This window comes from Epinephelus lanceolatus, chromosome 19 (assembly GCF_041903045.1).
Source record: "Epinephelus lanceolatus isolate andai-2023 chromosome 19, ASM4190304v1, whole genome shotgun sequence".
Classification (NCBI taxonomy): domain Eukaryota; kingdom Metazoa; phylum Chordata; class Actinopteri; order Perciformes; family Serranidae; genus Epinephelus; species Epinephelus lanceolatus.
Window position 1 is genome coordinate 30,821,590 of NC_135752.1, and position 67,460 is coordinate 30,889,049.

Here is a 67,460-nt window from a genome sequence, read left to right on the forward strand (position 1 = left end):
CTGTGGTCTCTGTGCAGTCGTAGCTCCTCCACCTTCATACTTGTTGACATACTGTTCGGACCCCATCTATAATTCTCTCTCTGAATGAATAATATTAGTTGGATTTTACTCGCAAAGTCCAAAGTTGATTTATGGAAATTAAGCATGAGTTGTATCTGTCCTCTCATCTAACTCAGCAAGAAAGCAAAACATTTCCCAAAATTTCAATCTTTTTCTTAAGGATTTTGAATTATAATGTTTAGTCATACAAAGAGGCCAAATGAAGCTGGAACAATGTTTTGTTTTTTTAATAGAAACAGCTCCAGACAGGTTGAGCATCTTGTTATTGTCATTTGGATGTGGTCGCAGCTATGTGTAAAAAAATGGTGGTTTTCCGACAGGTCCAGCCACGGGGTCCAGCTTTCTCCTTAGTCACTAGTTCAAGGTCCACACAGTTAAATTTATGCAGCGTCATACTTGGGTTTGGCCATGTCAGAAGTTGATATAGTAATTTAAATTGGACAAAAATGAGAGCAGATAAATCTATGAATAATATGTCAGGGATGAGCGATGTCACTGTGAGCAGTTTTAATCTGCCGAGCAGTAACTGATCTGAAAGTGATCCCCTCCTGAGCCCTGCTTCCTCCTCAACAATGCCTCCTCCAGTCCTCCTCCGTCTTCCCTATATGGAACCTCAGCACACCTGTTCCCGGCCAATCCAGACACAGTGAGACGCGTAGCTCCTCCCACTGCAGCTGATGGCGTTACCATGGGTTACAGGGTGGTGGCCAGCTCCTGTCTCCATCCCTTTGGTGAGGAGACTTTCCCTCTTCAGCTCCTCAAGATTCAGCAGCACTACACTGCAGCAGCTTTCAGTGCCAGATAAAGACATGCTGTGTGATGGAGTGAGCCAGAGAATCAGAACCCTGACTGTCCGTCAATGATTAGCTATAAGTCAGAGTGCTCATGTGCCTGATTAGCTTCTTTAGATGCTGCGTGTGCAAATCAAAACAGCTGTCATGTGATGTAAATGTGGAACATCAGCTGTGTTCATGCTTTATTTATAGAGTCAGCTGATCAAACAGCAAAGTGCAGACACATGAAGCCATGAAATATAGAAAAGGCAGTTACTAGTAATTCCTGTTTATTTATAAAACAAGTCAGTGGCATACAGTGTGTGACAGAAATGTCTTTATCTGTTGGCAAGCTGTTTGTCCTGTTTGTTTTTCCTCACTCACTTCCACTTGTCTTCCACAAGAAAGAAATGTAGGTTGAAGTCTGAGTCAAATCACTTCTTTCACTTTTTGCAGTTAATGATCTGCGTCAAAGTGATTTCTTTAAATGTAATATATATTCTCCTGAGACCAAGCTTTTGTTTGGTATGCGTTTTAATTTAAGGATGTGACAAAAAACTAAGCAGTACCTTTGAACAGGAAGTAGTTTTTGGCAATAAAGATGTACTCATATGGGGACAATGGGTCCAAGTATGTAATCAATGATAAAAGTCTTAGCTAATAAGCTATGTATTAGTGGACTTTTCCCCTGATAGATGTAGGCTTTCAAATCTGAGGCTTTTTGTGGCTGCTGTCTGGCTGTCTGTCATTTTCAACTAATGACACAGTGGTGATGTTACTACTTCCCACAAAATCACTGGCTGTTTGCAAAGATGCTTTTTGTATCTGATATTTTGATGACTTTCAATCAGGCGTCCATGCTTATCATAGCACTGAAACGGCTCTCATTAAGGATTTAAATGACAAATGTCTTGACACTGATAAAGGCAACATCCTGAACACCAATGTGCTTGACCTGTGGTGTCCCTCAGGGGTCGATTTTTGGTCCTTTATTATTAAACCTTTTTTGGTTTGGTTTGATTGTTTGTTGGTTTGTTTTGTGCATTCGTCAGCATGATTGTGGAAAAGCTACTGGTCCAATTTCCATGAAACTTGTTGAAAAGGTGTAGCATGGGCCAACGAAGAACCCATGAGGGCAGATACACAAATTATGTTTCAGTCTCTTTAACATTGTGAGATAGAGCATTAGGCCTTGGCAGAAGTTGGCCTTCTATTTTTATAGTGGTTTTAAGTAGCTGCATTCAGGTAAGAAACTTTTTTTATAAGGGAGACCTGACCAATATAACACCAGGGGCCCACGACTTATTTTTGGCCTCATGGCACCCAGAGGGTTAATCCAGCTGTCTTCAGGGAGGACACGAAAGCAAAGTAAAGGAAGGGAGAAGACTGGTATGGATGGTGCTTCTATCCCCATCCCATCCCATCCCATCCTTTCTTTTCCTTTCCTTTCCTTTCCTTTCCTTTCTGATCCAATTATTTCCATCCCATCCCATCCCATCCCATCCCAATCCATCCTTTCCGAACCGATCTGATCCAATCCAATGCTTTCCTTTCCTTTCCATCACATTCCTATTCCTATTCCTATTCATATCCCATGTTGGTTTTAGCCTCTTTTGAAACATTACCACCGGCTTCATGATGCAGGCTGACAAATATCAATTTCTCATGTTTGGATTCGATTTGCTGCAAAATCCGCAAATATTAAACTGGCTTCACTCAGACTGACAAACTGCTGTGTAAACTGAGCTGAACAGAACCAATAATCTGATCTAATTAGCACAACCAATATGTTTCCACGAGGAGCGGCCCATTAGAAAGGCCACTCATGCTGCTGATCTCACTACATGTCCTACATCTGTTCCTGGATGCCAGAACCGTGCCCTTCCTGTCCGGAGACCAGACTCTCTCTCTCTCTGCCTCTTCCAACTGTTTATCGGGCACCCTGCCAACTTTCCCCTCTAATTATCTAACACTCCCCTCCGTCCCTGGCCTCAGCGGGGGACGCTTGTTTTGTTTTTGGGAACGATAGTGCCCTGTCTCAGCCTTTGGGTGTGGCTGCACCTTTAACATTTTCACTTTTCAGAATCCACCTGTGACATTCAGACATCAGACTGTGTCGGCCTCTCCTGCAGAGCTGACCACCCACACACACACACACACACACACACACACACACATACACACACACACTCAGCGGCCCTTGCAGCCCTCTGGGAGGGGAAATAGTAGCGGCAAAGCCATTTGCTGCCCACCACGTTGTTATGGAAACTGAGTAGACATGGACTCTGCTCAAATGTTTCCCATGGCCACTTGTGCAGTCGAGGTTTTGTCTGTTATTATGTGAGTCAGGAATTAACAATGTGTGTTAGAGTAAGCTGTTCCTGCCTCTTATTGATCACCATGCAGCACTGATTTATTTATACCTCACAGCCATATAGTCTCTGAGTGGCTCAACACAAAAATGGAATAATAGCAGTTACAAACCATAATTAATGCAGGTACATATTCTTCATATAACAATCTGTGAGCAACATTTTATGTTGATACAGGTCAATCTACATCTGTAGGATATTACTAGTTGTCATTAAATTGTGGCACAACTCATAATACATTAAATTCTTATATGATAATGTCATGTATAGATCCTGTTCGTGAAATGTAATATTTATATTAGATACATTATATGATACATTTACTCAAGTACTGTGCTTAAAGGAGGGGTGTGTAAGATTTAGGGGGATTTAGCGACATCTAGTGGTGAGGATCGCACATTATAACTGTCTAAAATCTCTCCTAGTTAGAATTCCTTCAGTGTTAATTGTTTGAGATTTTTTTACTGGGAGCTAAATTATCCACAGAGCTCTCCTCCTCTCCAAAATGAACGAACCCAGTGATTTAAACTGGTAAAAACACTGAAAAAAGCAGTTTCACGTAAAAAGAAATCAGTGTTCTTCCAACACTGCCTGTTGTGGAGGGGCTGTTAGCTACAGGAGCCGGTGTGAAAATGTAAAAGTGTGAATGGCCCTGTCTTGAGCCAGTGTTTAGTTTGTCTGTTCTGGGCTAGTGTAGAAACATAGAGATGCAACATGGCGGACTCTGTTAAAGAGGACCTCCTCCCTATATAGATATAAACAGCTCATTCCCAGGAAAACACAGTGTTCCTTATTTTCAGGTGATTATACACTAAAGAAAACATACTCACTGACACTGACAAGGAACATTTTACTGCTCAATGACTACTTTTACTTTAGGTATTTTCCTTAGAATACCTACATACAGGTTAAGTGAGGAATTTTACTTGTAGTGGAGTATTTTCACCGTGTTCTAGTATTTTTACTCGCGTAAAAGATATGAGTACTTCTACTGATGCAGGACCCAGTGGCTAAAACTACAAGATAATTTTTATAACCTCATAACACTTTATACTCCTGTGACCTCTGTATGATAATATCCATGGCCTATTTTAGTGGGGTTTTATCTATATGTCTGTCTGTCTGTCTATCTGTCTATCTGTCTGTCTTTGCATATTGAAACACTTGAGGTTATGTAATGTGTTGATGAAATATTTAAAAGTAAATCAATACAATGATATGACTCCAGTAAAGGTCACATGACTGAATAATAATGCTATGATGCATTGATAATGTGCTTACAATGCCTGATGACTTGAAGGGCGTTAAAAACAATGATTAAAGAAGCCTCACAGTGACAGTAAGAATAACAAGCCTTGAGAATGCTGTTAGGACTGATTTGTCATTGAAAACACAAAGTTGTGTGCAGAAATTTTACCCTGTGGCATTCTTTTAATACATGCTTTTGAGAAGAGAATTTGGACTCAAGACTAACACACTGTAACATGAAAGATTTCAACCAAAATGCCATAGTAAATGTTGGCATTGTTCGTTAACTGCAAACCATGATACATTTGTGCCTTATTATGTAGCAGATAAATTAAAACTTTATGATTCTTTATGGCTACACTATGGTTAAAGTGTTAGTGTTAGGTTTAGGCACAGATTCACTTGGTTGTGGTCAGGAAAACACCTGCCTTTGGTGGCACAGTCCTGTCTGGAAACAGAGCGATGTTGCTGTAAAACAACAACCACTTTTAGTGATATACCCCAGCTGGAAAGGAAGCAGTGTCTCTGGAAAAATGATTGCTTTACCTGGCACTATCCCCAGTGTAAGAAACAGCAATGGGTTGCTGAAAAATACCCAGTGGTCTGCAGCTTGGGAGACAACTTGCCAAGGTTACAGGCCATCTTTATTCCCTGCACCTCCTGATGACAAAGATACCTCATAGGCCATGGCATTTTGAAACTTAGACAGGATGCTATGAATAGTACAAATGTAAAGTATCTCTGGTTTGTAGAAATGTACAATGCCAGCCTATTCTTCAGGTGACTGGGCTGCTTTCATTTGTGTAACAATCAGGGTTGTGTGCAGTGAGCATGTTTCTCTTCATCAAGCCACATTTGTAAATCAGTGATCTTGTTTTTACCCTCGTGGATAGAGAGCAAGAGCTGATTGAAAAATTAATATATAATTACACTAGCCCCAAGTTCAATCAATGTTCAGTAACTTGCCAGTTACCGTGTGTTTTTTCCTCATTGTAGTGTGTCTGTGGAACCCACTGGTAAAAGAATGTACATATTAAATGCATTTAGCATTCTGGACACTGTACCTGCAGTGTGGTATACTGTGTGGTTGCAGATGTATATAGTCATGTAGCAGTACGACAGCAGAGAGTAAAATGCATCAAATAAATTGTTACTTAATGGAAGAAAAGAATCTGATGCTGAAAAAGTGCCAAGTTTGCAAAGTCTGAAAACACTAGCAGAAGCTTACAGTGCAGGATTTTGCAGGGTTAACAATCAATATGAGGCTGTAAATGAAAGCAATGAGGTTTACAGTTTTACTGGGTAGTGAAAGATTGCAGTCGTTTCCAGTGGTAAAACTCTGTCTTTGATGCAGGCCTTCAGTTTGTTTAATCCCCAAGCTCAACCATAGATAACCCTGATGATGTCATTGGGGTTTACAAACTTCACCTTGACAAGATGTTCATGTTGCATATCTCAGTTTAAAGGGGCAGTTCACCCTAAAATCAAAAATACATATTTTTCACTTACATGTAGTACAATTTAGATTGTTTTGGTGTGAGTTGCCAAGAGTCGGAGATATCTTTCATTGAAGTGTCTGTCTTCTCTCCAGTATAATGGAACTAGATGGCACTCGGCTTGTGGTGCTCAAAGTGCCAAAAAATAGAGATCCAGAAACAGTGCTGTTGTCAAATTGTCAAAATCTGGCGCTTGGGCAGTGGCTCGTGGTGTCAGACGCCGACGAAAAAAGCCATCCTTTAACACTGGCATGATACGCAGCCGGTCACCATTATAGATCAATGGCACTCAGCAGATTCAAGGGAAAACGCAGTGGGACAAGAACAAAAGTTAATGCGGCAAAAGTCCAAGTAGGGCAGGCGGGAGGGGCCGTGGACGGGTCCAGCAAACACCAACTTTTACCTGGGAGAGAGGTGTTCACAGCCCATAAGATTATAAAGCCTTTTTTCCTAAACCCAACCATGTGCTTTGTTGTTGGCAGGAAAAAAATCAATTTGCTGTGTTGTACTGATGTAGTGCATTTATTTTGAAAGAGACTGCATGTAAACATAAATTTCCTGTGAAAACAGAAGTGTACCTTGAAAGAAGACAATGCACATAACAGGCAGAACTTGACACAGCGTCCCAGAATGTCAACAACCAACACACTTAGGGTACCTTGCACGTCATATCTGGACATGGATAGTCCATGACCAAGTGTTGCTATGTGACGAGGTCGGAGTGAGAATGTGTTGATCACTCAAGATAATCCACAGACCTTGTTGGGTTTCACATAGGAACTATTTTCTTTCCACTGAACTACACCCATTAACCGTATCACCACGCAGAAGGAAGCGTGCATCTACTCATGGACAAAAGGCTCATGACAGCATGAGATCTAAACAATGATGGCGTCCCCCCCGGCTGGGCTGTAAAGTGAGCTAGCTCAGAGGTGCTAGGTGAGCTAGCAGAATATGCATGCTTCCTTTTGTGCTGTGAAAACCACACCCACCAAGTTCATCACTGCACAGAAGGAAGTGTGCATCTTCTGCAAGCTCATATCTCACACTGACACAAGCCTGTTGTCCATGAGTAGATGCACAATTCCTTCTGCGTGGTGATACAGTTAGCGGGTGTAATTCAGTAGAAAGAATGTAGTTCCTACATGAAACTGCTCACAACAAGTTCTGTGGATTATCTTGAGTAACCAGGTTATGATTTCTGTAAAGAGACATTGCTGTTGAGTTTTTTAAATGTATTTTTTTGGCACCTTGAGCACCACAAGCCGAGTGCCATCTAGTTCCATTATATTGGAGAGAGGACAGATACTTTGATGGCAGATATCTCCGACTCTCTGCAACTCACACCAAAACAATCTAGACTGATAAATAGCACTACAGGTAAGAGGAAAAATATGTGGTTTTGATTTTGGGGTCAATTGTCCCTTTAATGTCACTCCAAGCAACTGTACTTTTTGACGACTGGTCACTTGCCATGTTACTACCAGATATAATCTATGTATGACTCAGCATTTTCTCTACCTGTCCCATGTGTGCTACATGTAGAGACATCTGACCGTGGTGCTGAAGGGACAGCGCCCTTTCATGTTGGACTGGGTGTGACTTCAGGGAGCTCTCCATGGTGCTGATCTTGACCTCAAACTTTGAGAAACGCCCTTCTGAGACCCAACTGCATGACATGCTTCACTTATTACATTACACAGCTTTTAGCCGCACTGACATGCAGGTCACTGTACCCTGATGGATTAGACCTCTACACAACAAGTCTTTACTCCGGACCAGAAAGGACCGATCATTTCCGGACGATCAGATCTGATGCGCTCTCACACAGGCTACAGGTAATCCCTCATCGGGAAACATCCTCCTCCTATAAGGCTATTGGATCTTTATTTTGACATAGACTTGGAGGTCTCTCCCTCATATGGTGACTCGTGAAATCGCACAAGGATATTTGGCTGTAGGCGAGAAGCTCATTTAGACTCATGAGTAAGCAATTCAAAACTGTTTGCTGATCTGGAGGAGGATCATAGACCAGGAGAACAGCGTCAGATCTGCCTGTGTCTTTACCTAATATCTTATAATATCACGCATATTTATGGTGCACCTCTCTCTCTACAGTGGGAGTGTTTTCATGCAGCATTAGCCTCACAGATCTTTTGTCACAGTGCGACCACCTGCGCTTGGAAATCAAAGGCGGTGGCTGCCCGGCGTGCGGAGCTGAAAAAAAAAATCGGAGACTCTGAGCATCTGTGCAGCTACTCCCCTAGAAGCCTGCTGCAAGGCATGTCGACCGCCGGGGAAGTACCAGCCTTCTTCAAGAGCATGGGCTCTGACAGCCCCGCCAGGCCGAGGCAGAAATTCTGTGGCATGTTCTGCCCGGTTGAAGGCTCCTCGGACAACAAGACGCTCGACTTTGATGCGCTCTCGGCGTGCAGGGGCAAGAGTGACGGGCGAGTCATTGACCGGCAGACCGACATCTCCCAGCCGAGGAAGGTGGAGATAAGGGAGAGCACAGGGAAGGAGGCTCTACAGAACCTGGATGATAAGAGGGTAATTTTGCATGCTCATTGTGGATTGTTTGGACCATGTCTATCTTTCTGCCATGCATCATTCTGATCTTTTGCACGAACCTGCGCCATTTCCATCTAAAATTGCTCCAATTACAGCCCCTGTCACTCCTTTGAGTTTGCTTAAGCCTACCAGACAACTTGCCCTGACTACATTTCCCAGAAAGCAGTGTGATGTAACAGTGTGGATGGAGGGCCCTCCATGCAGAGCTGCCAGAGGGAGTGGCTCCTGTTAGTTGGAGCTTGCATTACTATTTTATCCCCTCTGCTGCACAGAACAGCTGATCCTACCCAGTGTCCTTGAGCAAAACCATCTGCCTACTCAGTGTTAACAGGTCTGCATGAAAATAAACAGCAGAGACGTGAACGTGTTCTGCACATATGATGTGATGCACGCCTGCTGCATTGTTGTGCTCCTGTGTTTGGGCTCTCGAACAGCAGAATTCAGGGTGTGGAGCTGATGGACGAGACATGGCAGCTCTGACTTGCATGACTTGCAGGAAAGTCTGACAACTTTTTCCCACCGCTGCTTCATCGTCCAGGTTTTATAGCTGGGTGGTAAACTGAGGAACTGACAGTCTCAGTGCTTCCTTTACTTAATATTTAAGCACTCAGGATGCTGTTAAAAGCTTTGTGCAGTGGTGGTACGCCTCATGTTACATATTGATCGGAAGCATTAGCCACACAGTCTGCTCTTTAGCTACTCTCCCTTATGTCTCTATTTAAGTCTTACATGTGCGGCAGCTTGCCCTACCCTTCTCTGATAAGATAATATACATTGGGCATGAATTGATTTGTTCTTGCATATTAATCATAGGAGAGAGCAAATTAAATGGGATGTTTGAAGGCTGGCCTTTATCTCAGGATCAAGCTTGATCATCATGTTTGCAGACTGCAGTGGTGGAAAGTAACTAAGCACATCTACTCAAGTACTGTACTTAATTGCAACTGTAATTTATCCGAGTACTTATCTACATTATACTTCTACTCCACTAAATTTCAGAGGGAAATAATGTACGTCTTACTCACGTTGGAAGTAGTGTATCGGTAATTATATTCCATGGTATAATACATTATTCTGAAAAAGACCACTCTGCATAATGAGCACCTTTTGGTACTTTAAGGATATCTTGATGCTCATACTTTAATATTTTTGCTTCAATAAAATATTAAATGCATGAATTGTACATTGTAGTATTTCAATTTTCACTCAAGTTAAAGATCTCCCACCACTGGCCGACTGCAAAGCTCTAAAGGTTGAACCTTGGTGCAAATGAAAAGTTGAATCCGTGAGAATACACTCAATGGTTTGGCAGTCAAAGCTTTTTTTCCTGGTGTGACCAAGTAATCAGGTCTAGTGGTTAGCAGGGGCGGAGTGGGAGGGTGGTGTCTGGGTGCTCCAGTCCCGACTGTTTTCTCTTAGGCCCTGAATCTATGCTATCCACTGAGGAAATCTAATATAACTGAGTAAATTTTCTTTTGTTGGCCTCATATTAAATTGAGAGTATTAAAGAGCACATTCATTTGGCATTGTTAGGGATCCTTGATGTGTCATTAGAGCAGCCTAGATTATTATGGTATAGATATGTTAGCTAAATGATCATTCTGTGGACTTTACTCTAGCATAGTTTAACAAAAAGAGGTTTCAAGTTTAGTAATGCTGTTTAGGCCGGACTCCTACCCTACCTATGTGATGTGACCAGCACTGTGGGGCCCTGTCCTGCAGCACAAAGCAGGTGATTTTTAACATCTTTCATACTGAGGTTTTATAATTTCAAACCCACCAGACCACTTAAGAGCAGTGGACACAGATTATTGGATTTAGTAACTGTTGGAGCTATTAATGTGACAAACTAATAAGTGCTGCAACTGCTGTCAAGTTGTCGGGAGTCGGGATCCTGGGCTTTCTCTCACCTGACGGTGGTCTCTTTCTCATCTGATGCTAACACCACTGCAGTGTCTGCCTCATCTGTAATGTATTGTTATGTTTCATCTTTGTTGACCTCACCGTTGCCTTTTAAATCCTAATGATCAGCTCTGACGTATATAACAAAAAACAAAAAAAACTTTGGACCAGCAAAGATTTTTGCCACATTTATTTTATTTTATGCCAACGTTGGCCCTGAATGTGCATCCTACGTGACTGTAGTTTTTAAAAATGATAAAACTTTTTTTCTTACAAAATTCTGATCATAGTCATTGTTGCCAGGCGGGAGCACGGCCCATTTGGGCTGCGAGGGCTCTGGGAGTACACTTTATGGGCCAGGATGTAACTGAAAATGGTAACAAAAGACAAGTTTTACCTCTTCCTGGGTGGAAGGAGTAAAAGATGGTTTAAGAATGATGAAGACAGCTGGAGAACAATTAGATACAAAATAGGATGCGAGCTCTACAAGATGTTTTCTTTCATTGGCAATACTGAAAGTTTGCAATGTCTGGTTCCGCCCTGGGGGTTAGCTAATATTAGCAAACTTTTGATGACTCTGTAACTAAGATCACTGATGCAGGATTTATACTTGCATCAGCTCTATGCAGAGCCTACACCGTAGCTTAGGCATGTGGCCTATGCTGTTGTGAGCGTTTATATTTGTGCGATGGTGTGTCTGTGTCACTCTGCAGTTACACCTCCAAAACACTAGTTGGTGGCGGGGTTTCTGTGAAGTGCTGTAAAGTTTAGTTGATTCAGAACACACATTAAACATGGCTTTATAGAGACAATTTCAAACACAAGTACACAAATCAGCTTCACTATAACTCGCAGCATTCACAGACAATGCATTTGTCTTTATCTATTATATTATCTATTTCCTCTTCTCATATGAAGCCAGGGACAACAGCAACATTTAACAAAGGTAACATTACAAAAGTCAGCTCCATTACAACTCACAAGGTTCACTGACAAAACAACTGTCTTATACTAAACACGTTTTCCAAGCAAATATAACATGCTAACATTATTAGCACAAGTCTATGGCATTTTACATTGTATAAATTAGCCTAACAACTAGCTGAGATTTCCTCTACTCATATGAAGCCAGGATAAATCACACACAAGACTTAAAATGCTATTTTTGTGGAGGCTTTATTGTCTTCACAATTTATTGTTTCTTATCTGTGAAATTAAAGTAAATAAAAGCTTTGTTTCCACTGAGGGAAATAGATATAGTGGCCTGCGTCGCCGCAACATGTAGTTACATTTCTGGAGAGGTGCATGTCAGGCTACAGCGTAGGGTACAGCGTCGATTCAACGCAGAAGTAAAAATCCTGCATGAGTCAGTTTGTTGCAATGATTCTTCCCTGCAAGTGTACTCTAAGTAAAACTACATATCCCAGCTTTAAAATAATTGCAGTTATCCCTAATTTGGAGCAGAGATTGAGCCATTTAAATTTTTCTCAGTCTGATTTTATTTTATCTCTTGTGATCAAAAATGAAGCATCCATCCTGATATTCAACGCGCACACAAAGTGTAGGCTTCTTCTCCTGCTCTGGCAGCGCATGAAAATAATTTTAAATCAGTGTAAGTCAGTTTAATTTGACATTATATTTGTTGTTTGTCTTCAAACAGTGGAAAATATAATCCCATGTCCTCTCTGATCCCAACAAGTGTCATTTCCTGGTTCTGGTCACACCTTGAAACTATCTTGGCACTCTTTAAATCACCATTAAAAAGTGATTCAAGAAAAGTGCTCATTGGAGCTGAGGGAAGGTGAAATGATCTCACTCTGTGCACTGACTGATATTTAATTTATTCTAATCAAAGGTTTAGAGACACAGCAGATGAAGTAGAGTTAAGATGGCTGCTGGGTGTTTCTTCATTTGTTCACTTGGTGCACTCTCTGCCTCCACTAATCCGAGGAGAGCAATTGATGGCATTAGTGGCTCTTTCCTGTCAATGGAGCAGGGCGAGGCTCTTGCGCATGCTCCGTGGGTTTCTTTTATGGGAAGACGCTCTCAGGCAGGCGGTCCCTCCCTCCTTCCCTCCCTCCTTTCCTCCCTCCCTCCCCTCTTGTCTGACTCCGTCTGGGAAGGAGAGGTTTGGTGCATCGGCGGAGACCGGGGAGGCTGCCAGGACGCGATCCGGAGTTGAGAGTTAGTTTGGTTGGGTACATTTGTGGCCTCCCAAGGATCAGCTGCGTGTTTCTTCATCTTCCTCATCATCCTCGTGTACCGGCGAGCAGCGGTAACCCGAACATCCCGTCGCATTGATTGCGGTCCACGGCGCAGCGCGAGACGAACCACCGGTGAAGATGTCTGGCTATCAGGGCAAGAAGAACATCCCCCGCATCACAGTGAGTGTTCGCGTGCTTAAAAGTTGATCTAGATGAGGTTAAATCCAGTTGAGTGTCCGGTGTCTGGTGGCGTGGGCCTGCGGGTGTGGGTGCAGGATGTCACCGGGGCGGCATGGTGCCTGCGCCGCTGCGCCCCTCCGACAAATGTGAGCTCGGAGCTGAAGCATAAAGCTGCTTCTTTAATGCACTTTGCACATGCATGCTGGTTTATTGTGCAATCCTCATGTGCACTGACCGCACATTAGGATCGATTAATCGATGTGGACACCGGTGGGTGTAAATGTGATTTTTTTTTTGTAGCATCTTTGCGACAAGTGCTCATCTACCTATAAAACCCAGCACTTAACCTGAGAGTGTGTATCTCAGCTGCAGACTCACACTCCAGGCTGCCATGCTTTGTGCACACTATGCATGACAGTGGAGATTTCACGCCGGTGGTCTTTGTTACACGGTGTGTCTGGTCGCCGGGTATCACCGCACACCAACTGCTGGGGCAAATGCCTCCCTGCATCCGCACAGCACCCGGCTCTTTTATCCAAGCTCTTCTTTCACTCTGCTAAAACCGGCTTTTCATTTATTTTTAGAGGCGCAGAAGCATTCAAGGGCACGTTAATGGTGTTACAGATTATTTCCCTGAATTCATAGCGGAGCTGCGGGGATGGTGGTGCTGGTGGTGGTGGTGGTTCAATGGAAAGTAGAGAATAGGGAGGGGAAGGGAGGGGAGCCAGGGGAAGGGAGGGGACGGTGGGTCCTATTTCCTTCCATGTTTCTCCCTCGGTTGTGTGATGAAGGGAAGATGCATATAGGCAGAACTGATCAGGAAGGAGGTCACTGTCTTTCCATGCTGATGTTAGTGCAGTGAGGTAATTGGGTTAAACAGTCAGAGATGGCTCAGAGCATGCAGAACAAGAGTCACACAGTATGGAGGGAGTGTGTGTGAGTGTTTTATTATGGGCTCCCAGTACAGATATGGGTCAGTGCTTTGTACAGATAGATATATGCATTACTAAATAAATTATTTGGCGTATACTCATTTATTGAACAGGCCTAACAGAGACAGGCCAAGGAGCCAAAGTGCTCAGGTGGCCCCTAAGCTTTCCAAATTTGGACCACGACAGAAAGCCAGGTGGTGTTGAACATTTTCTAACTCACAATAAAAATCAATTGACCCTTCCCTAAGGGCTACCCCTGGACACAGACTGGCCAATCATAACGTAGCAGACCAGGGTCTGACAACAACCCAGCTGTGCTCCATTGACTCTAATGCAGTCGTTTCAGATTTCCTTCATTTTCAGGCTGGTTTTGTGGATTTGGAGCTAAATGTTGTGCTATAGATATACGTTTCTTCCCTGTTCCAAAACCAAAATCAAACCCTGAAAAGTGTAGGGTTAGCTAGCTAGCTACTGAAGATATAGCATACTGAATGTATACACATGCTGCTTTTGCTTTTTAATGATTATAACAGTGAAACAAAGACTGACCCCGCTGTACAGGAACCAGTGAAGGGAAGCAGGGAAACTTTGCTGATATTCAACCAGCTCTGTGTCATCACAGTGTGCGCAGATGAACATTGTTTGTCTTTCCATGAGAGATCCCTGCACACACTGTGATGCCACACAGCTGGTTCAATATCAGCAAAGTTTCCCTTTATATTCATTGTCTTGTGTGGTGATCAGCAGTGATGTGGTGGTTCACTTTTACACTGTGATCTGTAGCCTATAGTTCGGCTTTAGCTTCTAACTATCTTTGTCTTTTTAACCTGTTGTTGCTGCTGAGTCAGTTTGACATCCTGGATATATCCTTCAAACACAGACTGTAGACCCCTCTGTCTGCTTCTCTCTGGAATCACTGGTTCTTTTTTCCAAAAATATGATCATATTTCTTCAGGGAGTGCAGTTAGTCACGGTGTGGGCTCCATGCTTACTGCGACAGCTTGTCGGACCATTTCTAAAGGGTGGGGGTTAGGAAGAGGTCAATTGATTTACCTTTAAAGTATTGGTAAGTAAGTTGCCAGAGTGCATTAAAAAGCACCAAAATAGAGCTTGCTTATCAATGGGAGGATCCCCCAACAGAGGTCCAAGCTAAGCACCAAATGTTCTCAGATCCTAGAAACGCCCCTGAGTACACCTGACCTGTGTGGGCTTGCAGCAGCTGACTCCATGAGGCTGCTGCCACTGGATTTCCTTCTTGGCAAAGATGAGTGAGGACAGCAAACACTGACAGTTTGAAAACTGGCAATTTATTTAGTATATATGCTGAAAATCTTATGAATGTTTGTTTATTGGCTGGCCCCATGGCCTTCTGTTATTTTGCCAAAGTGGCCTCTGGGTAATGCAAGTTGAACATTCATGCTATATGGCATCTGTATTAAGTAACTGATGTTAACACTTCAGTTTACTTACTGTAATAATCAGGACTATGACATGATGTGGGTGGGGTGGCAGCTGCTAGAAAGGACAAGGGGCCTTTTAGGCATCTGTGCCAAAGGGGGCCCAGCCTGCACATGGTGGACATCATAAAGAAAGTGCAGCTAAAGTGACCGATCAGACAGTACAGACTTTGGCACCAGTGTGTCCATGTTTGTGCAGACATCTGAAGTTGGAATCACAGTTCTGCAAAGATATATGTGAACATCTCTGTGCATCTACAGAGAGAAAGAGAAGAGGAGAGGCGTGTTGTGGGTACCTGTAGGCCATAAACACTCGCGGAGGAGCTTTTGTGCACACCTGCTGAGCCACAGCAATTTGTCTGAAAGCCTTGGACGTCAAAACAGCTATTTGGCGTGTCCAATTTTATGTCAGGAGGTGAAAGGTAAAATAAATTACACACTTAGGTTATATCCAAAGGTGTCTGAACAACACCTGTGCATGTTTGCTTATTTGTGGGTCCTGCAGAGACAAAGAATGGTCAAGCAAATAGTCCAAACATTTTTCAGTTTTCCACTTTTTAAATGTGAGGATTTGCTATTTTTCTCTGTTTTAAACCATTGTAAATTGAATTTCTTTGGGTTAGACATCACAAGCAATTTGAAGATGTCACCTTGGACTCTACTATGCATACTGACAGGAGAAGAGATGTTGAAACACAAACTGAGACAAAAAAAGTGGCATATTGCAAGTGGAGAAAACTGTTCAGAAGGCGAGAGTTTAATTTAACCTTAAATTCACTGCATATTGTAATTGTTACAGAGACAAAGGATGTTAAATCAAGTACTTTATGATGTCATGACTGCTGATAATTCAAAACATATTCTGGGCTGTGCTGATATCATGGCGTCCCGGGTGAAACCAGGCAACCCTCTCAGGTGAATCACTCCCCCTCAGCTCCCTGGAGAGTGCTCGAGGTGCAGCAGCCAGTTGGTGGAGAGAGATCAGAGGATTAGCAGGGGTTGTAGTCCAACAGTGATTAAGTCAGACCTAAATGGATCCACTGCCTATTCTTAAACAGAGCATGAAAGAAAAGAGGCTCAGGGACTGAATTTAAATGCTTTTTTCTGAAGGATGGGGTGCGATAAATGTGTCACATAAGACTGTCGCTGCTGAACAGGAGCAGGAGAGTCTCTTAGTGACTTTGTGGGTTTCATTTCTCCAGCTGGTCCTGGGTCAGACATACTTCTGTAACCACTGTGCTTCATCACTGAGCGCCAGTTTGAAGAGTGGATGAGCTTATTAAACCAAACAGAGGCTGGAGAGGAAATGAATGAGGTTAAATTGAATAAAACTAAACAGGAAAGGCTGCAGCAGTGACAAAGAACCTCTGTGTGTTCCGTGTCTTTCTGCATAAGCTAATTAAATTTAGAGTTTAGATCATACATAACGCCAAATCTGAATGTTACATCCATCCATCTCCAGGCCATTAGGGGTGGTGTCCGTGTAACAGAAGAGCTTACTGGATTGCCTTGGACAGATGGAGCCGGCCGGGTCAGCTGCACAGGCAGAGACATACTTAAGGCACGTCTCATCAAATATGAATGAACCACCACAAGTTCACCACCTGGTTTAGAGCTCCTGTGACTCATGCCTGTTCTCAAAATCTCAGATGCATAAACCAAAGCTGAGTTAAAAGGTACGTGATAGAAGTGGATATTGAGGCAACAAAATACCTTTTTTCAGCACTTAACTTTCTCTGTAATAACAAAAATGTAATATTTCAACTAGCTGCAGGGGTGATGTAGTAGACTAAATATTACTTTATTATTTCTGAAATATTATAGATAAGAAAATAGACCAGAAGCAAACTGGCACTGCAACGAAGCCTGCAGGGAAGCTAAGGGAGTGGCCGTGGAGCTTGATGGTAGGGCTCCCCTCTTTAGGGTGGGTCCGCCTCCTGTCTGACGTAGGATACTCGATATATATCTTGATATTTTTAAATCTCCCCAAAAGCACCCGAGACAAAATCGAACATTACAATATTTCTGACCAGATACCCTCTCTGATGGAAAAAAGTTGTATGGTTTGTTTTTTCAGAAAATATTAACACAGTTAACAACTAAGTGGGTTAAGGCAAGTGTTAAAACAAATAAAAATTCTACTAAGAACATAAAGTTACATCACTTTCCTGTAATGCAGCCTTTAAAACGAGGGAAAAAACGCTTTAAATGCCATATCACGACACAACCATATTCAAAATCTAAGACGATATATAGTCTTATATGTCGATAACGATATATTATCTTAATATTGCCCAGCCCGAGTCTGAAGTTGAACCCAGTTCGTGGCACTTTTGTCTCTTTTCTAAACTCTGCATTCTCACCCAGATGTACTCTCGGGTACTGAAATATGGAACAGATGGCTTTAATGTGAATCAGCACTCAGTAGTAATGATGTAATTCGGTCAGTACCCTTAAAAGTAATGAGTTCGGTAGCCAACCCTGTTCACGATATTATCCCGATAATCATGAAAACTCTTAATAAAAACACACTGCACACACACTAAGAGACAAACATTTCTATTGCATCACAGAGAAACAAACAATTTTAAAAAGCCAGGCTTTTCAACTTTTTGAAATGGCGTCATATCTTTCAATATGAACCATGCTCATGCTTGATTAAGATCTCTTTGTGTTCTGTTCTGTTTTTGCAGAGTCTCTTTTATTGTTTGTTACCCAGCTGTCTCTTTAGGTACTGCTGGACACAATATTCACAATTATGCCAATAATGAAAATCCACCACGTTCAACTTAAAGGGTAACTTCGGTATTTTTCAGCGTGGACCCTATTGTCCCATGTTTTAGTGTCTAAGTGAAATGGAGACAGCAATTTTGGAAACTGGCCCAGGATTGAGCAGGAGTGCTTCAGCTGGGAGCAGCTAAACAGGCTGCAGTGTAACCAATGGGGGCATTTGTGCACCGTCACTTTACGCCCACTGAAAGTGTTTGTTTTTGCCACTGACAGGCTCAGATTGTTATTATAAGTGTCTGACAAAATTATGGAGAGGATCCCAGGGTTTATTTTAACCAAACTAGAGTTGGGTCAAGATGGTTTTTGTTAGTTTTATTCTGTTTCTGTGTGTGTTTACGACAATAAAATTACTGCTCAAGGCAGCATCTTCAGATTACTTGTTTTGTCTGACACTTAGTTTATATATTCAGTTTACAGTTTTCAGTACAACTTTAATCACAGATGAGTTATTTAAGCCCATACAACATTCTCTGAGTTGCTGTTTCTTAGTTTTACATCACTGTAAATTAAATATATTTGAGTTTTGGACTGTTGGTTGGGCAAAGCGCTTGACTTAAAGATATCACATTTGACTTGGTAAAGTTGTGATGGTCATTTTCACAATTTGGCTGCATTTAATAGAATAAATAACTACCCAATTAATCAAACAAATAATCAACAGATAAGAAAGTAATGATTAGTTGCAGCCCTAAATGATATTAAACAGAGAAAAGCTGCAAATTTTCACTTTTGAGAAGCCGAGATCAGAGACTATCTGGTGTGTTTGCTTGATAAATAACCTAAATGGAGAGATTATTAAAACTGTTGGCAGATCATTTCAGCACTAGACTCCAGTTATTGTGTCCTGATTTGCTTTGCAGCACAGTGAAGGATATAAATACAGATGAAAGCAAAGTAAAAAACCAAGCTAATGTCTTAGTAAAGTAAATTCAGCTTTAATGTCCACGTTAAGAAAAGGTAAAAATAGACCAAGGCTATAATAAGACCATCCTGGATTAAAGTCTCTGTGACTACAATCCTCAGCGGATGAGAGATCATTAGGCAGTATGTTAGTGTACCTGTAGTACAGTAGTTGTCCCCAGTGGCAGCTCAGCGTGTGTGCAGTTTTGCTTCAGGTCTCCTCATTGTGTTCACGCTGTTATCTCACAGTGCACAGCAGCCAGGGGCACAGTCTGCTCACACATCGCACACAGCATGCTGCTCTCCAAATCACCCACCCACCGGCTCAGCCTCCTTTTCACGCTCAATATGATCCTGAATTCCCCCATTCATAAAGCCAGAAGTCAGAGAGAATGCGCAATGTGTGTGTTTGATTGTGAACAGAGAGTGAACTTTTTTTATTAATCAGAACCTGAACAAAAGAGATGACTGTTGAGTAAAATCTGTAACAGGACCATGGTGCCTCTGGGTGCACTATATCCTCAATGAACTGCAGAAGGAGGTCAATGAGTAAAGTTTTCATAGTGAAAAGGGAGGATTCAAGAGAAATCCTAAGTTAAAGAGTGTGTTTAAAGGTATAGTCCAACTCAAAATCAAAAGTCCATATTTCTCCTCTTACCTATAGTGCAATTTATTAGTCTAGATTGTTTTGATGTGCGTTGCAGAGTGTTGGAGATATCGGCCATAGAGATGTCTGCCTTCTCTCCAATATAATGGAAGTAGATGGCACTCGGTTTTTTGCTGCTCAAAGCACCTTAAAGTACATTTGTAAAACTCAACAGCAGTGTCTCTTTCCAGAAATCATAACCTGGTTACTCAAGATAATCCACAGACTTTCTTGTGAGTAGTTTCATGTAGGAACTATTTTCTTACCACCGAACTGCACCCACCAACTGTATCATTTCTCAGAAGGAAGCGTGCATCTACTCATGAATGAGAGGCTCCTGCTTGTGACAGCATAAGATGTAAACATTAATGGCGTCCTCCTCGGCTGAGCTGTGACGTTAGCTAGCTCAGTGGTGCCACGTGAGCTAGCAGCAGATGCACGCTTCCCTCTGTGCAGTGATTCGGTTGGTGGGTGTGGTTTTCACAGCACAAAAAAAAGGCATGCATATTCTGCTAGCTCACCTAGCACCACTGAGCTAGCCAACATTACAGCTCAGCCAGGATGGACGTCATCAATGTTTAGATCTCGCACTGACATGAGTAGATGCACACTTCCTTCTGTGCGGTGATGTGGTTAGTGGGTGTAGTTAAGTCGAAAGAAAATAGTTCCTACATGAAACTGCTCACAACAAGGTCTGTGGATTATCTTGAGTAACCAGGTCATGATTTCTGTAAAGAGACACTGCTGCTGAGTTTTTCAAATGTATTTTATTGGTGCTATGAGCACCACAAGCCGAGTGCCATCTAGTTCCCTTATATTCAAGAGACGACAGACATCTCTACGGCTGATATCTCCAACACTCTTTAGGTCACACCAAAACAAACTAGATTGATAAATAACACTACAGGTAAGAGGAAAAATGTCTGTTTTTGATTTCGAGGTGAACTGTCCCAAGGATAAAGAGAATCTTAAGTAAAATGTCATAGTTTAGAGAGAAATTAAGGGAACATTTTAATGTAAAAAAGAGATTTTAAGAGATTTTTTTTGTTGTTGTGACTAACAGCTCTATAAGCTCGTACTCAGTTGGTCCACAAAAATTTCCCCACCCTCCGACTGCCACAGTTTTTGCCCTAAGAGGCTAAAATCTGGTATGGAAATCACTGCTGTTGAAAATATGCACTTGTTTGTAGTCAAAGAGATTTAAGTGATTTTTTTCAGTAAAAAAAAAAAGAATATAAGTGAGCTTTTAATAGGCAAAGACAAAAGTTAAGTCAATATTTCAGAGGCAACAAAAAGTTAAGTTATATCCAGTCATGTCTCTGTCCTCTGAAGCCTCAATCGCTTTCTCTTATGATGTGAACCAAAACATAATGTTCATGCTGTATCTATCTAAATCCCCCAATATCTGTTTAATAAAAACACAAAAATTACTTTTTTAGATATATATTTTTCATGCACAGTTTGTGCTGTATTTTGCAAACTTAAGGTGTTCAGTTCCACATCTATCCCTCTGGGAATTAGTTTAATTCCTGTTTAGCTGGTTATTTTGAAAGAGCAAATGTTCTGTTTTAAATAAAAAAAAACAGTGAACACGTGTTTCGGTTGTCTGAACATGTACAGAGATTATTTTGTTGCAGGCTGGTTTTTGAATAATACAGGACACACACACACACACACACACACACACATAAATCACCGTGCTGAAAGTCTGACCTGGCAGCGTGCTCCACCTGACTTCACAAATGTTCCCAGGATATTTTCCATTTGGACAACAACACACAACGTTGCCGGGTTACGCCTGACACTGGCAGACGTTTTCACGGCGCCCAAATGGATTATGTCCTGATTTCATGAAACTTTTCCCCTCTGTCGTGCGTTTCAGTTTTCACCTGTGTGCTTTTTGTTTATACAAAACATGTATTAAATCATCAGAGTTCACAGGAGTCATATGATACAACAGATTGATCTGGCTGGCTGTGGAGAAACAATCAATATTCCAGAGTCTATCATCAGTAGTCTGTTTATTTTATACTCAGCTGCCTTTAGCATCAGAATTGCTTCCATAGATACGCTTATTTAAAGCTGCTGTCATCAGTATTTTTATATTAAGAACGGCCGACTATGTATAATGTTAAAGGGACCACTCTGAATGACGAGCCCATGCAAAATTATCACCTGAATCCTCAGCAACACTCAGTCCTATGGAGCATTTTAGCATCTTTGCTTTCATTGATTCTCACTGTGTCACCATCAGTGTTGTTTTTAGATGCAGCAGGCTGCTGTTTTCAGCGAGAGCTTTCATTAACCCACTGCAGGTGGCCTTCACAGCAGGAAATAGCAGACAGATGAAACTGGCTACCAGCTGGTGAAGAAAGCAGCTCAAGCAGGGGGACCATATTTCCAAACCTCCAACCTGGACCCTTAAGTGTATCACTTGCACATATGTATGTGTTTATACTCACTCCATTGGTGGTATCATGAAGATTGAGGACTTCTAAGCACTTACCTCACCTACCAAGCTACCTTTTAACACCATGGACAGCACTGCAGCCGGAAAAAAATGATGTTTTGCCTCCTGAAATCCACCAAAATATAGTTTATCTGAAATAATAATAACACTGTAACACACGAGCAGCTGTAAGAGTCCATGGATCAATAGCTCCTGTTGTGTTTCACCAGATGGTGGGCAAGGATCCCCTCCTGAGTCGCCTGTTTCAAATGGCCGTCACCTGCATTTGCCCCCCTGAAGTTGGTTGCAACAGCGCTACTTCCTGCTAGTAGCCACCACTTAAATCCCTGACGAAGACCTACAGTGGGCGAAATATGCTGGCTCTTTTAATGATTTAGCTACTAGAATATAGCCTTTTTAATATATCCGTCCTTGTTAGTATATTCTTGGAGTGCCTCGATTGCCTTCCTGTGCATCCTCTTCTTCCATGACATAAGGTTTTGATGTGCATTTGACTATACAGAGCAAACAGTTATCATTTTTGTAAGCCGCTGCTTATGTTTAGCCGTAGCATGACGGACACGTTATGTATTGGGTATGTTTTTATATTGGGCTGGGTAAAGATGAGTGAGACAGAACATGAGAAATGTCTATGTAAGTGCAGAAAACTAGTATAAAACTTAATGTTATTATTTTAATTGTGGTCAAATCTGAGACAATTTAGTAATGAATGTTGAAAACTGGAGCATTTTAGTGATTTAAAGATAGTTAGCGGGGCACCCAGCTTGATACCGGGACAGTCCCAGGCAATCCAAGATGTCTGGTCACCGTACGCTAAAAACAGAGCCAGAGAGAGTAAAACGGAGCTAAAACAAGAGTGAATATTTGACTTATAATCACCAGGTGTCCTGAAACACAACTCTAAGTGAAAGCTAATGTTGCTTTGTGTCTGCCAGATGTGTAAATAGGCAGCCATTTGCTTACCCGTTTGCCATATAAACTTTATAAGGTGATAATATGTCAGTATTTGTTTAGAGGTTGTTTTGCTGCCCCCAAGTGGCCAAAAAAAAAACTTTTGCCGCCACCCGTTCTTTAAACAAGCTATTTTTTTAAGCATTAAAGGGCCAGTGTGTAATATTTGGCATGGTTTATTGTCAATCTGAATCTGAATCTGAACATTCTACCCATTAATATGTTTATACAAGTGTATGATCGCTATAAAATAAAATTCGTTTGGTTTTCGTGGCCTTATAATTATGCTTTTATATATGTATATATATATGCAAGGGCCTTGCTTTTTGAGAGATCGCCATCTTGCGCCGCCATGTATGTAAGGCAGCCCGAGCGGACAATCCAGCCAGCCAGAGAACGCGTTTCACGTGTATAAATGAACCAACGAAGACAGCGGAAGGAAGGAAGGAAGAAGGAGGAGGAAACAGCAGAGAGTGTTAGTAGTTCGTTGATAGAGAGTAGTGAAAAGTTTTTTTTAGTTATAAAGTTTGCGAATGGACCACACTTACCACGCAACATGAGAGAATGAACCCGAACTGTCATCTGCGAGGAAAAGAAGATGCAACTTCACTCCTTATGATGCACTCTCTGCTGCGCTTTTCCTCCTGGTGATATATCTCCCCAACGATGGTAGCAGTAGCACCTAATCCCATTCTGTGCATTCAGCCTCTCTTCTCGCCCGCTCAGCATCAAACACATGGAGTTCCTCATCTGTGTGCTCCGGCTCAAACAGGTATGGCTCTGGGTCTGTGTCCGCTACAAGAAACTCTTCAAAATCGCGTTCAAAGTCGTCCATTGCAGCTACTATAGTCCGGAGATATTGCTAGGCTAAATAAACAGCTGAGCACTGTTTACCGGCTACGCTGTCAGTCAGTGTGCGGGCTGGAGATTGGCGGAGCAGAGAGGGGAGGGGGGTCCCCACTCAGTATGGTAAACAAGTATGTGTGTAAAGTTACGAAGTGTGTCTGTTACGCCAGAAGAGTCAGAGTTTGGGATGGAGTGGAGTGTTACCGGAGTTTCTGGAGTGCTCAAATAAACGGGCCTTTCTCCCGAACGCTCCTCTGGTCTTCTGCTCCTGAGGGATTCATTACAATATCGTAACATGGTTTAGATTTCTAAATAAACATTCACCTCGTGGCTAGATAGACCTACTCCTGAAAAACTTGTGCGCAAGGCTTTTTTGCCTTTTTTGACCACTGATGTCACTGTTTCCAACGGTTTTCAACCCATTTTACACACTGGCCCTTTAAAATAAGCAACGAAACAAGCTAGAGTTGATGCAGCGAAATATCTGTTTTGTACCTCACGTGTGGTTTTGCTTTCTAACATGCTAACTTGCTAGCATAAGAGCACACTTGTTATTGTTCCCACATAAAACAAAATTATCCAGCTCTACTTCCGCTCCTTATTTTTCTTCACAGTCATACAGGCCTGCCCCCCCAAAGCTTCTACGCCCCCCAAATGGGGTCCGCCCCTAGTTTTATTGGAGCCAGGAAATGTAGGCGAGTGAGGTCGACACTGGAGGCTTCAAAACAGCGTTTTTGCTCAATTGCTAACTGTCATTTTGTTTGTATGACATTTACATGAGCAGGGTTACGTATTGTGGTGTGGAATGAAAACACAGCAGTTCACTGACAGTGAGCCCATTGAGCTTTGTCCATATCCTGTTTGTGAGGCTGCGAGAGGTTCCCATGAAGGAAAGGTCACTGTCAAGTCTGGCTCGGAGCCAGTACAATCAGACACTCTCTCCAACCCCTGTGAGCTCCAAAACAATCGGAGGATTATACAGTCTGGATTCAGGGCAAGTAATTGTTCTGCTAATTTCCCGTCTTTTTAGCGCTCTGCAGCTGAAGCTAAAAACAAAAGAAAAAAAACACCTTTTAATTTCCAAACCATCTGCTTGTCTCACACTGAGAAACCCAAAACTAGCTCCTCTTTGTGGATCAAACATGATTAATTGTTTCTGAAAAGATAATTTTGCCTCTCAGTTCTGGCTCACGCAGCTTTGGGTCTGTGAGTGTCGACTCGAGAACCCGAGTCTCTTGGCGAACTCGACTGAGTAATGTGATAATGACAGTCATGATGAGGCGCATGATGTAACGGCATATTTCAAAGCAGTTGTCGGGATGAGAGCGGGCCAGCGTTGGGCTGGAGCGAGGCCAGCCGCTCCACCAGAGTGGGCTGCTCCGCATAGATCGAAGATTACCACATGATCTATTTGCATTAGTTCCATCAGCGCTGTCAGAGCGCCACACCTTTCAGATGACAACTGCAAAGCATTTTCCAGACCTGCTGCAGTCAGCTGAAATCCCTGAGTGTGTGTGTGTGTGTACTGCAAGTGTTTGTGTGTGTCTTCCTGCCCTCATTGTAGAGCTATGAGTGTGTCACTGGCGGCATAATGAGGTTAAAAAAATCTCTTTCCAAAAGCAGAGGATATGACTTACGTATGCCATCATCTGGTTACTGTACAGCTCCGAGAACAAAAGACATGACACTTTATTGTTGCCCTGTACTCAGATAGCGCTGCAACTATTCTTTATTCCCAAAGGAAGAACGATTTCTTTTCGAAAATAACCAGCAAAATGAACCTTACTTCATCTAACTCAGCCAATTTTGAACACAAACTGGCTCCTATAATATATTGAGTTATTTTTGTTTCAAAAACAGATACTGGGAGCTTCAGATGGAGATGACCTTTACATATCTGCAGTATTCCAATGACGAATGTTCAAGACTTCAAAGGATCAAACAGGAAGTGCTCCAATTTTACACATCAAAGACTGTTTATACGTCTTGGGGAGTACGACTGCATATGTGGAAAAAGTTGTTTGAAGCCTTTTGTGCACAAAGTCTGATAAATTACCTCGAGTGATGTCTCCTGACCGGCTGAACTGTTGGCAGCCAAGGTGCATAATGGGTAATATAGGCGCCAGGTTTTAAAAAGGAAGAAGAAAAGATGATATTTCTGACAGTGTCTGACAGTAGGTGCATTTACATGGACCCTAATATCAGAAACAGAAATACTAGATGCCACTTTATTGACTCAGAGTTGTACAGGGTGATGGCCACAGGCAGGAATGACTTCCTGTGGTGCTTTGTGGTGCATCTTGGGGTCATGAGTCTGTCACTGAATGTGCTCCTATGTCTCACCAGCACATGGTGGAGAGGGTGGGAGACATCGTCCAAGATGACATGTATCTTAGACAGCATCCTCGTCTCTGACACACTGTCCCACTAATAATCAGATTAATAGTGCAGTCAGAATAAAAATGCTCTATGTAACCACCTTAGTCGCAAGACGGGCCTGGTTGGAGAGAATTTTCAATCTGGATGAGAGGGTTGGGGGTCAACCTTTGATAATTTGTTCAGTAGGACAATATTGGTGCCTGATAACTGTGTAAATGTGATTGTTTGTCTCTGGTTGGAATAAATATTCTCTCTCCACATGTTTGCCCCACGGGGGGGGGGGGGGGGGGGGGGGGGGGGGGGGGGGGCTAACATCAGGTGATGTAGCTGGTGCGTGCACTGTACAGGACATGCCACAACAAGTGCTTCTACGTGCCCCCCATTTGAAACAGTGGCCTTATGTAACGTTGTTGCTACAGGCTGAACTGTGGAGTCACCGGACGTAACAATCGTCCATGGTAGTTTGCCATATAAACTTTATATGCTGATGATATGTCAATGTTGAGTTTAGAGCTTGTTTTGCTGCCCCCAAGTGGCCAAAAAAAGACCCCAATTAATATTCAGATTTTTCTGCCACCCTTCCTTTTAAACCAGCTATTTTTTCAAGCATTAAAATTAGCAACAAAACAAGCTGTAGTTGAAGTGAAATATCTGTTTTGTACGTCATGTGTCTAACGTGCTAACCTGGATCTCGCTCCAAGCATAATAGCACCTGAGCACACTTGTTTATTGTTCCCACATAAAACAAATTCATTACCAATAACCATGTCAATGCTCAATGTAATTGTTTCTCTCTGGTTGGAATAATTCTTTCTGCAGATGTTTGCCCCACGGGGTGGGGGGTGGGGGGTAACATCAGGTGATGTAGCTGGTGCGTGCACTGTACAGGACATGCCACAGCAGCTGTTTCTACGTGCCCCCCATTTGAAACAGTATCCTTATGTAACATTATTGCTACAGGCTGAACTGTGGAGTCACCGGACATAACAACTGTCCATAGTAGCAGCAGCCTGCATATGAGATGTTCAGGTAACATTGGTAATTTGTAGTCTTTACCGATGTGAGGTGAGGACATCTGTAATTTGTAGCTGCAGGAAATAACCTGGTTACACTTTTGTTACTTACTACAAAAATTGTATTCACAAAACCACTTCTTCTTCTTCTTCTTCTTCTTCTTCTTCTTCTTCTTCTTCTTCTTTTCTCAATAAGGTTTAAAAAGCTTTTTCTTCTTCTTCTGTTAAATTTCCAGCAGATTGGTTGCTTCACAGCAGGCAGAACCACTTTGCACAAGTCAGAAAAGTTTTATTCTGATGGAAATGCATATCCTATCAGGTCACTTCGTTTAACGTCCATGTACATAGTTTCGTGGGAATCTCTAATCAGAATAATTTCTGTCGGACTGAAGAAATATTGTCCATGTAACCGCAGCTAATGTTACAGGTGTGCAATGGTGAATCAGTGGAGTACTTTGCAACTCAGTTATTTTCTGTATTGATTAATCTGTCTGTTATTTTTCCGACTTAGCATCTGGTCTATTAAGGTCAGAAAATAGTGAAAAATTAAGTTAAGTGAAATTAAGTTTCCTAGAGCCCAAAGTGACATCTTCCAACTGCGTTTTTTGTCCAACCAATAGTGCAAAACTCAAAATATGACGTGCAGTAAATTGAACAGAGAAAAGCAGCAAACCCTCACATTTGAGAAACTTAAATCAGAGAATTTTTGCTTTATAAATCAATAATCAAACCACAAAGTGCATGTATATATGTTTGCCTGGGAGCTGTACAGCTTATACATTATACAGTTTGCATCATGTCCCAAAATATAAATTCCACCTGCTTCTGGTAGTGCATACAGAGCATATTACCAGGGGTCTTGAAAGGATTAAAAAAACATGTAATATCTGACAAAGTTGTGCAGTGCTCAGCTGTATATGTGCTGGTTCATTTGCAGGGCGGGGCTCGGACTGGGAGCCTTTGCAGAGCAGCAGCAGTTGTGTTTGGGGCCAGAGCTGCTGGCCGGGCTGCAGCGAGTGGCTCAAACAGAGCGGCCTTTGTTAGCCGGGGACGCCGGAGTCCTTGTGACCAGAGCTGCCACTCCCTTTTTGGACAGAGGACCCAAGCTAACAGGGTGGCTTGAGGGAGGGATGGGGTGGGGGTTAGTGAGGGGCACAGGGTGGGAGGCTGTTGAGGTGAAGACCCCCCCCTCCTTCTTTCCTGCACAGAGACAAGTGGCACAGCAGCAGGCATGGATGATTGATTACACAGCCTGTGCTCTGATTGGTTCTCTCGTGTCGGTTGCTGTGACAGCTCGACCACATGAGGAGGTTGGAGGGGTGTGTCTGGAGGCGGGCTCCTGTCTTCATTGTTGCGACAGTGAATACTTTACCCCTCATTTTGTTGTTCAAGTAGAGCTGGAATTAGCAAAGAGGAGCAGTGATGAATAGTTGCTGTTTGTGTTGCTGCTGTGAAACCTCTCTCAAGAACGCCTACGTGTTTTTTTTCCTTCTTTCTGATTAAGATATAAGTTTCATCTGTACACTGATTAGTTTCATGAAATATCCCGAGCAACCACGCATATTCACATTTCACAAAAGCTAACCTAACATGTTTAATATTCCCTGAGTTAATTTTAGAATTTCATTTCATTTAAAGGTTACAAATTTGAATAACTTTTCACAAAGCACTCAAAGATGCTGCTTACAAACTGCTTATATCAGAGGCAGCAATCATAAAAATACAAGTTTTATACAACACAAAGTTTTATCATAATTTCCTGGTTGCACAGAGAAAAGGGTCTGTTTATTTATTTCTTCCTTAAAGGAATACTTCATCGCCCAAATTTCCATTTACTTACCCCGTGTAAATTTGTGAAGAAATCTTTCTTTCTCAGGCTGCTTTCACACCTGCCCTGTTTAGTTTAGTTCAATCGAACTCAAGTTTGTTTGCCCCCTAAGTGCGGTTCATTTAGGCAGGTGTGAACACAGCAATCACACTCAGGTGTGCACCAAAACAACCAGACCGAGACCTTCTTGAAGAGGTGGTCTCGGTCCGGTTACAAACGAACCCTGGTGCTGTTCGTTTGTGGTGAGAACGTGTTCCGACCTGGATCTGAACCAACTGCAGTCACATGACACATTGTTTGGGTTAAACATGAGCATGTTACAGTCCTGGAGGATTATTAATGTGCACCTCCTCCTGTACTGCCTTAATATGCACATTCAGCACATCCAATGCATCAAAACATTGTTTTCTAGTTGGAGCCGCACCTCGTTTTCAAACTGTATGGTTTGACTAAAATGAACAATGACAGCAATATATAGTCCACGATGAGCAGCGCTAAAATCAACCTGCGTAGTTGTCCCTCCATTGTCACATTAGAAAGTGTCACATTTATCTTGCAAGTGTACTCTTCTTCAACGTTGTGTTTACTTCCTGGATTTTTCCCGCATGGAAATTCTGACCAGTCAAGAGCAGCTTTCTCACACAAGGCATTTGATCTGGTCCACTTGTAAATGCTGCTGTGAGAACATGAACCAACTCTAGGCAATTATACAACTTTGTAACAAAATTAGTCCCTGATTCGGACCAAAGCAAGACAACTCTAGGTCTGAAAGCACCCTTGCATGCCATGCTCTCTTCAAAGCCAGGCTCCATTGACAAAAACGGTAATTTTACCTCACTGAACACAGGAGCTGCTGGTCTACTGCTGCCTCGATCAGTCGTTTGTCTGTGTTATTGTGTGATTTCGGTCAGTCTGAACTAACACTTTAAAACACCAAAGTCACACAATAATTCAAACAAGCTGCTATTTGAGGCAGCAGTAGACCAGCAGCTCCTGTGTTCAGTGAGGTAAAATTACTGTTTTTGTCAGTGGAGTCTGGTATTGAAGAGAACGCAGATAAGGTTCACTTTCAATTCAGTTCCCTGTTGGAAAGGGCTGTCTGTTTTGCTGTTGTTTGTTGTTTGTTTGTTGTTGTTGCTTATTTGAATTCATTAAGAATTTTCTGAGATTTTCGATCCATCGTTCAGTTGCGGCCTGCAAGAAAAACATTTTCCTCACAAATTCAGTGTAACACAGGATGAGTAACTGATATGCATGTGGCCATTTGGAAGATAAAGTCTTCCTTTAACACAATAAAATGCTAAATTTAATAATGTCACTGAGTAAATAGCAAATAAATCAGATTGTTAGACTCCTCCTCAAATCCAGCCACAGGTTTTATTCAACATTTTTTCCTTCCTGTCCTTCTCTCCCTGCATCTTTTTCATTATAAATTATGTCATTATTAAAACATCCACACAGAAATCTGGTGCTGATCCAAAAATCACAGTGCTGTCTTCTCTGCGTCGTCGCCTGTTTCCCCCTCCATCCATGCATCAGATTATTATTAAGAGTGTGTACAGTGTGTTTATGGGTATCTCTGGGTGTGTGTGTGAAGATGAAGAAAGCCAGTATCAGTTGAAAGACATTGCACGGCCATGTGTTCCTTATCAGAATGCATCCTAAAAAGGCCAAGTGAAGGCTGCGGCAGGTTTGGCTTATTTATCTTGTGTTGCGAGTGCCAATCCGCCCTTTTATGTGACATTTCCCAAAATGTCTTTCATCAAATGCACTTAATCCAGCATCCAGTCGGGCCAAATCGGATACTCGCCCTCATAAGCGTATTTTTATAGGCGTCTATAAAGCCCCAGAGCAGCGTTGACGTGTTCAGGTCTGCAGTGTCCGGTTCCCACAGCTTTACATCAGCTTTTCCTGAGGAAATTTTGGATGTGTGTAAATGTAGTGAAATGTGCAGCTACTTATCATCTTTATTGTTTTCCAGAGCGACCGCCTCCTGATCAAAGGAGGGAAGATCGTGAACGATGACCAGTCCTTCTGTGCTGACATCTATATGGAGGATGGAGTCATCAAGTGAGTTTACTGTTTTTTTTCTCAAACTGTTGACAGTAAAAACCAGATTGCACCATGTTTACATAATACATCCACATGTCTGACTTTTATCTCTTTTTATTACAAATACAAAAAGGGGAGTAGTGAAAATAAAACAGTTTGCCTACATTATGGATATGGATCTGACTTACAGACTTACACAGCCCGTCACTCAAGCAGTCCTGCCTTTAAATATGCGTAACTTTGGGCCTTGATAAAACATAAATGGATGAGTTATTTAAAAAACCTCCGTGCAGTTGTTATGAGTGTTGAAATTAATTATAGAGACCAAAACTGTTTTTAGTTCCAGGCTGTAAACATGTTTACTTGTGCTGTAAAGTTGGGCATTTTAACATGGAGGTTGGTGGGGATTTACTCTGTTTTGGAGTCAGCCTCAAGTGGCCATTTGTTGTTGAGTTTTTTCTACATTGGCATCATTTTTCAGCCTCGGAGGTTGCCACTTGTTCTATCCCTAGATGTTACTGTAGATTGAGCACTCACTGCTGCTTTCACACTGCACTCTGGTACAGGCAGCTGCTGTTCCAGAGCCATGGTTAGTCTGAGTGAGAGGTAGCTGCCTGGAGGTTGAGAGGCTTTGCACCGTCTTGCTTTGAGAGAACGTTATCTTCTGCTTTCTGCTTAGAAGTGATGAATTTACAGCTCACAGCAGCTTGATACGATAAAGTCTTCTATAGTCTTAGACACACTTACGCCTCCATAGTCAGTATGTGGAACATTTGATACCCAGCTTCTGTACTCCTATGTTCACCTTTTGGGGGTACCCCACCTACAAAGGGGTGACTTGTGCCTTTTCGTCTAATTTCTGATAAGATAAGTTTATAAGTTAATTTTATGCAAACATATTCCTATGTCACTTGATTTATGTAGGGGCTCGAGTTAATATGGTTGTAATTGACATAACGCAGACAACACTAGTGTCCACAGGTGAGACATGGGCGCTGCTGTCACCTTGAATGTCCCGCTGAACCTCGTTTGAACTCTCAAACTCCATATGGAAAAAAAAGGAACGAATGGTCAAATATTTGTGTTCAACAGCCAAATCTAATTCGACTGAGATAAGTCTGAGTTGGGTACAGCTCTACATTTTTGTATTTGTTCATCAAATTATCAACCTTTTTTTAAAAAAAAAAAATTGTAATTTAATACATTTTTTTCTTCTCCTCATTACAACTGTTTGATGAATTCCCATACTCAAGTTAACTTAAATACAATCATCTTTTTCATTTCAAGAAACATTCCTTTCAAATTATTTTGCATTTTGCACATGATAAGTTCTGTTTTAAAGTCAACAAAGTATAAAATTAAATATATAAAAAATGCCTGAAATGGGGAACCTTTCTTAATTATGATCATAAATACAAATTTAAAGCTTATACTGATGGTTGTGTAATGTAAAAGCTCATATCTTTGTTTGGCATTCAATTTAACACAATAAATCCTCTTTGTTGTTGTTTTTTTATTCAATAGACATATGATGTTGTTATTATTGCTATGGTATTGTGATGTCTGGATTGCTTCATTAAAGAACACAGTATTTAAAACAGGTGTAAAGTTGAAATTTGTTTTCTGTTCTCGTTTCTTAGTTATTCTTTGCTCTGTTTTGTAAATTCTGACGTTCTTTTCTTCAGACAAATCGGGGAAAATCTCATCGTGCCCGGCGGGGTGAAAACCATCGATGCCCACGGCCGCATGTTGATGCCAGGTGGCATTGATGTGCACACGCGTTTCCAGATGCCTGATCGAGGCATGACCTCTGCTGATGACTTCTACCAGGGCACCAAGGCCTCACTGGCCGGAGGCACGACCATGATCAGTAAGTTACTGAGCAGAAAGATCCTTCTGTTTCATGCATGACCTGATGTATCAGTTCTTTCTGAGTGCTTTCTGTGAGTGAATCAAAGCTGATTGAGGTGTTCGCCGCGCATCTTGCCCTGCAGAGGTTCCTCATTCACTTATTGGCTTTAATTGAAAATCTCCTGGTGAGAACAGGAAGGGTGCCAGGCCTGTTCATGACCGAGCCAAAATATTAAACCGTCCATCTGCTCTGAGGACTCAGAGCCACAAGGAGCTGACTGCTGCTCAGACTGAGCCAGGAAGCCAGTTAATTTCCCTCTGGACACATAGATACTGAGGACTTGACATTGTTATGTTACACACCCACTATGGATCCGTTTCCTCATATATTTTAGACTTCTTCTTCTTCTTGGAGTTCTGTTTTGATTTGCATAATGTTTCATATAAATCTCAGGCTTGTTCCCCCTGGGTTGGTTTGGGTTTCCTCTTATGCTGCTCAGGTCAACGAGAAAGTATAAATTATTTTCCAGACACAGGATTGTTAGTATTTGTGCATAATTTAATATCTACTAGCTTAATGCTATTGGCTGGTGCCATGTGTATGGTGTATTCCTTTAATATGGGCAGCCTAATAGTCAATCAAGCATTAGTCGACCTAAAGGTCATTCGTCGGCAAGATTTCATTGGTCTCTTAGTTGTAGAAAAAACAAAAATAAACAGGATAATTTATTAGGAGCTGTACCTTGTCAAAATAAATCAAAACCTATATGACTGGACCATGTGGGAGTTTATTTGAAAGGACAGACACAGGAAGAGGCCACGCTCAGCAGTCAGACAGGGGCTGAAATTGCCATCCTGAACCACAGAAGCAGAACAGTGGCGTCACAGAATCGTAGCGCTCAGCCTCTGCTTTCCCCCCAGGTTAACGATGTCACGCTCTGTCAGCACTGTTGCCATTGTTAGCACTGCGTTATAAGCTGCTAGCTGCTAGCTACTGGCCCAGCCACCTCCATGTTGAGAGGCATTTGCAGGCAATCCTGGCTCACACTCTGAATCAAAGATATGCCTCTTTGAATAGTTGAAATCTAGATAGATTTGTTGCAATTGAAAGGGATATTGATTCAATAAGTAGATTTGTGGCTACATTTTGTCTGTATACTCTATCAGTCTCCAGCTGTAACAGTGGCTTAATTTAATCGTCACATTATTTAAAAGAGACACAAGGCTGTAAAGATAAAAAAGCTAATGTGAAAAGATAATAAAATTTAATTAGGCTCTGGCCCTCCCTCTGCTGACTCAGCAGCTGAACTCTCCTCTCCCTCACAACACTCCCACTCAACTCGTGTGTCGTTGTCACCTCGGGAAAACGCTGACTGCTGCAGGGTCCGGCAGGTCTGGAACATGAATGTAATGCATAGCAGCCCGATGACTGGAATGTCAGTGGAGTGCACGTCACAAGTGAACAGATGTGACGGCACCGAAAATGGAAAGTGACAAAGACAGTTTGAAATGTGATTTGAGAAGCCAGACAGAGACAAACTTTAAAATGTTGGATTTGAATTAGATTTAAAACCACAGAAGAATATGTTTAAAATCTGCTTTGCAAAAACCAAGATTAGACCTCATGCTCCATGTGGTCTGGAGTTTGATGTAATGGCTCTGAATCTGGTCTAGATATGTCTGAAATCAGATGCAAGCTTCCAGTATGGACATAAAGAGACAGAATCAGAATCAGATTCAACTGCGGTTACATGATTGTGGAGCAGCAACCGCAAGGGTTTTGTCACCCTTTAGTTTCAGTCATGACTGTGGGACATACATCGTCAGATCTGAGAGCCCAAGGGCTCTAAGAGCTAGTAAATAAGGTCTGTGATGTCAGATTGGGCCTCACAGTTACAAGCCTTGAAAGTGATCAAGTCTTAAACTGAATTCTACAGTAAACAGGGAGCCAATGAAGAGAGGATACTACAGGGTTGATGTGCTCGCATTTTTTAGTACCAGTCATCATCCTTGCAGCTGCATTTTGGACCATCTGTAGATGAGTTAATGAGGATAGGGGAATTGACTCGAGTTTAGAAATGGTTCTTAACTGATGGAAACTATTTGTAACAACAGAACTGATTTGCTTATCAAGACAGAGCCCAGAATCAAATATAACACCAATGTTTATTGCATGTGACTTGACCATATGGGGCAAAGAGGGCTAGCTTACGGGCAAGATGGCTTCTGGATTTGTAGGGACCTAAGATAATTACTTTTTGTACTGTTTAGCTGAAAGAAAAATATTTGGCATCCAGCTTTTAATGTCCTTGAGACAGTCCAGGAGAGGCAATTGGGAGTCCCTAGATGTTAGTGGGAGGTAAAACTGTGAATCATCAGTGTAGAAGTGACAGGAGATGCTGTACTTTCTAATGTTTCCAAGAGGGAGGATCTACAGGCAGAACACAACTGGGCCCAGGATGGAACCCTGGGGGATCCCATTGATGACAACATTGGCAGAGGAGGAGGAAAACTGACCTGTAAATACTGAGAATGTCCAATGACTAAGACATGACTTAAACCAATTTAGTTATATACCCATAATACCCACCCACTGTCAAAAGGATATCATGATCTGCACTGTTGAAGGCAGCATTAGGAGCTAGTAAAACCAAGATGGCAGTCCTCCCAGAGTCAGCAGAGAGCAACACATCATTTGTCACCTTTAGGATTAGCCGGTATATTGAATATCTCTGGTTTTGCTCTCTCAAGCACATTAAAGACGTCACCTTGGGTTCTGGGAAATTGTGATGGTCTTTTAAAACTATTTCCGGACGTTTTAAAGGCTAAACAATAAATCATTTATTTGAAAGACCTGTCGACAGATGAATTGGATGAAAATAATTGTTTTTGCAGCCCTAATGTGAACACACATTCTTTCCTGACCGAGCTGACGGACCACACATCAGCAGATGTGAGCCATTACATTCACTCATGCTTGTCTGAAAAGTAACATCTTCAACAATACCATCTTGAGCTCATATAGCGTTTGTCTTTGTGTGGTGGAAACCATGAGCAGATGGAGCATATGATTTGTACTTTGAGCTTGGCTTGGGTTTGTACAAAGACAGGAGTCATGTATCTGGTAATTCTCAAAGATCAATAACAAGCGGTCACTTGAGACAAAGTTGAAACATATTTGGCCAGCTGGTGTGAACTACAATCGGTCTCAGTTTGTTCCAGACCTAACAACATAATAACAGATAAAAGCATCACAACAGGTTTCAGTCAGTGTGTTTGACTTTCCATGTGTTTGTGTTTGTGCATATCCAGTTGACCACGTGGTTCCTGAGCCTGGCGTCAGCCTCATCTCGGCTTTCGAGCAGTGGCGTGAATGGGCCGACAGCAAGTCCTGCTGCGACTACTCGCTGCATGTCGACATCACCGAGTGGCACAAGGGCATCCAGGAAGAGATGGAGACACTGGTGAAGGATCATGGTGCGACCTCACCCACACGCAAAGTCACATGTTATTTCATCAGATCCATATGTTACACAGAAACCCATTATTTTTTATTTATTTAAAGCTGCTAAAGCAACTTTAGTTAAGTGTATCAATTCTCAGTCATGTAACCGGATGACGCAACAGCACATTGATGTTTAACAACACAATTTGTTTGACAGAATCCCATTAGGACAAGAGAGGAGCAAGACATCATGTACTCAACCCCCTGTAATAATCTGGATGCATATTAGTTTTTCCTCTCTTGGCACTCATTGTTAAATATTTGATTAGATTAATGAAAGTCACATGTTATCTCATGTTCAGATCAGAGTCTATGATATTTTGGATTAATTTATCCTGTTTAAACCTTCCCTGTCCCTCATGGTTCTCACACTGAAATCTTTTGTTTCTAGGCGTCAACTCTTTCCTGGTCTATCTGGCTTATAAGGATATTTTCCAGCTTACTGACGCTCAGGTGGGGCTTCGCCTCTTCTTGTCATTTCATTCTTTGTCATACCAAGTATTGCAGAGAAATAGAATACACAGAACACATTTTCCATAGGGATGGTGAATATTATATTCAAGGTCAAATGAAAATTGAATGATATCTTAGATGTGGATGGAACTTAGAGGGATTTTGGCATGTTAGGACCATAGACTGTATAAAAATAATAGACAAAGCCACTTAAAGCCAACACCCATTGGTTTGTGGCCTCAAGTTTGGCATTTTGGCCATTACATCTTGGATTTTTGGAGCCATTAGTGACCATCTGTGCATTTAATTACCCATACTACCATACTATTATGTCCCAATGCATAGAATTTCCAAAACAGTATGCCAAAAAAGACCAGGGTGTTCTACCGCATCCGGTCGTATTTTGCTGTTGGCACGCCAGCATGTTTTTCTGGCTACTCTGACTCACAGTCCTCTGCGCAGCGGAAGATTCCTTACATAGTCTGAGCGCAGACAGTTGACAGCTTGTTGACAGCTGTCAGAGGCCGCACTGATGATCGACATCACATTCAACTGACTAATGACTATTCAAAATATAATAATAGGCAAATTAATCAAGGGAACAAAATAATCGTAAAGATAACTAACAAAAAAATGACACAACTATTAAGATACCAGTGCTCTCAGGGTTGACTTCTGTCTCTGGTTAGCTTGGTGAATAGCATTTTGTTTTATCTCCAAGGTAACAACTATATGAACAAGAGGGTTGAGGTCACGGGCGTAATGTTAAGACAAGTATGTCCTGATTGTGTGCATACTACATGCAACAGTAGGTATTTTGTAAGGGTAGCTGCAGTACCTGCTGAAAGTTAAAAGAAGAAGTATGCACATATTTGGGCTGGAGGGTGACACTACACCTATTGCTAGCTGCTAGCATGGTTAGCATGGTGCGTTTAAAGTAAATGCTTCACTGGGATAATGCTAATGCTAATTTCTGCCGGTGAAAACAGACTTAAAACCATTTAAACAAAGTTAAAAGAAAAAAGTATGTGATTTGTGTTGCAGCACATATTTGGACTGGAGGGTAAAGCTAACCCTAATGCTAGCTGCTAGCTTAGTTAGTACGGTGCATTTACAGTTTATGCTTAACTATGAAAATGCTAATACTAATTTTCGGCATTGAGTGAAGGGCTTACAACCATTAAAATAAAATGAACTTACCAGAAAAACTGGTGAGCAAATGATGAGCACAACTTTTTTAGGCAACCAAAATATTACAATTAACTGTTATGAACTGAAGATAGCAACAAATGCACCTATACCATGTGAATCTGGAGTTGCGCCAGGGTTATTTTACCTATTCAAACTTGTCAACGGACAGCACCCACCTGTCACTCAAAGCGACCACGCCCTTAATTATGCATAACTATAAGTCTTACTAATATTTAAATTGGTAAATTATATAAATATTCAGCCCCTGTACAGTTGTCATGAACGGGGAAATTGGCTATAGAGACTAAAACCGTTTTTTTGTACCAGGCTGCTAGCTTGGTTAGCATTTAAAAACATGGCTGTCTATGGGGATTGACTCGCTTCTGGAGCCAGCCTCAAGTGGCCATTTGAAGAACTGCGGTTTTTGTTTCTTCACTTTGACTTCATCTGCCACTTTGTTGGGACACTGCTGTGAACAATGACCTTGATTGGCCGCATGGAGCTGTAGCCTCTACTACAATAAATCTAATTAAACCCTTTAACATGAAACTTGCTGCTGCACATAAATCAAATCCGTACAAATTGCATTCAGCTTGAAGGTCATCGCTGTAGCATGAAATATTAAACATGACAGCACACAATCCACAGACAAAGATGGTGCTGTTTACTGGAGAAGCCACAATAACAACTAAATCACATCTTGTTGACTGTCATTCAGAGTGAGGGCTCAGCCAGAATAGCAATTATTGCAAAAGTAACTTGAAAAGCAGGCAATGATCAGTAGCCAACAATAAGTCGGACATTGTAACATCATGGTAGTCATATCACAGCCTTGATTTGGCTCTTGCCCTCATCCTACAGTCAGAGCTACGGTGTGAGACTGTTTGTCTTGGCGAGAGACGTCGCTTCTTACTCATCATCTGTGTTTTTCTCTCGGGATAGTGAGAGCATGATGAAAGCCACATCTCGGTCCAAGACTCCGTCTGACTCATGGTTAAAATGAATTAATTCCACTTGAAAGCTGTTTTGAAACAGAGCCGTGTTGGTCTTTGCACCTGTGCGAGGAATGAGTTTCTCTCCCGTGTCAAAATTTGACGGCTCTTTATTGTTGCACGTTTGGCAGTCGGCTGGTGATGACTCACTCAACATGTCAGTTTCCCTCCAGTCCATGAAGTTACTGCTATGCTTAATAAACAATCAGGGTGTGGGAGACTCACATACTGTGTCAAAACCAGGATCCATGTTTCATTTCACCACAGAAGTATTCTGAGTCACTGAGGTTATGATTATTTTCTGGTTAATATTGCATTAACCAGAAAATTGTGACGACTGTGTCTGCTATCCAAAATACCAAACCTTCTTTGGTTCCAGCTTCTTTTCTCTGTTTTATATCACTATAAATCAAGATGGGTTTTGGACTGTTGGTCGAACAAAACAAGCAAATAAATTACGCTTAAAAATGAGATAAGTCGGTAACATTTCAGCAGGGTAGACTAAGGCTGCTTTCACACCTGCCCTGTTTGGTGCGGTTCAATCGAAGTCAAGTCTGTTTGCCCCCTAAGCACAGTTCGTTTGGGCAGGTGTGACCGAGACCATCTTGAAGAGGTGGTCTCTGTCCCGTTACAAATGAACTCTAGTGCGGTTCATTGGTGTTGAGAACGTGTTCCGACCTGGATCTGAACCAACTGCAGTCACATGACACATTGTTTGGGTTAAACATGAGCATGTTACAGTCCTGGAGGATTATTAATGTGCACCTCCTCCTGTACTGCCTTAATATGCACATCCAATGCATCAAAACATTGTTTTCTAGTTGGAGCCGCGCCTCGTTTTCAAACTGTATGGTTTGACTAAAATGAACAATGACAGCAATATAGTCCATGATGAGCAGCGCTAAAATCAACCTGCGTAGTTGTCCCTCCATTGTGACGTTACAAAGTGTCACATTTATCTTGCAAGTGTACTCTTCTTCAATGTTTGCTTTACTTCCTGGATTTTTCCCACATGGAAATTCTGACCAATCAAGAGCAGCTTTCTCGTGCAAGGTATTTGATCTGGTCTGCTTGTAAATGCTGCCGTGAGAACACGAACCAACTCTAGGCAATTATGCAACAGAATTAGTCCCTGATTCGAACCAAAGCAAGACAACTCTAGGTCTGAAAGCACCCGAAGTGTCTGCGGCAATGCTAGTAGCTCTGTGTGGCTGTACAGTTAAGCTAAATGCTAATATCAGCATGCAAACCAGGCCCCCAGGAAGTGAGCTGGGTTTCAAAATCAGTAGCATTACTGTAAATCAGTGGATACATTTTTTTGAGTGTCACAACCCCCGTGAAAAGACTTGTTCCACTATCACGACTTGATCTATTCGGTCCATAAAAAATTGGAAAGTTTACAAGAGTTGCACGCTTAAATCATTTAATCCCTATTTGAGTTAGTGAAGCACGAAACAGGAAGTAGCAGGCTTGGCCTGTGGAAGTCTCTAGTCTGCCTGCTGTATGAGCCCAGTGATGCAGAAACAGCGCTGATTATTGGGGTAATTGTATACGTGGCAGTTGAACAATTTTGGCTTCACCACTGAGCAACTTGATGTCCCACCTTAAACGCTGCACCCAGGTCTCTTTTTATACATCCATGATGCTTGTATGCTGACATTAAGCAGATATAATGAACGCCATGTTGTCCATTTTAGTTTTGTCTGTCAGCATGCTAACACTTGCTAACTGTCACTAAACACAAAGTGCAGCTGAGGCTCATTGGAATGTCATTAGTTCTGCAGATATTTAGTCATAAACCAAAATATTGGTGCTGACGGATAGATAAAGAACTTACCAAAGACATTACAATTAATCATGAGGGGGACATAAATGTCTGCACCAAATTTCATGGCTATCCATCCAACAGTTGTCAGGACATTTCACTTAAGACCACAAATGTCAAACTGGGATTGCCATCCCTAACATGGCTAAAAGCACACAAAGAGAAAAACAGCATCTGGTCAGAAGTGCAGCAACTTAGGCCAACATGTGGGAATATTTTCTTGTGATTAAAAACCAAGGTGTATGTGTCTGTTAAACCTTGTATTCTCAGTATTAAAAGAGTATTTTTACCAATGGTATTTTCGTTGGTGACTGACATTTTTCTTTTCTTTTTACCTTTTAGATCAAAGACAGCTTTACCACCAAACTAAAGTATTTGTCATTGAGAAAATGCATTGGTAAAAAAAACTCTTTTAAAGAAAATGGATGTGAGGAAACGGTCGCCCTAAAGAAACACAGAACTCACAGGGTTTCATCAGTCTGGTATAGTAGTGGATGTACAGTAAAGATTAAATTCAAGGTTTGTGTTGACAGACAAAAAGTTGCAGTCATCCATCAGAGATCATAACTGTGTCTTCCTCTTTGCTGCAGGTGTACGAGGTGTTCAGTGTGATCCGCGATCTGGGAGCTATCGCCCAGGTGCATGCTGAGAACGGAGACATTGTGGCTGAGGTATGACATCTCACTCTGGGATCTAAAATAGATAGTGACATGACTTCCTGCTGCCTTTAGTATTGTCATCAAAAGGAAAATGCAGCCCTGAGCTTCAAGTGTCCATGTGGTCATCTGGTCATGTGGAACATGCTTGCACCTTTACATGACTCAACGTCTCCTCTTCCCACAGTGGTCAGTTTTAGTCTGTGTCTATGTGTGTGTTTATTCAGGAGCAGCACAGGATCCTGGAGCAGGGGATCACTGGGCCTGAGGGACACGTGTTGAGCCACCCTGAGGAGGTGAGACAGAGTTTCAGCCTTGTGGACGTAAACTGACCTGTCTGGGTTTGGGGTGAAAAGCTGGTTTGACTTTGGGGAATGAGGAATCATCTCTTAGTTATATTTGCAGAAGTCCTGGACCTTTCCAACTTTCACAGCTGTTCGTGTTGTGTTTGACAGTTTTACATTGAAGCCGTGGCTGTCTCGCTGCCTTGGCAAATACATTAACATCGTCTTCAGATTCATCTCAGCCGTAGATGCATCACAGATAAAAGCACATCCTTTACATAATCATTGCTGTTACTCAAGAACATACAGATGTGGCAACAAAGTAGAGAAAGTAATTTGAAGTTATGACTTACAGCAGCTGTGTTTATGACTAAATCTTCTATTTTTCTTATTAAATCAATCCCAATTATTATTATTACTGTTTTTATTATCTCTACTGCAAGAACTAAATCATCATTACAAATATCAGGGGTAAATTACAGACAAGACACACAGTGTTCTCTCATCTTGGAACACTCTGTTAATGTTAGTCATTGTACTGTCACAATCCTGTCATCTCACTTTTCAAAATAAATAGCCAAGTTGCTCTTAAGTGTTTTACCTTATTTTTGTTGCTATGGATGGAAAACAGATTGTAAGTACATTAAAGGAAAACGTTCCAACCTGGACCCTATTTTCTCATGTATTTGTTTCTAAGTGACTAATGGGAACAACAAGTTTTGAAATCGGTCCAGTATTGAGCGAGAGTTCTGCAGCCAGCAGCAGCTAGAGAGGAGAAGTCTCGTTCTGAATCCTTGCAGACTTTTACACATTATCAAACTCAGCTAAATATTCAGCCACGATTATAGAAAATATTTTAGATAACACTGAGATATGCTTTCTGTACTCCAGCACAGCAAATTCTTCCCAGCACTCCTCTCTACAGCTCTCCCTTTAATTTTTCTGTAGGGGCTCCTCAAAATATCGTCACACATTACAATCTGATCCTGTCAGTGGCAAAAACAAGCAGTTAGTGGATGTAAATTGATGGTGCCTAATGCCCCAAGTGGTTACGCTGCAGCCTGTCTCATGGCTACCAGCTGCAGCGCTCCTGCTTCATTCGAGACCAGTTCGTGACCAATCTTGTGCAGTATTTTTCATGACATCGTGTGCAATATCACTTTTCAATATCATGTGCAGTAACTCTTATACTTATCTTACTCCTATTGTTACTCTTTTAGGCACTGGTTTTGCGTCTGCTCCTTAGAAGCACTTCTTATCTTGTATATTTTGTCAGATGTTTAATATTATACAGTTCTAAAACTGGGCCCAGCGAGTGACTTTGACCAAGGAACCCATTGGTTGTTCTAGTTTTTACTGGTTGTGACTCTAAATTGTGGCTACTATACTTCATGTTACTGTAATTTGAAGCATTGATTTATTAAACTCATTTTTCAGCTCACTTTGAAAGTCTTTAACTCATTTGATCTGTGTGTAGTATAGCCTATGTATAAGTCTGACAGACCATTAGCTTTAATGTCATCACTCAAAACCCCTCCTTACAGCAAGAAGCAAGGGAGGGTGAGAGAAGAAAGAGTGTCAAACTAATGCCATCCATCCACTTTCCATTGTTCCTTCTCTTCTCCAGGTGGAGGCGGAGGCCGTAAACCGCTCTGTGACTGTGGCCAATCAGACCAACTGCCCTCTCTATGTCACCAAGGTGATGAGCAAGAGTGCTGCTGATGTCATCGCCCAGGCCAGGAAGAAGGGTGAGACCCAAAAAAAGACATACATCCGCTCTTGCTAACTATAAAGGGACAGTACACCCAAAATCAAAAACACATATTTTTGCTCATACCTGTAGTGTTATTTATCAGTTTAGATTGTTTTGGTGTGAGTTGCATTGTGTTGGAGATATCGGCTCTGATGCAGACATGTTACCAAAACGTCTGTCTGAACAGGTGTGTCTTTAGCTGGCTTTTAAAAGAAACCACAGAGTCAGCAGATCGTAAGGAAGCAGGCAGAGCGTTCCAAAATCACCACGTGTCTTAAGGCGAGTGCGAGCGACAGACAAAACATAAATGGGAGCCTGACCGTGTCTATAGGTAAGAATGAGAATTTTGAACTGGATCCTAAAACAGGGAGCCACTGAAGGGATTTTAGTATAGGTCTGTGGATTATCTTGAGTAACCTATCAGGATTTCTGGAAAGCGACATTGCTGTTGAGTTTTTCAGCTGTATTGTTTTGTGCTCGAGCACCACAAGCCGAGTGGCATGTGGTTACATTGTATTGAAGAGAAGGCAGACATCTCTACGGACAATTTCTCAATACTCGGCAACTTCCGCCAAAACAATCTGAATTGATTAAAAGCACTATAGGTAAGAGAAAAAATATGTATTTTTGGGGTGAACTGTCCCTTAAATCAAAATTTGCTGCACACTTGAAACGAAACCTCAGTCTACCCCACTAACACTGACATAAATACTTCATTTGTGGAGTCCCACAAGTCTGTTTTGGGTTTGGACCAGTAAACCCCTACTTACTCACAATTACTCTAGCTGCTCAGCTCTAATCAGACGTGTTGTGCTGTGCTCACACAGTAGATCTTTACAGAAAACAGAGACAGTAAAACCGACACAAACAAGCACAAACAGGAAACATTGCAACAGCCCATTTAACGAGCGCGAAACAAACTCCAGGAGCGTAGTATCTGGTGTTATAATGGGATCTGACTTTCAGGCACTGTGGTCTACGGAGAGCCAATTACCGCTAGCTTGGGAACAGACGGTTCTCACTACTGGAGCAAGAACTGGGCCAAGGCTGCTGCCTACGTCACCTCCCCTCCTCTGAGCCCCGACCCAACCACACCAGACTATCTCAACTCCCTGCTCTCCTGGTAAGGGGATGATGCAACCAAACTGGGCATAGTGAAATTATATAATTGGATTTGGTGTTACAACTTAATTGTCTCTACAATGAAAACCTCTTTCTCTTTCTCCACCTTGACCTTCTGTGTAGTGGTGACCTGCAGGTGACAGGAAGCGCACACTGTCCCTTTAACACTGCCCAGCGTGCCGTGGGCAAAGACGACTTCAGCTTGATTCCTGAGGGCGTCAACGGCACTGAGGAGAGGATGTCTATCATCTGGGACAAGTGTGTGGTACGTATATTTATTGTCTTCATTTTTCAAATGAAAAAAATGTAAAAATGACTGTGTGCATAATATATAACCAAGAAACAAAAACCATGCACACATTAAAGTGTACATCGCTCCAAAACAATCAACATATCCAAAATTATGTAATACTAAAAAACACAATAGTCCACACTGAGCAGGACTGACTGAATAAAAAAATGCACGAAGAAGAATGGCATGGAGAGGATCGGCAGAACAAGTGAGACCAGTTAAAAGTCGGAGAGCAAAACCTGTACTCACTCTGAGCTCTGATTAATTTCAGGTGACGGGTAAGATGGACGAAAACCAGTTTGTGGCGGTGACCAGCACCAACGCCGCCAAGATCTTCAACCTGTACCCCCGCAAGGGTCGTATCGCCGTGGGTTCAGACGCCGACTTGGTGCTGTGGGATCCAGACATCACGAAGATCATCTCTGCCAAGAGCCACAACTCGGTACCAACTTCACTCATAACTTCATAACTGATAATATTTACCCATTAGTAAGGCCCTGATCACACAGGAAGCGTTTTGTAGGTTGCAAAACGCAAGGCGCACTGGTGGCATTTTTAATTGAATGCCACGAGTAAAAACAACACTTGCTGCGCCTTTTTATTGTTGCCAGGCAACTGCCCCATCACGTCCTTGCACTAACCTTCCCATGTTATCAATCTACCATTGTGTTTTTTCTTACAGTAATCAGTAGCTAGCTCCTAAAATGTTGAGGCAGAGGGTACTTGCTCTAGCTCTGGTTGAGGGTGAGAGGCTGTCAGTAAATAGTTTGTTGGTCACAGGGAAACCAAGATCTGTGTGGGTACATGAGACCCTAAAAAAAAAGGAGGATGACTGAGGGGCAGTTTGACAACCTGCTGTCTATTGTCAGCCCGTATAGCTCTGGATATCCAGCAACCGCTACCACCAGTTTCTCTTCGATTGCTTGCCAACTGTAAGCTAGTTGTCAAGACCACCACAGAAGGCCCGCCTCTCAAATGGAAAAAAAGATGACGTGGAGCACTTTTCCGCTTTGAGTTGAAGTTTTTTCAAAATGAGGAGTTTAGAGCGCTCCGACAAAAACGCCAGGCACCTAGAGCGCAGAAATGCGAGGCGCTGGGGGGGCCAAAGTCAGGGAGTATAAAATTCTACCCATAGTGGCTAATCTAGTGGATAATCTCTATCAACATATCTGCATATGTATGTAGCATCTGTAGGCAGAGGTACAAGATCTTGATATTGAAAGCATTCTGGTTTTTATTTGCAGCCTGAGTATTGATCAGTCATGATTGAGCGTGCGTGTAGAGAACAGAAGAGGCAGAGCGCTTTGGCCGAAATGTAATCTCGGAACACACCAGCTATAGTCTGATGACGATTTAGTTATTTTTTTCTAATTCATCTGCATTGATATGCAGACATCTGATATTGAAATCAGCTGAATTGTTGTCCAGACCTGTCTCAAGTTGCTAATCAAACTGTAATCGATGAGCAGTGCACGGAAGAGGAAGTCTTGGTCCAGATATCCACTGGTTACACCGGATCTCCTGGAATATTAGCTGTTGCCCCCAGAAGCTTCATCATTGGCAGCCGATAGCGGATGTGATCAGAGGTTGCTTCAGGACTCATCAGGTTACTGGTGTCGTAAATGAAGACAGTACTCTACAGAAGTAGCCGAAATGAAAATATAAAACTTCATTTATACATCACCCTTGAAGCAGAGATGCAGCTCAAAGTGCTTCATAACACAGGATTTAAATGAGGAAACATGATAAAACAGAACACTCAAACAATGATCAACAAATCTTTGAACAATTCAGACAATAAAGTGTATAAAATATATATAAATATCCATCATGTCAAATCATTTCTGTCCCAGAAACTTTATTAAAAAAAAACTATTTCAAGAACTTTCTAGAAATGTCTGTCTTACAAAAGGTAAGAAAGAGACTGTTTGGGCCGCTCGTTAGCTCACCTGATAGAGCAGAAGCAGCATGTACAAAGGCTTTTTCCTTGCCACAGCGGTCGCAGGTTTGATTCCATCCTATGGCCTTTCACGCCAAAACAATTATCTGCTCAATTAAAGGCAAAAAAGACTTAAAAATATCTTAAAACAAAAAAGATAGAAACTTCTTGGTGAAAAAAAACTTCACACAAAAATGTCTTTATGGACTTGGCTTTGTGCCTCAGGACATTGTCAAGTTAACACAGGGGAGGATCTACTTCAAACTGCTGCCATGAAGTTGGAATCACACTATTGGCTGTGTCCACTATTCAGATGATCAGTGGTTCGATCCCTGGCTCATCCTGTCCTACGTGGAAGTATCCTTGGGCAAGATACTGAACCCCAAAGTGCTCCTGATGTGTGTGAGAGTGTGTGAATGCTTACTGAGTAGCAGGTGGCACCTTGTATAGTAGCTTCAGCCACCAGTGTGTGTGAATGGGTGGATGTGATGTAGTGTAAAATACATTTGAGTGGTCAGAAGACTAGAAAGGTGCTATACAAGTGCAGTCCATTTACCATTATTGTATGATGCAGCATTAAGAAAGTAAAAACCCCTTTTCAATTTCTTAAAAATACCAAGCAAGTAAATGATTCTACATAAAATACATCTTAAATTCATAAAAAACGCAATTTATTAATTAAATAAAAATGTATTCTAGTATCTGATAATGATTAATAATAAGAATAAAGATAATGTGCCTGATGACAGCCAGAGCAGCAGGTTTATTAGTGCATTTTTGTTGTGAGGCCGTTGTGTGACTGTTGAACAGGGTGTGGGCCTCACACAGCGTCAAGGGAGTGATGTCATCCTTAAAATCTGCCAGAGAACTGGAACACATCGTTTCTGATTGTTAGCAGGCGGATCACTGAGTATGTATGTATCTGTGTGTGTGTGTGTGTGTATGTGTGTGTGTGTGTGAGTGTGTGTAAGAGAGACACAGAGACCATTGCTATGTATGTTCTTGAAGTCTGTTTGCTTAAGCCTGTCGTGTTCTTTGGTTTCTTTTTATTCCGCTTGGTCAGAATAACGACGGGACTAATGTTCATGGGAGAAACTGCTCATGTGGAGTGTGTGTGTGTGTGTGTGTGTGTGTGACAGGATAGCCCAGCCCCCTGGTGATCTCATTTCAGGCTCTCACAGTCCACCAGATTGCCATGACCTCAGCTTTAGCTCCAGTAGCTTTTAGGAGAGAGCAGTCATACAGCTTCCAAATTCGTCACACAGCAACTTCCCCACCCTCCTTGTCCACACACTCACACACACCCAAACACCCGAACCACTCGTACGACCCCGCTTCTTCTTCTTCTTCTTCCTCCTCTGGCCTGAGAACTGAGGCCTCTGTGCCACATCACTTGTATTTGCCCGACGATTAGCTTTGCTCTCTTTATTAGCATTAGCAGCCAGAAGGAGCGCTTTCAACTCTAAATCAGTTAAGCTCCTTTCACAAGTGCACTTTAATCCATAAATATTCTGGCAGTTTTACACGGCGGCATCATGTGTGAACACAAACTGGAGGTCCATCAGCATCGCTCTGGCAAATTTCCAGAGACAGACGAGTGAGATTTTCATAAATCTGTGAATCAAAGCGGCAACATTCCCACATACAGCATGTGCTACAGGGAGGTTACATCATCTCACGATGGGGGGAAATCAGCTGGAGAAGATGAATCATTGGATCTCTGCTTTGAAGGTCTTTCTGCGATGATTTGATATATCTGCATCGGTTGTTTGAGGTACAAGCAGCTGCAGTACAACATCACAGGAGCACAGCTGTCGGTTGGCAGACGAGAGCCTCAACCTGCCTTAGATTTTAAAAACACTCTTTATGACATGCTTTATCTTCAGTGCAGAAAGCCAAGACACTGCAAAAATGATTACATCAATATATCAATGTTGAGATTTAAGCCAGAGCAGACCTTTAAAACTTGAAAGCTGGGTAGGATCAAGACCTTTGACTGTTCACGACACCTGTACCAAAGATAAACAACAGGTTTTATGACAGTCAGACAGATGCTCATGGATTTACGTCCAAATCTCCACCAGGCAACGCTCTTCTTTGGCAAAACTGTTGCTTCCTAGCAGAAACATTTTGGGGACATTCTTCATTGGCTTAGGTTACAATATCCACGGAGTTCAGTTTGGACAAACCATCATTGATTTGTGGCCAAATTTTGCGAAAAGCCAAACTGGTGGCGCCTCCTATGGAGCAATTTCACATTTATTTAACACACGTGGTTCAACATTATTGTTTAACATTTTCTGCAATCGGCCAGTGTTTTTAAAATCCAATGAGACATCAACAAGCCTTTAATAAGGTTTCAGCCCTTCTTGTTTGAGCCCCTAATTAAATGCGTAAAGTCAAATAACTACTTGAAAAACTTGAAAATAAAACAATTAATGTGAATAATTACATTCAAGATTTCTGATCATATATATGACTTTAGGGTCACCCCCAGAAAATCACATTTTGAAGGTTTTATCGAGCTGACGACTATGTTTGGCTCACAACTGCTTCGTAAGCAATATATCAGACAAATTAACATTGATAAAGTAGTACCATTAGGCACAGTAGAATGGGACACATCCAAACTTAGATTCCGTCATGTTTCTTGGACTTCCGTAACACAAAGAGGGGTTACAACTAAACATGACAGCTTATTTTGCTTTTAAGAGCCAGAGCTATAGGTATGTTGTCTGAGGGTTAGATACATAAATCAGTTTATCAGTAAGCCTCAATTAATCATTAACATTCAACCATATCAGTCCAACCACTGGGACTGATATGGTCGAATGACATCATTTTTGGCATTTTCACACAAATTTGGCCGAGAGAATAAACTTCCTTTCATCTTTAAAATGAATTTTTAAAATCAATAATTGAGGCAGCCTCAGTGAGAATTCAGAACACTCCTATTCTGTGTCGTCCTCTTCTTCCAACTGGTGATGTATAAAGCATCTATCAAGAGAGCTACATGAAGTGTGATATGTGAACAGACTTGCCATGAGGGGTTTGTGTGAACAGGTTTTTAGTCAGTCCTGTGAATCTAGTGTGTGAGTGAAGTGAGTTCATTTACAGCTGAGGACGGAGATGAGAAACAAAAACGTCTAACCTGAAATGAATCATAAACTCATGTAAACTGAATTTATTCACCTTTTTAGATATGAAATGAAGTCACAAAGTGCAGAGTAGAGTCTTGGTGTAATTTCTTTGCATATATATATGGACCATTTTACAGTCTGCAAACAATAGCCCCTTTCACGGCGCCTGTTCAGAGTGGGAATATCACGCCGTTATGCTGCCTCACCATTTTTTGTACAAGGTATTATTGTGAAATTGGGGGAAGAGTGGTCTCACCCTTAAGCCGCCACAGCAGGTAGTGACAGCACCAAAATGATATCTGTATAAACACGACAGCCTGCCATGGGATCATGGGTGGCACAGGTTTTACATTTTGCACTGTGGGAAATTTATAAAGTTGCTGTTAGCAGTTAGCGGCTAACTCAAAGAAGAACAAAGGCTCTAAATGTCTGCAAATTGGGGAAACGGTGAGGTAGCTCCTTACCCTCTTAGCAGGGGATGAGATCAGCAGTCATATAACAGGGATGGTAAATGTTGTTATTGACACATTAATGCCGTTGTTGTTGTTTAGAAAGCCCTGCCAACGTGCATGTTTTATGTCACACTTGAGGCCAATGCTATTGTGTTACATGTCACACCTGTCACACCTCTTTTGATTCCGCAAAGCTGCAATGCAGTGTATAATCGCACACTGGAGTGGAATGATGTCGTCGTCGTTTGGTTCTGCGTAAAAAATGCAATGGTGGTATGAAGAAGTGACTTTGTGGCACAGTCTTTGTGTAAAAAGGGCTAATGCTTGTGGGAATAGAGAGGCAAACCACACATATTTTTTGGGGATGTCACAAGCTACACCAAATCTGGGAAAATTGGAATGTTACAATTAAAGAAATTCTAGGATGTGCAGTACCTAATAACTTCAAAATTAAGTACCTTGGATATACAAATGATTGTGTCGTGGATTATGATACTGTAGATACTTGGCTAAGATGTTATTGATCACAAGCAAGAAGGCAACAACAAGGAATAAGCACAAGACTGAATCCCCTACTATAGAACAAAAGGTGGAAATTATAAGAGAGATTTGTGCTATGAAAAAAATGACCTGTCAGCTTAGAGTGAGAGAAAATGTTTTTGTTTGTAAAAGGAAGAAATGGATGATTTATGACACAGTAGAAAAAACATCTGGACTAACTGATACATGAACTTCAAGATACTGGACACAGATATGACATGTGTAACCATGACTATTAGTTTGTACCTTTACCTTCCTGATTGTGTGAAGAATGTTGTGAGTTGTTACGAAAGATACATATGGTCGAACACACAAACTAAAACTCAATTAACATTAAAGTATAAAAAAATAAAATAAAAAAAGGGCTAATGATGACGTACCAAAGGCTGGGCATGCAGAATGGTAACGGAAGTGTGGTAGAGTGCAATAGCTTGTCAAGCAGGGGCATGAAGCACCAAAGATTGCGAATGCTACCAAAGCATATTGACAAATAGTGTGTCCATCTTCCAGATCAAGTCGCCCAATAATCAGTGGCCAGATATATACATACATGTGGTGGAGACATGTAGCGTGTACATCAGCAAGACAATACAAGCATACAAGTCACAAGATGCTTATGCCTGTGTAATCTGTGGTCATGTACAGAACGTCAGATTTCATGACACAGACTCAGAGTTATGTATCTTGAAATCAAAAATCTTCCCAAGACAAAGAGGACACTAGACCACATTGTACGAAGCTTGTGTCAAACAGAAAGGTTCAGAGCTCAGCAGTACAGTTGTTAGGCAAACATGAATTCTGCTTCTGTTTCACTGTAACAGAAGAATTTTTGATCGTGTACTCAGTGTAGTGTCAACACATTAAAAAGGCTGCAGTCATAGACGTCGCTGGGGTCTCAGTTTAACGAGGGGCTGTGTTTACTTGTGACTTTCAGCTGAATGCATCCGTGGTAGCTTGTAAATGGTTGGTGTCGATAATAAACACAGATGAGTGTGTATTTAAAATTGATTAAAATAAAATTGAAGGCATTTTGTTGGTGTTTCCGACAGCTGTTGTCACTATGAGTAACCACAACTCAATAGGCTGAGTCACTAGTTAACACGGGCAGTTGTTGAGTCGAAACACCCGTTACTCTGAAACTGTTGTGATCCTGAACTTGAGTCTGCTGCAACAAACAGATATTTTTATGCTGGAAAAACTTTCAATACAATGTTTACCTTTACCTTCTCCTCTACAGACTGTGGAGTACAACATCTTCGAGGGCACAGAGGTGCGCGGCGGGCCTCTGGTGGTCATCAGCCAGGGCAAGATCGTCTTGGAGGAAGGGAACCTCCACACCACTGAGGGCTCGGGACGCTTCGTAGCCCGCAAACCTTTCCCTGACTACGTCTACAAGAGGATAAAGGCTCGCAGCAGGGTACAGTGCTGATTCTTTTTGCTCTGCTAGTATCTGTGTTTAATTATTGTAGCTGATTCCATATTGGCAACTCATTAAACAGCTGCTTGTGCAAAGTTTGTCCAGTGAAGTTGTGATTGTTGACAGGGAGGCTCCACACCCAGCTTTTTTTTATTATGATTGATTGTTTTGTGGAAAGCTGGAGGGATGATGCAGCTCATTACAGATCGGCCCCAAACTTGGAATAACTCCTTGTCCGTTTTCATTGCTTTGAGTGTTGTGTCTGTTTTCTTTTTAAAATGCAGCTGGCTGAGCTGAGGGGCGTACCCAGAGGACTGTACGACGGTCCGGTCTGCGAGGTGTCAGTCACACCTAAAACTATGACTCCTGCCTCCTCTGCTAAGACCTCACCTGCCAAGCAGCCCAACCAGCCCGTCCGTAATCTGCACCAGTCTGGTTTCAGTCTATCTGGTCAGTGCAAACATTAGTCCATAATCACTGTGTTAACTTGTTTCCCTCTCAAAGTGAATAAATCCTAATGTTTAATGGTGCCGCTGTAACAGTTTAAACTTCTGCTAACTGCTAACAGCTAAAGCCTCATTTACACTGCAAGCGACTACACAAACGTTCGCTGTTTACTCACATTTTCATTTTGGCGAGCATGTTAACAGGTTAGAGCATTCACACCGCATCTGTTCTACGCGCTGCTCGAGTTGCGCTGCTTTTGCGAGCAAGCTTGAAAATAGAAGAGCGAGTCGCGAGCGACCGGTCGCTATATTCAACGTGCGGTGGCCGAGAGAGGTCATGACACATGCAAACCCATATTTAGTAGTAATACAAAGCAGACAAAGACTACTTACCCATTTGTAGTGCTAAATATTAATTCTCCAAGTGTTGGAATAATCACTGGCGCTCGAACCTGTCCACCCTGGGCTTTGGGTCCAAACTCACTTCTTCGCATTGCGAAGGCATCGCTTGCGGTGTAAATGAGGCCTAACTGTTGACCAGAAGCTTCACAACAAAACGTCAACTCCTCAGCTCGAGATGAGCCAGAACCTTTAGAAATAAAGCAACAGTGGTTCTTCTTGATATATTTCATTATAGCAGTACTTCATTTAACTTTATTATAACAGTACTTTGTCAGCTTTACTATAACAGTATTTTATTTAACTTTATTGTAACAGTTCTTTACTAAAACAGTGTTTCCTTTAACTTCATTATAACTATTGTTTATTGTAACAGTACTTTATTTACCTTTATGATATTACTTTAATTTTATTGTAACAGTAATTTATTTAACTTAATTCAAACAGTATTTTATTTTACTTTATTTTAACAGGACTTTATTTAATTTTTTAATATTAGTACTTTATCATTATTATAAAAATGCTTTAACTTTTTGTAACATAAGTTCGTTTAATAGTTAATTATTTTAGTAACCTACAGTGGTTTAGAGGAGATTTGTAAAATATCAAAATATATGCTGTGTATCCCGATACAGCCTAAAAATATTTATCATTTTGTTATTGGCCATATCGTCCAGCTCTATTTACAAGTACATCTTTGCCTGTAAACTACTAATTAAAAATCGATACTTAGAATCAATAATACTGTTGTTGAAGATCGACACAGTATCATCAAACGTAATATCGCAATTCTCGAGTGTATCAATAATACCTTATACCCCTGCTTTTGAGCAGTGCTGCTACTCGATGCCATAGACATCCATAAATTCAGCTGCGCTCAGCATTCAGGACAAGGTCCAGGGAGTCAGTTGGAAAAATAAAATAAAGAGATAGCCCCCAATTACCGAAACATCAGTTTAAACAACAGAGTCTAAACACAACTTTGATTAGCCAACCCTCTTTTTGATCTCACAGGTGCCCAGATTGACGACAACATTCCTCGCCGGAACACCCAGCGCATCGTGGCGCCACCAGGCGGCAGGGCCAACATCACCAGCCTGGGTTAGAGGTCCGCCCCTCGGCCGCTGAGGAGGAAACAAAGGTCTGAGGAAGGACGGCCTACAGGAGCTGAGGGGTCAAGGAAAACCCACGTCACGACACCAGGAGCCGAACCCTTTCGCAGCACCCGACCGGGCCATCCGTCAGCCTCGATCTTTCACCTCCTCCTTCGCCGCTTTTCACGTACCCACTCTCCTCCTCCCCAAAAACCCGAGCCTAGAGGACACAGTTAGAAACAAAAAAAAAGGTCTGCCTCATATGATTTAAAAAAAAGAGAAAAAAATGAAACACTCCTTATTTGAGCACTTTTGACTGCGTTATTTTGTTTTTTTTATACCGTCTTTTCTCCCTGCCATATTTCCTTCTGATGTTTGTTTTACTGTTGTTTTAATAGAGGGATCCAGTGAGACTAAACTGAAATAACACAGTTAAGAGAAGTGGAACATTTCATGCAGGATGTCCATAATATTTCCATTCTGTCTTGTCATTTCTGAAGCAGTTTAAATGGCGTACGGTTATTAAACCAGTGTTGTCGTCTTCTTTTCTTGTTTCTCCTGAATAGGCCAAACACTAGGCTGCTTTAAATCCAACAGTCTTATAGTTAATTCAGCCGAAAAGAATCAAACACTTCTTTCAAGCTGTCTGTGATTTGTATTATGTTGCATTTCAGTTGCTTCACTTTCCAGTGCATCGCCATCTGTCACACACTCCTGTAGTCAATACCCAATTGATAATTCGCCAGGATGACGGCCTTAAAGGTTCGAAAAGTTGAACAGTCCAGCGATCTTTTATTAGAGTTATTGACTCTGGCTGCACTGGCTCTCATCTCATGTTTTCCCACCTGTGGCTTTGCTAAGGTACATAAGTAAAAAACCATATTCCATATTTTGGCAGCTGCCTTAGAGCTTGTGAGTCTTGTGGAGCAGAAGGAGCTTTGGCAGGTAGTAAATAGAGCTTTATGCCTCATCTGAGTGTGGAGAGGGAGAATTGATGGAAGGATTTAGGGAGGAAAAGGAAAGTTGTACGCGCTGTCATTTGAAACTCAACCTTTCCTTGCCTTATTGACTCTTAATGCCGTCCTTTTAGAAAATTTCACCACGCAGCTACATACTTTCCGGTTTGTTTGCATTCCTGTGAATCATAAAGGTCCACTTTTCTTTTTTTGTTTGTTAATTAAACGCTGTCGGCGCAGCCATCATCACCAACCAGTGCATTTACATACAGAATGTTTCTCCTCCTCCAAATGTGACTGTTTTATACTCATCGAAATCCCTCTTTCTTTTCTACTCTTTATGTGCCTGAACCCACAGAAGTTGTACTGATAGTTTTAAAAAATGTTTGTTGTTTTGTTATTCTTATTGAGGTAAGTGAAGGATGTAAGATAAAAAAAAGAAAAGATGTAAAATAGCCAGGATTAACCGATTCAAAGGTGCCAGACTTTGCGCTTTCGTAGGGCCTATTCTGCCGGTAGAGCCCCTGTAAAGACGAAAAAATGCTCGATATCTTGAAATGTTCTAATGTTTTAGAGTTTTTAACTTGTTGTCAAACTGCTTTTTAGTGTCATTCTGTAACTAGGTGCCTAAGGGCTGAGCACTATTGATTTACGCTTGAAAGTAGACATGAGCTAATGTGCTTCTGAATAGTGTGCAGTGTTGATGTGTGAGGGATGGGACACGCGCAGCAGCAGGCTCCTGTACAGCACTCTGAACTGTTGTGGATGTGACATCGCTCAGGGCCGTGCTGAGCGCTCATACACTCTTTTTTTTTTTTGTGCATGATCTGGTTTTCATTAAGCCAAGCAACTGATTTCCTGTGTTAGTTCTTATGTCAATGAGGTCTTGGCCACTACTCACCATCCCTCTGCAGCCTTTTTCTTCCCCATGACTCAACACGGAGCAACGAGCTCACCCTGACACGGACATAGGGGCCAGTTACTTCAATCTAGAGTAAGAAATTAGACTTAAACAACAGGCTTACTCACACATATACATTCACGCATACATACATATATAATGTAGATACAGACGACACCACCTCTGTTTGTGCTTTCAACCCCAGTTGTTTCACACTCCCTCCCCTCTGATCTAACTGGGAGCCTATAGAAGGCAAAGTCTGTCAGTGCTGCGCGTGGTATATGTGTAAAGCATCCACAGCGGGGGGGAATGAAACATGTCTGAGACAAGACAGGAATGAGAAATGGAAACCTGATCTCCACGGCACCTTACGCATCACACGACAAGGTTTTTGTTAGTCAGGAGTGGGGAATTTGACCCTGTCTGTCTGACACAGAGCTCCACTGCTGCCTCTTTTCCCTGATTGTTTCTCACTCTAATTACCCCAAGAAATTCCCAGAATAAGTGACGGCATTGTGCGTTTCTGCAAATCACAGATATGTTAAATTTGTACGTTATGTCGCGAATGAAGCTGTGGTTATTGTGTGTTAAAGCTGAGGCACAAAAACCACCTGGTTATGGTTAGGAAAAGATCACGTGTGGCTTAAAATACCTGATTTTGGAAACGCAGAAAAATACTTCTCGTGGCACTATCCCTGCAGGAAGTGATACAATATGTCGATAATATGACGGCACCAGTTAGTTTCTGGGCTCCTTTTTTGAAACCTTGAGTTCAGCATATTTGCCGTCACTGTTGTGGTTTTTTGGAGCCAGAAGTGGCCATATTTGGACAAGGGGATGGAGCTGTGGAGGAGGGAGAGGTGGATCGGATTCATAGACATGTGGTGACACGTCACAGACAGCCTGATACTCAGTCGCCCCCACCTTTAATTTTAAGCCCTGATAAAGTGGGTTTACAAATTGAGTTGTGTATGTACAGCTGTCATGAATGTTGAAATTAGCTACAAAGACCAAAACAAACTTCCATACCAGGTTGTAAATAAGTTTCTTGACTCACTTTTGGAGCCAGCCCCAAGTGGCCATTCGAGGAACTGCACTTGCATTGGCTTCATTTTTCAGTCCTGGAGGTTTCCGCTTGGTGGAAACATAGCGAAAGATTGGTAAAAAGCCTCTGAAAGATGCAGTGATGGCTTACTAAAAAACTTCCGTTGTTGGTATGAACAGTGGTTTGCAGCTTGGTGTCTTGCATCCACCATCTCCTCCGTCTCCCAATGGTAAAATCAGCCCAAAAAACTTGCCACGTCACTTTAGACATGTTGATATATGTATAAAACATGGTCTGCTGAAACGTACAATGCCAACTCTCGTCCCTCTCTTCTAGACCCAGTCTACAAGATATTAATCCTTACAAATAAACTTTAGGCGGGAGAGTATGTGGCGGGAAAAGATGGTAGTTAAAATCCCTAAACACTGACACATTTTGGCAGCAGGCGTAGCTCTGGTGAGAGTAATAGCATGCTCCTTGTATTTTTGTATTTTCCATGTCACTCCTTCCTTTCAGTTTGTCTTTACCCCTCCCTCTTTGCCTTTCATCCCCCTTCTTTTCTTTCATTCCTCCCCTCCCTCCCTCTCTGGCTCCTTCGTTGTTTCTGGCTGTTGCCGAGGCGACAGACCCCTCCACTCTCGCAGGGTTCTGCTTTTTGTTTGTCATGGCAACGCTTGTCAGATCGGAGGTTGCCGTTAGCAACCTGTCCTGACCTGGTGCTATGAGTACAGCTTTGCGTCTGCACACACACACTCACACACACACACACAGACAGGTTTTTATAATTATTCTGTGACAGCTCTGCAGCATTTCTACATAATCCTGTGCTGAGTTGCATGGAATCCTGAATCCCCCGCTGCTTAAAAAGAATCTATTAGAGTTGAAAGCGCACTACAGACTACAGAAGAAACACACACACACACACATACACACAGCAAACAGCCGTTGCTGTGATGCAGCACCCATGCCTGAAGAATTGACTCGGACATTAAAAAAACAGCTGTCAGCGTTGGCACCCTCGCCGTGTCCCATGCCTCCTCGACGCACACACACTAAAACACACACATATACTCCTTTAATGCTCTGTCAGCTTGGATGCTTTTTCTATGCCATATTATGCTAATGATATATGAGTGATATGTATGTACGCAACGTGCTGCAGGCTGAGAGGAGCTTCCTTCCGTTCGGAGGTAGTCGATGCTGTTGAACACCTTCTCGCTCCCTGAACCTTTTCGCCCCCCCCTCTGTAAGCCTTCCCCCCACCCCCCTTGTGAAAGTGAAACTGTGTGATGGTATTTGTCTTGGTGGCTGTGGGGTTTCTGGGATGCTTGCTCACTATGGAAAAAGTGTCAAATCCCGTGGATGGTGATGTAAACAAAACAACAAGGACTTCGAAGAATTAAAAAATGAGAAAAAAAGGAATCGAATCTCTGTTTCTTTTGTTTCGGACTTTCATGGTTTATGTAGACACGACAAAGGAAACGTTCACAAAAACATGACAGGTGTCTGTTAAGATTACTTTTTGCTCGGTTTTCTTGTCGATGGTATCAAAGAAGAAACAGCCAACATCACTGGAATGACATTTGGCAAAGGCTTTGAGCCCCAAGGTTCCAGTTACATGACACAACCGTGTTACAACTAGTTTGGACCACTTAATTGAGTACATGTAGAAACAGATCTTTCAGCACCAAGGCCTCAGTCTGAGCTGTGCATACTGACTCATCACTTTCTGTAACTGAATCAGTAGAGTGGTGGTAGAGCTCCACTTTCTGGTGACTGAAGCAGAATTTTACTTCACGGCTAAAAGACCATGAAAACAGCAGAAACAGTCATGATAGGATAACTACAGCAGAAAGGTGGCTGCAAAGCTTATGAATGGTGCTTACATAGACTTAACGCTTCAGTATGCTTCAAACAAACATGACGCCTGCACATTGGTAAAGGCAAAAGTACTAACACTTGTCTCGAATGGCTACACTCAAGTGCAGGGCAAAAAGCTTGCTTGCTGTTGCCGCTAGTTGAGTGACCATGGCAACCACAGAAACCAGGCAGGGAAACAAAACAGGAGCTGATTTTACTGGAATCCGAGTTTCCTGAATAATACACCTCCTCAACTGCAGAGAGTAAACATAATAATGAGGAGAAACTGCCTGCGAGCAACATCAGCGTCTGATTATCCGGTCTGAGACGGATGACTGCAAAACATTTTTATCAGGAGAGACTGCAGAGAAGGTCGAAAGTACACTGGAGTGCACGGACGAGAGGCAACAAACTTTGCTGAAGACTCAAGATGCATCGTCAAAGTTTGTTGCCTCTCGTCCGTGTGCTCATGGGTGGATTATGAGACAACGGGCCCTTGGACACAGATATGCAAAGGGCCCTGTCCATTCCTTTTTATTTAGAAGAAGTATACTTGATTAATCCCTGAGGGGAAAATACACACACATAGACAAACTGGACCTATACTTGCATTAAATGGTGAGATGTCAGAGTTGGGTTCAGTACCTTGTTCAAGGGCGCCTCGGCAGTGCCCAGGAGGCAAACTGGCACCCCTCCAGCTACCAGTCCACACTGCATACTTGGTCCAGATAGGGACTTAAGATGGCGACCCTCCGGTTCCTGACCTCAGACCCTATGGATTAAGCTACTGCCGCCCCCATTTGCATCTCCTTGTAGCCTTCATGCATCTTTTTGGTTGTTTGGTTCTCTTTCAGGTAGGTTTTTCTTCTTCGGTTTTCTTGTGTCTCTTTGTGCCCATTTTGAATCTGACCAAGAAGGTTGGTACGTATTAATTCAAGTGGCATTTTGCAGGTGAAGGCCACAGCGCCCCCTTAACACTTGGGTCCCTGTGCCTGTGCCTGGTAGGCCCGTTCAGTAATCCATCCATGCGTGTGCTCCGGTATACCTTGAACCTAATTTCTGAGCTCGCCTCTGATTTAATATTGCTCTTCTCCGAGAGCAGCAGACAGACCTGTCATTCCTCGAACATGCTGTAAAAGCACCTTTACATCCTCCCAGCTGCATCACACTGCCTATCTGATCTCTCTCCAGAAACTCTCACAGTCTTGACACAGTGACTTGTACAAGTGCCAAAAGCTGTGCTCACTTTCGTAGAGTCTCTCTTTGAAAGGATTCTTGACGCTGCACTCAGTTCAATGCATTAAAAGTGACAAAAATAGCTCGCGTGAAGAATGAAAATTGAAACCCTGCCTTCTTTCTTTCACTCCTCCGCACACCTGGCCAGCTGCTGTTTAAAGCATTCAGAAAGGCGTTTTCAGACACAACAATAAACTCATTCTGTAACAGCAAATCTTCAGAGCAGCATGGTAGTCGTCTCAGAGTCACAACATCCTGTCTTGAACTCAAAACAGCCAACTGAGACTTTCTGTTTCCTTTGACAGCTTAAGACATGAAGATGAGGTGACCTGGAAAGGCTAGACTGCACATAGGTGTGAATGTGTTTGCCTTTCCGGCTGCTAGCCTCGTTTACACCCCACCTTACACCGACTGCATGCTGGAATAGTCTCCAGCTGGACGGGATAACCAGGTCACAAAAAACTAATTTAACTCACTGGCCTACTGCCTTGAGAACACTTGGGCAGGGTGTTAACATCACATAAACTTCTGCATACTGCATGCAGTCAATCACTACCAGGAGGATGCACTATGTATTTCTCCACTAGGTGGCAGTGCTGTCATCCTGTTCACTCACCACTCCTCTATTTGCCACTGTGTTGAGGGGTTTCCTTTTTTTTCAGCTCCTGAATGAAGAATAAAATGATATCAGTGGTTAGAGGGTTAAAATTACAATCCTACAATTACAATCCAATTACAGTGATATTCATGTTGGATAGATACCACATTAGCTGTGATTAAAATAAATGGAATAGTAAGTGGTAACCAGCTATCAACCTGTCAGGTCTGCTCCCAAGAGACTTAAATTGAAACCCCCCCCCCCCCCCCCCCTATTCCCTGCACAGCTGAGAATTAAAACTGTTTCCAACATAAAAGCTTTCTTTGTCTTCAGAGGCACTTTCATGTGCCGTCCTCACAGGCACAGGGAAAACTGTGAGAGAAGATGACAAAATAAACGCAGAGTAAATAAACTGTTTGAGATTCAAATGAAAAGTTTAATTTGTGTTTTCTCTCTCGGCAAGGATGTTGTGTTTGTCTTTAATCCTGGCTTGCAATTCAAAAGGAAAGTTCACCAGTATTTTCTTCAGGAGATCAGCCTTCTGTCTCATCCATAAAGTCATTAAATTAACTGTACACTATGATGTTCATCAGGTGTATCCCTGCCCAGCTTCACAAAGATGATCCACACTATAGCATGTGTATGTATGTGTGCTTGTGTCACGCAGAGGCTACTGTAGATGCCACCATAGTGGTCCTGCTTGTGTGCAGTGATGCCGTACAGAGCCCTCTAGTGGCCACTTTATGCCAAGTCAGGGGTCTTTATGAAGGCCAGTCAACTTTTTCCACATTCACTGTTTCTGTCATCCCACTGTCATCTGAATGGCTACCGCACATCCATTTTCTGTACCCACTTATCCTGTGCAGGGTCATGAGGTGCTGAAAATCTGCATCTGGATCATGACACAATGGGCCCCTGGACACTGACAGGCAAAAGGCCCCACCACTTCTCACACATAGGAGCAAGACAGAGAGATTTTATAGTTGTTGAGGTCTTTTTGTTGTTGTTTTGACAATATACGTCTTTTTGTGGTGATTTGTGCATGATTTTGTGTCTCTTTGTGGTCATTTTGTGTCTATGTGGTCACTTTGTGTCTTTTGTGGTCATTTTGTGTCTATTTGTGGTCATTTTGTGTCTCTTGTGGTCATTTTGTGTCTTTTTGTAGTCCTTTTGTGTCTTTTGTGGTCATTTTGTGTCTATTTGTGGTCATTTTGTGTCTTTTTGTGGTCATTTGTGTCTTTTTGTAGTCATTTTGTGTCTCATTGTGGTCATTTTGTATTTCTTTGTGGTCATTTTGTGTCTCCTTGTGGTCCTTTTGTGTCTATTTGTAGTCATTTTGTGTCTCTTGTGGTCATTTTGTGTCTATTTGTGGTCATTTTGTGTCTCTTGTGGTCATTTTGTGTCTCTTGGTGGTCATTTTGTGTCTATTTGTGGTCATTTTGTGTCTCTTTGTTGTCATTTTGAGTATCTTTATAATTGCTTTATGTCTCTTTGTGGTCATCTGTGTCTTGTTTGTAGTTGTTTAGTGTCTCTTTGTAGTCATTGTGGTCTTTTTTGTAGCTGTCTGTCTTTGTTGTCACTTTTTGGTCTCTTTTCAGTCATTTTAAATCTCTTTGTAGTTGCTTTGCATCCCTACTCTGTAGTCATCTTGTGTCTTTTTGTGATTGCTTTGCCCCTTTTCTTAGTCACTGTGAGTCTCTTCTTCACTCCTAGCAGCTGTTTTGCATTTCTTTGTAGATGTTTCATGTCTCTTTGTGGTCATTTTGAGCCTCTCCCTGGTCGGTATACATTATTTTGAATGACATTTTGCAGGTGGAGGCCAGGAGAGTCGCTCACACTTTGCAAGGTAGGCCCTTTCTCCTGCAATCCATCCAAGCACATAAAGACAGCCAAGTGTTAATGCTCACATTCGCAACTATGGAGGATTTAAAGTCGATTTACCTGAGCTACTGTCCTGGGACTGTTGGACAGAGAAAGGTTTGAGCCAGCCAGCTCAGGTCTGAATTCAGATGTAAAACAGAGGACTCTTGTGACATATAGGAGGCTCAGTAATAATAGTCCCAATGTCCACAAACCTTGTCCACTTTTTGTGTCAGGGTCGGCTGCAGACTGACTTGGCAGAGATGGCTGCCATCTTGTTTTTACATGGATTAGTGTCTTGTGGTCTTACTACAACTAATTGGCACAAAAAGGGACAAAGGCGCTGGTTGAAAATCTGCAAACTTTCTCTTTAATATTATGTTTCCCAACTGATGCGGCACTAAGAGTGCCTCAACCCAGATGTCCCTGACCAGACTGAGCTCGGTATCCAAAACAAAAAAGATAAAATCATAGTTATGGCATGCGGCTTTCTCAAGAGGTGAGTATGAGTGTTTTTCATACACATGTGTGGGTGGTTCCCGGTGAATTCAATGACAGTGAATGATGAGAAAAGGAGCCTGCTCTTCCCTTGTGCCTGTACAAAATAGCCAAACTAAGTCTTGTGTAATTTCCCTCACACTAAATACACTGCATTTGTCTCCACTGTCACGACTGTAGGACAGTAAGGATTACGTTGACTAAAGCCCTCAAATTAAATGGTTTCGCCAGGACAAAAAGTAAATAAATAAATAAATAAACTGTGAAGTCAATTACTGCTCTTTGACTTTGTGGGGCACAGTGGATCAAACAAACTGCTTTACAGTGTTTACTGAATTAATTAGGGATTTTCTGATTTTGAATAGATTAATAAATAAAAAAAAAATCAAGGTTAAGCTTTTAAATACCTACAGACCTGATAACCGATGTGCCTGAGGAAAGTTTCTTCTATTCAATCCAAGCCTCCCTCATCGTCCTTAACCTTAAGATTTTGTGGGTCCTGAACATTGTTTTGTTTATGCAGAGTATCCCACTGTTAGTCAGGGTTTATTTTTTGGCAATATTTTCTTCTGATTTTCTGAGGAGTGAAAAGATCTGCATGAAGCGCTAATTACTTCCACACAATGTCAAGGTTGACTTGAACTTTACACCCAAGTCTGCTGCCATGCTGTTAGCTCCGAGTTTATTTAACTGCAGCACTTAAGCTGTCCTGATTCTGTGCACAGTATCAGACGAGATGGGACCACTGACCGGACAGCTGTACTGACCTTTTCAAGCTTAGTCTGGCTTTTAGAAATGAGTCTGAACATGGCGTCTGCTTGTTTGCTGCCTGCAGTCAAACTGTGGCTACAAAACACACCGCAGCAGTATTTTTACCTCCATAAACTTTTATTACAGCAGCACCGCATTGCTGCAGAGGAAACTCAAGACCTATAAGTCCATCACTCAGCTTAGTTGACCGTGAAATAATGTTATTTTAAATTTGACAGCTGCAAAATCTGAGGCAAAAAGAAAAGATTTTACGTCCACAATGTGAGTCGCTGAAATGTAAAAGGTGTTTTTGTCACCAAGTCATGAGCAACTTGAATGCGCACGGGAAGAGAACTTAGTGTGCCAGATGGCAGACTGCAATTAAAACAAATGTTCAGTGACATGAGGAGACCATTAAACGCATCTTACATGGTATTAGCTCCCTCTCACATGCAGGGGCTTTGTGTCTTTTCTAATTAATTTTCATTCATGGCTGTCAACATTCAAATCAGTTATTTCAAGTCCAGGCACTCACACACATAATGAGCTTTAATAATCCCAAATGCCAGTGCTGAAAAGGTGTTAGGAAGAGGTAAATTATTTCAATCATTATGCAGTGAATGCTCATTCAAATATTTATTGTGTGTTTTGCTTTTATAGTCTGCTTTAATTTGCTCAAATGAGAGAAAGCAACAGCCTGATTTTCTTAAGCTTCTGCAATAAAGTCATTTTATTGCAACGCTGAAATATGCTGATCAGAGAACTTGTTTTCCTGCTCTGTCACTGTATGTTCACAGCACTGAGCGTGCAGATGCAGTGTCTGCTTCTCTATCAATGGAACAGCTGCAGGATTTGTTCCTCTTTAAGATCTGCAATGACCTGCACCCCACACAGGTGTTTTACTTATTCTGGCTCATTAGACCTCTGCTCAGGTTGGATTTTTGGAGGAGTGATCTGGCTGTGTTGAGTTTGGAATAACCAAAGTCAAGAATGATAAAGATGTGGGTCTGTAGTAAGTCTGTACATGCAGTCTGTAATCAGTGAAATGAGGGGAAACACCTGTGTACATGCTACTTTTTGCATAGCGTCAGTATATGTTCACATGGTTCCTAGCCTCAACATCGCTCATGTGAATTATGGGCGTGACCTCTCGACATTCTTTTCACCATGGGCATAATTTATGGTAGGGATGGCGGGGATATGTCCCTACCAATTTTCTGATTACCTAAAATTGTCCCCAAGACACCAGGGATCATCATGCCCAGGGCGCTTGCCTACAATGCACCGAACCCTGATTCCTGTGGGCCCACAGGGCGAAAGGAGCTTTGACATCCACAGGGAGCTCGGAGTAGAGCCGTTGCTCCTTCGTGGTGAAAGGGGTCAGATGAGGTGGTTCGGGCATCTGATCAGGATGCCTCCTGGGCGCCTCCTGTTAGAGGTGTTCCGGGCAATTCCCATTGGTAGGAGGCCCCGGGGCAGACCCAGAACACGCTGGAGGGATTACATATCTTGTCTGACCTGGGAACACCTCGGGGTCCCCCAGAAGGAGCTGGAAAGTGATGCTGGGGAGAGGGACGTCTGGGGTGCTTTGCTTGGCCTGCTGGCCATGGATACGAATGCAAATGGATGGATGGATGGATGTTCCCACCACTAAATTGATGACATATGCATTTAAATCAAATATAAATTCTTGGATTTACTCAGGGTTAATTCCCTCATGTGCCCACCAGATAAGAAATAGTCTCTACTGGTGTTTTCTTGCTTCGTTCTTGCCTCCTTTACATGCATGATGTGATTGCCGGAGTACATTTCAGATGAATCAGAAACAGCACAGTGCACTTAGTCAGAGAAAAGATCTCCATTCTTGAGCACAAGACCATCCAGGCTGTTGTTTTGCAGGTGCTTTGCCTTCTGTGATCACAGTGTTATGGCGCTGCTATCCAATTAAACACGCTGATTGTTCAGTAATATGGAAGACACAGCTGTCTCGGGCCGGCTAACTCTCTACAGACCGGGGATTATAATTGTCTTCACCTTTGATGAAGAGCAGTGCATCACGTTTCCTATAACTTTGTACCATCCAGAGAGTCCCAAATGGGGTTATGTATTTGTCAGACACCCTGAGGGGGGTACTTTCATATCAGCAGGGCGCAGAGCAATAATGTAATGCACAGCGGACTATAGGACAGTATAGAATTATGATTTTATTTTAATTAAATTACAACTCAATTTTCAGGCTCTCAGAGAAAACAGATATGTGGGATGTGTTCTGAATGTGCAGAAAGTTTTGAACATGAGGCGAAATATGCTGACTCAGCAGAGATAACTAAAGCCTTACAGCATTATATTCCAATATATCTTTATCTCATATTTGGAATTTTCATCTGTTGCCTGGATGTTGTGTTTTCCTTTACATAAATAAAGACATTTCCACCATGAATTTACCAGACTGCAAGAAATTAGTGATGCTCAATTTCCTGAAGGAGGACCCCAACACCCCTCACTTCATATGTGTCCCCACCTCTTCAGAAACAAAACCTATATGCCCTTCCCTTCAAGTGAACATTATTTCACTTTTCAGCTCTGTTCTTCTTCTACGGAGCCCCTTAAGTCCTGAAAGATGATATATTTTTGTCATCTTGTGCACAAAAGTAAGTTATTTTGTGGGATCAAGTTCTGTTACAGCCTCATTTCAGCGTTACTTACTTAATATTTTCTGTTTTATTTTGGTACTCACATTTGCTACTCACTTCCTGCCCTTGTTTGTTTCCTGCCTGTGTGATTACCTCACCCCGCCCTGATTAGTTTCACCTGTCCCTAATTAACCTTCCTCCCCTGTGTGATTCACTTTGAGGCCGTTTACACGTACACGGTGATTTTGATAAACGGAGACATCTTCCTTCGTTTGTGCCCTTCGTTTACACGCAAACGGAGATTTCTCCTCTGAAAACGAGTCTTTCTAAAAACTCCGGCCAGAGTGGAGATTTTGGAAAACTCCGGTTGCGCGTTTGCATGTAAACTGAGATAAACGCAGATAAACGGAGTTATAGGCAGCCCACGTCACAGTATGCGCCGGAACTTGCGCCTGTGTAAAAAGTGCGACCTATGTTGCTATGGTGACAATGGATACATGGAAGGCTTGAGCTTCTCGTTACACTGCCACCTACAGGTTTGGCATGCTCTTGTGTATATATACACGGGTAAGTGTAAACGAACATCTTTTTGAAAACGGAGACGGTGAAATGTCCGTTTATGAAAATAGCCGGCAACGTGTAAACGGCCTCTGAGTCTGTGCCATTTCATCTCCCCTTGTTAGTAAGTGTTCCAGCCTTTTA

The 67,460-nt window shown here is 42.1% G+C and overlaps 1 protein-coding gene across 2 annotated transcripts; it reads left to right on the forward strand.

Moving 5' to 3' along the window:
- Nucleotides 1-7,646: 7,646 nt before the first annotated feature.
- Nucleotides 7,647-55,669, forward strand: dpysl2b (dihydropyrimidinase like 2b). 2 transcript variants are annotated; one of them, XM_033646683.2, is made up of 14 exons: nt 7,647-8,499; nt 31,000-31,088; nt 32,756-32,940; nt 36,234-36,398; nt 36,818-36,879; nt 41,478-41,558; nt 41,771-41,839; nt 43,455-43,575; nt 44,547-44,703; nt 44,826-44,967; nt 45,266-45,436; nt 52,303-52,482; nt 52,767-52,932; nt 54,342-55,668. In XM_033646683.2, exons 1-14 carry the CDS (start codon nt 8,233-8,235, stop codon nt 54,431-54,433), a joined length of 1,947 nt encoding a protein of 648 aa, XP_033502574.1. In that variant the 5' UTR covers nt 7,647-8,232; the 3' UTR covers nt 54,434-55,668. The 2 variants fall into 2 exon arrangements, with proteins under 2 accessions (XP_033502574.1, XP_033502575.1); XM_033646684.2 differs by lacking the exon at nt 7,647-8,499 and adding an exon at nt 12,514-12,806 and having other exon boundaries at nt 54,342-55,669.
- Nucleotides 55,670-67,460: the final 11,791 nt, after the last annotated feature.

Excerpts from the sequence above, each read along its gene's own strand:
- dpysl2b (XM_033646683.2), top strand. The coding sequence starts at position 8,233 with ATGTCGACCGCCGGGGAAGTACCAGCCTTCTTCAAGAGCATGGGCTCT. Across the intron at positions 31,089-32,755 it reads ATGGAGGATGGAGTCATCAA|ACAAATCGGGGAAAATCTCA; the intron begins GTGAGTTTACTG and ends TCTTTTCTTCAG. Across the intron at positions 44,968-45,265 it reads TCATCTGGGACAAGTGTGTG|GTGACGGGTAAGATGGACGA; the intron begins GTACGTATATTT and ends GATTAATTTCAG.